Below are 72,089 nucleotides of genomic sequence, written 5' to 3' on the forward strand. Positions count from 1 at the left end.
ATGAAAACAGTGTAGTAAAGATGGGCTCCAAAATGCATACCTTAAGAGCTGCGGGCACTACTTCATCTTCGATGCTGTGAAGCACGTCTGTTTTACTGTAAGTTCTTTGCTTTCTGTATTTTGGGAGAATGTAGTTTGGCCCAAAACAGGAATGAATTATCTACTAAATATGGGTTCTAATGTGTGTACCTTAAGAACCGTGAGGAGTTGTTCTTCGCTACTATGAAATACATTTCCTCTACTGAACAAGAGTTCATAGTTATTGAGGTGCACACTTTATGGCCAATGTTTACTTGATAATTTTTTCTTGTTTCAGTCCATAGTTCTCATACCAAAACAAAGAAGGCAAACAGCTTGCCTTAGAAGAGATCTGTTTCACATTATCGAAGATGAAGACGCACTCATTGTTCTTAAAGTAGAACTAGACCTTCTTGCTTCGAGTGGTCGTTCTGGGTACAGTTTCAGACCCCCTGCCGGCTGGTGTGGCCGAGCGGTTCTAGGCGCTACAGTCCGGAACCACGCGACTGCTACGGTCGCAGGTTCGAATCCTGCTTCGGGCATGGATGTGTATGATGTCCTTAGGTTAGTTAGGTTTAAGTAGTTTTAAGTTCTAGGGGACCGATGACCTCAGAAGTTAAGTCCCACAGTGCTCAGAGCCATTTGAACCATTTGGACCGCCATCTTCCCAGATAAGAACTGAGAACCTTGCCACTGCGTTACATCGCCTGGTCACGGAGAGAAGTACGTGTGTACGAGTCCTACCACTGAACACTCCAAGAACAGGAACGCCGCGTCAGTGTTGATGAGGTGCGGGTACATGCCATTGACACGATTGACGAAAATCAGTTGAGGATATGTATGCCTCTTATCAGTGGGCACCGTTCTTACAGTTAATGGATGAGCTTCCCTTTCGGAGATGTTTACATGGGATGAAATGGATCCTCCCTTGCCACTGCTATTATCTTTCGCCAACGAACTGTCATGCTCATCCGTTTGTTCGCCTGCAGCAGAGGAACCTGTGCCTTTATCAAGGCAATGTACCACTTCATGGCTTCAGAATTGTGTCAGAATTATTACATAAACACTTTTCGGTCACGAGGATGCTTGTTTGTTCCATCAGGTCGCATGAATTCCATTAAAAAAAATAAAAAATAATAAAAACGCAGGACCCAAGGAGCACGATAGCACCATGTCTGCGCTCCAACCAGTTCACACGTGAGCGATCACTGTTGAAGTAAGTTTCCCGTGCTTTCGCTTGTAAGTAGGCTGTTTAGGTTTTTATGTTGGTAACGCCACGTAGCGCTCTGTATGAAAATCACTGACTGTGCTGTGGGCAGTCTGTGGCTGGTTGGCATTGTTGGAATATTCGCTATTGTAGTGTAGGGCAGTTGGATGTGAATAGCGCGTAGCGTTGTGTAGTTGGAGGTGAGCCGCCGGCGGCGGTCGATGTGGAGAGAGAGATGCCAGAGTTTTAAGCCGACGATCTGGACATGTGTCCGTGACAACGAGTTAAAATTTCATAGAGTGGCTGAGATACTAGTTACAGCGCTCCTAGCGGCAACCAACGCTAACTCGGCCGCCATGTTCTCCTTAGTCAAAACATTAGGAAAGCGGTACTGTTGTTTGTGTTGGAAGTGTGTCAGCTGTTGTGATATTACTGCAATATTTAACTTTTCTAGTTGACTTTTTTGTTACAAAATATAAAGTCAACATGCCTGCAGTGTGTTCAGCGTTCAACTGCACAGATCGCAGCGATAAAACAACAAATATTTCATATTATAAGTAAGTATATTAGTACCGAACTACGACACACGTTTTTTAATGTTTATTAAAGAGTCATTTGCATTGGAACTGTAATTATGCTTAAGACAAATGCAGGAAGTAATTTACTTATCGTTGATTACAGATTTCCTTTAAAATCTAAGGAAATTACAAAAAGATGGATTATAAATATGAAGCGAGAAAACTGGTTTCCTACTACAGCCAGTTACCTCTGTTCAGCTCATTTTGAAGAGAAATATATGTACCACACAAATGTCCAGAGGCGCCTTTTGTCAAAACCAGTACCTACTATCTTTAACTTTCCACCACATTTACAAAAGCAAGATAAAGTATTACTACCACAACCCAGAAAGCGATCTTTCGACAATTTGCAAGATAGTGCTATTACAGTGACATCATTAGCACAAAGTAAGTCAATAATTTAATTTTACTCCGTGTTCTTATTACTTTGAATTACATACTTTCTATTATAATCTTATGGTGTAACTCTGTTATAAACTTATGATGTAACTACATTCTTTCAGTGCCTGTCGGACCCACATCTGTTTCTGCTGACCACAATTACTGTCTACCAAGCCCTAAGAAGTTGAAAACACAGTATAACAGAGTACAAGCAGAGAATGTGCGACTAAAGAAGCGGATAAAGCAAATGAAGCAACTTAGTGTACGACACAAAAGAAGAATAGTGCAGTTACAGACTGTTGCCGGTTTGAGAAGAAGGCTATGTAGTTCAGTTTCTGATATGTTAAACAGTGAACATGTAGTTGGTTTGTTGAAGGAGCTATTGGAACTTCAGTGCAGTGCTAAAGTATGCCATTATTCTCAGCAAATAAGGAAATTTGCCCTGACCCTACACTTTTATTCTGCCAAGGCATACAGCTACTTACGAAAATTTGTGAAATTACCCCACCCAAGAACGCTTCGACTTTGTTATTGAATTACTATGCTTGTGTTAACTACTTGTAACACATATTTCAAATAAATTCTCGTTCACAGTGTACTGGTTTTTGAGGCTTTGAGTGTTTACTTTGAAAGAGCGACAAAAATATCGCATTTCTGCGCCCATTACTGTTTCTAGTAGTTAACCACAGCATGTTTAGAAGTTTCACCGTAATATTCTGGTGGTACCTGCACTAATTGCATTAATTTATGGGCAACAAGTAACGTTATAGTGGATGGACAGACTTATTTGAGTTGTCTTGTAGTGTTATACACATCGAAAAGTTTAGCCATATTTCGACAAAAACATCCCTTTTTGCTGTCAGTGTACACTGAAATCACTGCTGTCTATTCCTTGTTTTAGAAAAAATAAAGCTAGTATGGGCTATTTCAAGTAAGTCAAACGCAGTTACAAGGGGGCGGGACACAGCAGACGAATACCTTGACTAAAGAAAACATGGCGGCCAGAACTTCAATTTGCTTCAAACATGGCGGACCTATAGCCACTCTATGAAATTTTAACTCGTTGGTCCGTGAGAAAAAGGAAATTTAAATACATTGTTTGTTCTCTATCAAAATCTTTCATTTGCTGACTATTCCTATCAGTAGTTAGTGCCTTCAGTAGTTAGAATATTTTGTTTAGCTGGCAGTATTGTCGCTCGCTGTATTGCAGTAGTTCGAGTAACGAAGATTTTTGTGAGGTAAGTGATTCATGAAAGTTATAGGTTATTGTTAGTCAGGGCCATTCTTTTGTGGGGATTATTGAAAGTCAGATTGCGTTGCACTAAAAATATTGTGTGTCAGTTTAGTGATGATCAGAATAAGTAAAGAGAGAAATGTCTGAGTACGATCAGTTTTAATCAGCTGTCTTTGTATCAAATAACGCAGAAATTTACCAGCACAGTAATTCATAATTTTTCTAAGGGGGCATTTCACGCTGTCTCTTGGAGCCCTTGCCAAACGAGTTGATATCATCGGAGCGAAAAGCTGCGCCTTATTCAACTGTCCTTAAATTCTGATACATAAATCTGTAGGTACGGTTGGTCGAGTGCAACATCATGCATAACGGCACAGAAAACCAGACCATACAATATAAATTTCATCAGCAATAGTAACATTCCCCGCAAAAAACTTGTTTTCTATATTTCCAGTTTCAGTGAACAGAAGTTTCTCTTTAAATAAGCAGATCAAAATATTTACCGCCTTTATGAACTATCGTAATCCTTCGTGAGCTACAGCGCACCGTTCTGACTTCGTAAGTAGGTGGGCATTTTCAGCAGGAGCGGAAGTCCTGTTAATCAAGCTGCGTCTACAAGTGTCTCGTAAACAATTCTCTTAACAGGGCCCCGGAAGAAGCAGTTAATCGCAGCACATGCAGTGACCGAGCTGGACAGTATACACAGCGAAACAGAATTTTTCGTATCTGTAATAACGTAGTACGTACTCCGTCTCCACAAAACCTTCGAACCACATATGTGCACCACAGCCATTATCAGTGCCGCGCTTTCCACTTACGTGCGAGAACCGTACACCACGATACATTTTGTTGGCGTCTCTGCTGAGAAGCGAAATTACTCGGTAAGGATTTTTTTTAACATTTTGTTTGATGCGCAGTGGTGTGATTCGTCCTCTTAGTTACAACAGCAGCACGTAAGATCCTACCGTCCTGTTTTCCTTTTTTTTAGCACAGATCATGTAATTAAAAAAGAATACTGCTTAACAGTCATTGGAATTAAGAGAAAAGAGGCGACAAATCGGCGTAGGAAAGATAAAGACACCGGTAGTAAAAATAGAAGGGCCTACAGCGTATGAAATGAACCAGAACAGCCGGCCGCGGTGGCCGAGCGGTTCTAGGCGCTTCAGTCCGGAACCGCGCGACTGCTACTGTCGCAGGTTCGAATCCTGCCTCGGGCATGGATGTGTGTGATGTGCTGGATGTGTTAGGTTTAAGTAGTTCTAAGGGACTGATGACCTCCGATGTCAAGTCCCATAGTGCTCAGAACCATTTGAACAATTTTTTTTAACCAGAACAAAAGAATCTCCTCAAATGTTTCTCTACTATTTACATATCACACTATTAAAAATTCGTGTAAGAAATAGCGCAAGAAAATATTTTCATTTTCCGGTAGTATTGCTCTCCCAGCTCTAAAGCCCGTATTTCACTGTCAGTGTTCGTTAGCAAATCTTTTATAAAAGCTAGGACGTGCTCTAAATTTTATAAATGATATGCTAAAAGTACGCCATCAAAGGTTTTATAAAACGTAGAAAAAGATCTTTTATATTGTAACATAGCAACAACGATCCATCCACACTGGTTTTGCCAGCTTCAGAAATATTCGAGTCTGCAGGTCCTCCACAGTTTCATGCTATATAAAATGTGTGTGTGTGTGTAGTTATTTTTTCAGCCTAACTGTAGAACACCTAAAGCACTTTCAACCAAATTAGCTACAAAAATCACTTATCATCTGGTTGCAAACGCAATGGTGGTAAGACGAAACTAGCAGCGTTAAGGGTGGGGTCGACCTTTCTGCATTACCTACAACACATGAAGTTCTAGCAATATGATCAAAACCACTCCTATAGGGGAGTGGTCAGTGAGGGAAGGAAGATAGCAACATGAAAAAAAAAAAAAAAAAAAAAAAAAAAAAAAAAAACTCGAAACCGACAGTTACCTAATACACAGGGTGATATTTCTTGAACTCTATGAAAAAACCGTTAGTTAGTTACAAACTAAGGTGTACACACACTTTATTCAACATGTAAACGTCACTACAGATATGCGGATTAAGGTTATGATATGTTCGATATGCCTGCCATCAATGGTGCAGATATGGCGCAGACGAATAGCGAAATTCTGCATGGCCCGCTGAAATGTCGCAATGTCGATGCTGTTGATGACCTCCTGAAGGACTGTTTTCAGTTCAGCAGTGGTTTTGGGTTATTGGTGTACACCTTGTCTTTAATATAGCTCCACAAAGAGGTGTCGCAGGTGTTCAGATCCGGAGAAGGCTGCCAAACGAGGCCCAAGCCAGTGACATGTGGGTACCCCGGAGCCTGAATGCAGTGCACAAAGTGCTCCTCCGGGACATGAAACGCCCTCCTGCTTCGATGGGGTCGAGCTCTGTCTTGCATGAACCCCATTTTGTCGAAATCAGGGTCACTCTGGATAATGGGGATGAAATCGTCTTGCAAAACCTTCACGTACCGTTCGGTAGTCACCGTTCCATCAAGAAATATCGGTCTGATTAATCCGTGACGTGACATTCCGCACCATCCAGTCACCCGTTGAGGATGAAGAGACATCTAGAGCACGAAATTCGGATTCTCAGTCCCCCAAATGCGCGAATTTTGCTTGTTGACGATCTCATCCAAATGAAAGAGGGCTTCGTCGCTAAAGCAAGCCATACGTTCATCATTCCAATTCCCATCATACACTGCTGGCCACCGTAAATGCTACACCCTGAAGGAAGCATCCGAATCAAGTGAAATTTTCACCATGGGTTTGCAGCGATGAGATATGCAACCGATTAGAATTTCAGCGCAGACGCACATCACGCGCGCCCTTGGCGCCACCTCATAGCGCCATTTAAGGCTTGGCGATTTCGACGAGTGTACGTTCGGCACGTGTGTTTACCTTGTGGTTGTTTCACAAGACGATCAGTTATGCCTCGTAGACAACAACGAACATCGTTTGATCAAGTATCCGAGTTCGACAGAGGAAGGATAGTGGCTTACCGAGGTTGTGGATTATCATACAGAGAAATCGCTAGTCGTGTTGGACGAAACCAAACAACTGTAATGCGGATATGTGAACGTTGGATGCAGGAGGGTACGACGGACCGACGTGGTCGATCGCATTCACCTCGGTGCGCCACTGCACGTGCTGATAGCAAATTGTGCGCATGGCAGTGGCGGATCGCTCAGTGACATCCCGAACCATAGCACAGCACATTGCGCGTGTAACGCATCATCCAGTGTCTGCGCGTACCATTCGACGCCGTTTACAGCAGAGTGGTCTGTCCGCAAGACGTCCATTGCTTCGTCTACCATTGACGCAGAACCACAGACGTCTCCGTCGCCAATGGTGTGATGACAGACGGATGTGGACGGCAGAATGGAATGACGTTGTCTTTACTGACGAGGCACGCTTCTATCTGCAGCACTACGATGGTCGGATTCGAGTGTGGAGACACCGTGGAGAGAGCGTGGAGAGAGGATGCTGGACAGCTGCATTATGCACCGCCACACTGGTCTTGCACCGGGTATTATGGTATGGGGCGGTATTGGATATTACTCTCGCACGCCTCTAGTACGCATTGCCGGTACTTTAAATAGCCGGCGCTACATATCCGAGGTGCTGGAGCCAGTTGTCCTTCCTTACCTTCAGGGCTCGGCCACAGCCATATTTCAACAGGATAATGCGCGACCACACGTGGCACGCATTGTCCAAAGGTTCTTCGTCAATAACCAGATTGAAGTGCTTCCCTGGCCGGCTCGCTCTCCGGATCTTTCGCCGATAGAAAACATGTGGTCCATGGTTGCTCAACGAGTGACCCAGATTACATCCCCAGCTGCCACACCAGATGATCTTTGGCAACGTGTGGAAGCTGCTTGGGCTGCTGTACCCCAGGAACACATCCAACGCCTCTTTGACTCAATGCCGAGACGTGTGGCAGCGGTGATCTCCAACAATGGCGGCTACTCTGGCTACTGATTCTGGCAGGAACCACATGTCACAGACGTCTGTAAACGTAATCATTTGATACTTGGTCAACATGTTATCTACAAAAGAAATTTTGTTGTACTACCTCTTGTCTTTCTTGGTGTTGCATTTACGGTGGCCAGCAGTGTATTTCGAGGCCAACCCTGCAGTTTGAACGTTCTAACACAAACCGTTCAGTAGTTGTGACGATTTTATTTCATGAGGTACAATAATTATCACCTTGTTACATTGGGACACCAGTAATGAAGCAACAACAATTTGTCTGTTGGACCACTCTAAGCTTGCTAAGCTGGACCCAACATTACAATGACATTATATATAGACGCTATCTTTATGACAGTATTGTCTTTATTTAGTTTCCTCTTGGTCAGCCTGCACAGAGGTAGCGCAGTCACGATACACACTGTGCTTTGTTCGTGCTCCTGCTTCCAGTCGATAGGACGTACCTATCATTGTCCTTTCTCAGCAGTGTCAGCAGCTGTAAAGGGCCACGGCTGATACTCGTGCTCGTCGAGGAAATGTCACACGTGCCCTCACTAGGAATCGGTGCAATTGCTCTCACACCTCTTTACACACGTTGGAACACCACACAATGGAGAGGACGTGAGCCGAGCGACAGAGTTCCCCGTACTTGCCGTTGTCTCTCTTGTCGTCTGCAGTCGCGACAAATAAGTTGACAAGGGACACATTCGCTGCCGTAGAGTAGCATGTCCTCGGGACCATGGATTCATTACTACAGACAGGATATATGCCTCGAGCCTGCTGGGCAAAAGTTCCCAATCGTTTCCGGTCCACCGCCCCTTTTCAAAGAAGATATTATACTACTTGCCATTAAAATTGCTACACCTAGAAGTAATGCAGATGGTAAACGGGTATTCATTGGACAGATATATTATACTAGAACTGACATGTCATTACATTTTCACGCAATCTGGGTGCATAGATCCTGAGAAATCTTTTAGGCGCGCAGTCCGGAACCGTGCGAGTGCTATGCTCGCAGGTTCGAATCCTGCCTCGGGCATGGATGTGTGTGATGTCCTTAGGTTAGTTAGGTTTAAGTAGTTCTAAGTTCTAGGGGACTGATGACCACAGATGTTAAGTCCCATAATGCTCAGAGCCATTTGAACCATCCTGAGAAATCAGTGCCCAGAACCACCACCTCTGGCCGTAATAACCGCCTTGATACGCCTGGGCATAGAGTCAAACAGACCTTGGATGGCAGCTTCAACACGATACCACAGTTCATCAAGAGCAATGACTGGCGTATTGTGACGAGCCAGTTGCTCGGCCACCATTGACCAGACGTTTTCAATTGGTGAGAGATCTGGAGAATGTGCTGGCCAGGGCAGCAGTCGAATACTTTCTGTATCCAGAAAGGCCCGTACAGGAGCTGCAACATGCGGTCGTGCATTAGCCTGCTGAAATGTAGGGTTTCGCCGGGGTCGAATGAAGGTTAGAGCCACGGGTCCTAACTCACCTTTATCAAAGTCGGAAACGTGATGGTACGCATTTCTCCTCCTTACACGAGGCATCACAACAACGTTTCGCCAGGCAACGCCGGTCAACTGCTGTTTGTGTATGAGATATCGGTTGGAAACATTCCTCATATCAGCACGTTGTAGGTGTCGCCACCGGCGCCAACCTTGTGTGAATGCTCTGAAAAGCTAATCATTTGCATATCACAGCATCGTCTTCCTGTCGGTTAAATTTCGCGTCTGTAGCACGTGGTGTAGTTATTTTAATGGCCGGTAGTGTATTTTCAGATCGCCTGTGTACAATAAACTTTTGTTAACTTCTTCATAAAAGTACTAAAAAATAATTCGAAAGAACTTGCGATTACGCAGCTGAACCTACACCTCGAAGTTCCCAAGCCAACAATCTCTTACTACTCCTCCTATTAAAACGATTTTCTTTGTCATTCGTCTACGGATCTCTGCTATTGATTATTTTGGAGTCTAAATATTTTTTTATATTTAGGGAAGAATTAAGGTGTTAAAAATGCTCACTGAATGTTCCGTTGGTTCTTGGTAGAACAACATTATAATAAATGAAAAGCACCAATTTGCTTTTACTCTACAATATTACTTTCATTGTGTTAATCTGTTTTCGGCTTACAAGGCCATCTTCAGACGCTTATTGAGTACAGTCACCAAAGAAGTTCCAATGTTTGCAAACAACATGGGAAGAGAACTTACACGTCTAGATTGAAGCAGGGACATACAGTAAGTAACATCTTTGACAGTATGGTGGTAATGCATTGAAAAAGTAAGAAATTGATCAGTAAATAAATAAAAATGCAGTAGTCAGGAAAAACTTTAACACAAAACAGTGGCAGCATGCCTACCTAAGTTTCTATTAATAAACAAAAATAATAAAATAAAATAAAATTAGTGCTTGTCAAGGGTACTTCAGGAGGTATAAAGCGTGGAGAGTCATTCACAAACCAATTAAAAGAAGAAACAGTTATCAGTGTGACTACAGAATACATAAGCAACTTAAACAATATCAATAAGATAAACAGAAATAAATAAATAAATACAGGAAAATGGAGGAGTTTGAGGGAACATACAGAAAGATTGCATTTACTGTATGTCTCTGCTTCAATCTAGACGTATAGCTTCTCTTCCATTGTTGTTTACACACATTGTAACTTCTTTGGTGACAATATTCAGTAAATGCCTAAAGATGGCGTTTAACACAATAAGAGTAGTACTGCAGAACAAAAGGAAACTGGTGCTTTTCATTTATTGTTAAAAATGCGGTGACAAGAAAGCACACCCGTGTTGGGATAAGTGTTGTGGATGCACATTCGTCTAAAAATCACAATACAACGAAAATCGCGAGAAATCTGAATCACAGTTGCGTTTTCTACAGCAGAAAACGCGTCTGCCCAAACCACCAAACCACTGAATATTCGGAGAGGAGAGGTAGGCGAAACATGATAGAGCTGGGAGATGTAGCACGGATTCGCTCACAGCGAACTTGTTATATCGCAGACGATGAAGCAACGCCGAAAGTCGATACCGCCAGAATCGTGCGACTCATGGATCTCGTTTGCATGTTGAAAGTCTGGTTCAGTAGCTGTTACGCCAGGTGAAGATGAGAAGAGAGACAGAGAGGCACAATACCACTACGAGTACTGCTACTACTACTACTACTACTACGAGCTTGTTCAAAGTCCGCTGCCTGACAATGTGAAGCACCCAAGACTTGGTCGGGTGCCAATACATGTACACACCAATGGCAGGTATGTAAATGATTATAGAGTTGGAGTCCTCTGTAACAGGTAAAACGGATATCACAAAAAAATGGTTCAATGGCTCTGAGCAATATGCGACTTAATTTCTGAGGTCATCAGTCGCCTAGAACTTAGAACTACTTAAACCTAACTAACCTAAGGACATCACACACATCCATGCCCGAGGCAGGATTCGAACCTGCGACCGTAGCGGTCGCTCGGCTCCAGGCTGTAGCGCCTATAACCGCACGGCCACTCCGGCCTGTCCGATATCACAATTCGTTAGCTTTTAGTGTTATTATAAGGCTTCATAAGGTATGTAAGGGACGGACGTGAACAGCGTCAGACGTTGATTGATCTCTATGAAAGACACGGAGAGCGTACTTTTGTGAGACAGTGTTGTGAGCACCTGAAAGAGAATGAAAAGGGCCTCATTGTCCCCATTTGGCGCGCTGCAGAATGGACCAGAATCTTGGAAACGTGGCGCAAAAGGAAAAATAAAAGTTTTCTAGATGGGAATTTTGGGCTATCAGGTTGGCTACAGAGAAGTTGGCACTACTGCAAGCCAGTTCTGCGAACGATCAGCTGTTCATTTCATCCGTTTCACTTTAGGTCAAACGCTGCAATTCACTGTTAGCGGCGCGTGCAGCTGCCCAGGCTATTAAATAGTATTGTCGTTAAACATAAATATTTGTGTACTATGTAGACTAGGGAATTACCGTCCCGTGTGCAGCATACTGTTAACACCACAACACCAACCGCAACCTTTGGAGTGGTGCTGTCATCTGGAAGCGTGGATTGATATTGAATGGCGTAGCATTGTGTTCAATGATGAGTCGCGATTCAGCACAACCCAAGATTCTGCGAATGTTTCGGAGGGCTATAGCGGTGTTATTCATGGCCTCATGGTATGGGGACGCATGGGGTATGTCTTCAGATCACCGCTGTCGGTGACTGAGAAAACTCTGACGGCACAACGGTGAACCACAGACATACAACGTCCACGTGTGTTATCTGTAATACGAGGGTGAGTCAAATGGAAACCTTAAATATATTTTTAAATATTATTTATTGTGCAGAAGTGGTACAAAGTTGTGTCACTTTTCAACATGATCTCCCCCATGCTCAATGCAAGTTCTCCAGCGATTACAAGGTTCATAAATTCCTTTAGAAAAAAATTCTTCTGGTAGTCCGCGCAACCACTCATGCATCGCGTGGCGTACCTCTTCATCAGAACGGAACTTCTTTCCTCCCACTGCGTCTTTGAGTGGTCCAAACATATGGAAATCACTTGAGGCAAGGTCTGGTGAGTATGGTGGATGGGGAAGACACTCAAAATGAAGGTCTGTGATTGTTGCAACTGTTGTACGGGCAGTGTGGGGCCTTGCATTGCCATGTTGCAAAAGGACACCTGCTGACAGCAATCCAAGTCGCTTTGATTTGACTGCAGACCGCAGATGATTTTTTAGAAGATCTGTGTATGATGCACTGGTGACAGTGGTCCCTCTAGGCATGTAATGCTCCAAAATTACACCATTTTCCTTCCAAAACAGAGTCAGCATAACCTTCCCTGCCGATGGTTCTGTTCCAAACTCCTTTGGTTCTGATGATGAGGAATGGCGCCATTCCTTGCTCGCTCTCTTCGTTTCCGGTTGGTGGACGTAAACCCAGCTTTCGTCCCCAGTAACGATTGTTGCAAGGAAGCCATCACCTTCTCGCTCAAAGCGCCGAAGAAGTTCTTCACAAGCATCAACACGTGGTTCTCTCATTTCAGGAGTCAGCTGCGGTGGCATCCATCTTGCAGACACTTTGTGAAACTTGAGCACATCATGCACAATGTGGTGTGCTGATCCATGACTAATCTCCAAACATGCTGCAATGTCATTCAGTGTCACTCGGCGGTTTTTCTTCACTATGGCTTCAACTGCTGCAATGTTCTGTGGAGTCACAACTCGTTGTGCCTGACCTGAACGAGGAGCATCTTCCACTGAAGTCACACCATTTGCAAACTTCCTACTCCATTCGTAGACTTGCTGCTGTGACAGACATGCGTCACCCTACTGAACCTTCGGTTGTCGATGAATTTCAATAGGTTTCACACCTCCACTACGCAAAAACCGAATAACAGAACGCTGTTCTTCCCTGGTGCAAGTCGCAAATGAAGCGGCCATCTTTATACTGATACTGCGACGGTATGTGTGCATCTGCACTATGCTGCCACCTACAGGCCATTCTGCAGGCTGTTTGTAGCACGCTTACCAACTTGCAGGACAACGGCGGGAAATTTCAATTTGTTATTACAAATTTAAGGTTGTCATTTGACTCACCCTCGTACGACAGGGTCGTGATGCAAAATTTCAACAGGATATTTTGATCGTCAAGATATGGAACATGTCTGTATGAACTTTTTGCGTGGTGTTGAGATCCTTCGTTGGCCGGCAAGATCCCAAGATCTGTCCCCGACAGAACGTGGGTCGGACTATCTTGGACGCCAGCTGCGTCCCTCTGCCAGTATCCAGAACATCAAGGAGAAGTTACGGCATTAAATGTATTCGCAATGGCAAATATGGACAACTATCAACTGTAGGATGGAATGACGTCAGTGAAAATGTGTACCCGACCGGGGCTCGAACCCGACTTTCCCGCCTATCGCGAGCGGTCGCCTTACCATTTGGCTACCCGAGCAAGACTCATGGCCCGACCCAATCTTCCATATGTCGTCAGCCATACGTCTACAACCTGTACTAGCACATCCATTATGTATACTCCCGTACAGAAGAGAAATTGAAAGTCGCTTGCCCGCTGTCGGCGGATGCAGCGACTTTCAAGTAAAATGCCTCTCCTTTATGGGAATATACATAATGGATACAAGAGTACAGGCTGTAACGCATGGTTGACGACGTATGGAAGTTGGGGCCTCCCTGTGAATCGTGCTCGAATAGCTAAATCGTAAGACGACACTATATCCATATAAGTATATAGTCCTGGCAATACCGACCATGACCTTCATCTTCTGTGCGGATGCACACATATTACCCGAACTCTTACGGGCTTTGGTAAGAATGTCTTCCAAGATCAATGAATGTGTTGTTAGGGGCACTACGAATTTAGAGTGTGGACATATATGGTGAGAATGTGGGTCTTGCGGGAGGCGCGCGGGAGATAGTCTCTGCAGTCGCACTATCCTCTGTGCCCTCGGTGGCTCAGATGGATAGAGCGTCTGCCACGTAAGCATTACATCCTGGGTTCGAGTCCCGGTCGGGCCACGCATTTTCACCTGTCCCCGTTGATATATATCAACACCCGTCAGCAGCTGAAGGTATTAATATATAATGCTAATTATGGAGGTTGGGGTCTCCCTGTGAATCGTGCTCGAATAGGTAAATGTTAAGACGGCCGCTCGTGGAAAGGGGAAAGTCCGGTTCGAGCCCCGATGCAGAAAAATTTTCATAGTCGTGGTTTCATTATACAGATGATGGATGTCGACATTCTGAACTATGAATATATTTAATGTATTTCATAACGACTGCCGTCTTCTCAGTGCCTGTCCCTTTCCACGTGCATGCATGTCCGAAGGAACTTTGCATCGTAATCAGAATAACACAGGTACTGCAGTATCGTACCCAATTACAACAGTTGTGGGCGAGTTTCCATCAGGAGAGAATACAAGGGCTTTCCAATCGAATAACTGTATGTATCGTCACTACTGACCATTAAAATTGCTACACCAAGAAGAAATGCAGATGATAAACGGGTATTCATTGGACAAATATACACTCCTGGAAATGGAAAAAAGAACACATTGACACCGGTGTGTCAGACCCACCATTCTTGCTCCGGACACTGCGAGAGGGCTGTACAAGCAATGATCACACGCACGGCACAGCGGACACACCAGGAACCGCGGTGTTGGCCGTCGAATGGCGCTAGCTGCGCAGCATTTGTGCACCGCCGCCGTCAGTGTCAGCCAGTTTGCCGTGGCATACGGAGCTCCATCGCAGTCTTTAACACTGGTAGCATGCCGCGACAGCGTGGACGTGAACCGTATGTGCAGTTGACGGACTTTGAGCGAGGGCGTATAGTGGGCATGCGGGAGGCCGGGTGGACGTACCGCCGAATTGCTCAACACGTGGGGCGTGAGGTCTCCACAGTACATCGATGTTGTCGCCAGTGGTCGGCGGAAGGTGCACGTGCCCGTCGACCTGGGACCGGAACCGCAGCGACGCACGGATGCACGCCAAGACCGTAGGATCCTACGCAGTGCCGTAGGGAACCGCACCGCCACTTCCCAGCAAATTAGGGACACTGTTGCTCCTGGGGTATCGGCGAGGACCATTCGCAACCGTCTCCATGAAGCTGGGCTACGGTCCCGCACACCGTTAGGCCGTCTTCCGCTCACGCCCCAACATCGTGCAGCCCGCCTCCAGTGGTGTCGCGACAGGCGTGAATGGAGGGACGAATGGAGACGTGTCGTCTTCAGCGATGAGAGTCACTTCTGCCTTGGTGCCAATGATGGTCGTATGCGTGTTTGGCGCCGTGCAGGTGAGCGCCACAATCAGGACTGCATACGACCGAGGCACACAGGGCCAACACCCGGCATCATGGTGTGGGGAGCGATCTCCTATACTGAATAGTGCACGGTACATCCAAACCGTCATCGAACCCATCGTTCTACCATTCCTAGACCGGCAAGGGAACTTGCTGTTCCAACAGGACAATGCACGTCCGCATGTATCCCGTGCCACCCAACGTGCTCTAGAAGGTGTAAGTCAACTACCCTGGTCAGCAAGATCTCCGGATCTGTCCCCCATTGAGCATGTTTGGGACTGGATGAAGCGTCGTCTCACGCGGTCTGCACGTCCAGCACGAACGCTGGTCCAACTGAGGCGCCAGGTGGAAATGGCATGGCAAGCCGTTCCACAGGACTACATCCAGCATCTCTACGATCGTCTCCATGGGAGAATAGCAGCCTGCATTGCTGCGAAAGGTGGATATACACTGTACTAGTGCCGACATTGTGCATGCTCTGTTGCCTGTGTCTATGTGCCTGTGGTTCTGTCAGTGTGATCATGTGATGTATCTGACCCCAGGAATGTGTCAATAAAGTTTCCCCTTCCTGGGACAATGAATTCACGGTGTTCTTATTTCAATTTCCAGGAGTGTATTATACTAGAACTGACATGTAATTACATTTCACGCAATTTGGGTGCACAGATCCTGAGAAATCAGTACCCAGAACAACCACCTCTCGCGATAATAACGGCCTTGATACTCCTGGCTTGGATGGCGTGTGCAGGTACAGCTACCCATGCAGCTTCAACACGATACCACAGTTCATCAAGAGTAGTGACTGGCGTATTGTGACGAGCCAGTTGCTCGGCCACCATTGACCAGACGTTTACAGTTGGTGAGAGATCTGGAGAATGTGCTGGCCAGGGCAGCAGTCGAACATTTTCTGCATCCAGAAAGGCCCGTACAGGACCTGCAACATGCGGTCGTGCATTATCCTGCTGAAATGTAGGCTTTCACAGGGTTCGAATGAAGGGTAGAGCCACGGGTCGTAACACATCTGAAATGTAACGTCCACTGTTCAAAGTGCAGTCATTGCGAACAAGAGGTGATCGAGACGTGTAGGTCACCTCACTAGGTCACCTCATATGCACTTTCACAGGGTGAACTAGTGAGCGAAAATTTTATGAAAAACTTTGTCGAATTAGTTCAGTGAATAGTAGTTGATCGAGAGACCAACCAGACGCAACAGGACGAAAAAAAATGTGAGTACAGAAACGCACGTAACCTCTAGCAACGAAACAGTTCTTCTTAAGTAGGCATTAATTCTCTTCATGGCTAGTTTTCAGATGACATGCCATCAAGAAACCAACGAAAAATAGCACAAAAACCGGTGCATAATAATGCAGTTCATTTAGCGATGTAATTATTTGAGTGTCTATACAATACAAAGGAAATCGCATGTACTGTAATTCTTAGGCGTACAAGAGTTACATTATTATAAATTTGATGTTGTACTACAGAGAAATAAAAATTTGATCCACCGAAGATGACACATATTTGTCGAAACATGTCTGCGTAAATACAAAAATAAACTAATTGTGTATGCGTAAGGCTGATTTTCAAAAGAACCCAGTTTTAAATACGAGTCCGATGCCGAATGTCCAGAACCTTACAAAATAATATTCGTCATGAATACAATGGTACTGAGAGTACTTTCGTAGTCTTGTAAGTTACCTCGCGGGATAGTGCTGTAAATGTTCTAGAATCGCTACTCGTACGATATTCTTCGACATGATCTTAACCCTGCGATGATAAATCCGCTGCGTCAACGAGTACGGTAGTAGCTACGAAAGATACTGAAGAAACTGAAATGTGAACAACATGTATGTTCTTTTACACGAGTGAATGTGCGAGAGATAATCAGATGAAAATGAGACAGATGGAAAGAAAGTAAACTTTATCATTTTAAAAAGAATCGTCGTAACTGTTACTATGTTTATCCTACGGTGAGACAAAACTCCAAGTGTGTTCAGGGAAACATGATTGCTGTTGCATGCGGACCCATGATTGTACACAAGTACGAACCTCTTCGTTCAGCACAAATCGATGCCCACGAATGTCTTTCTTCAGGGCTCCGAAAATACGGAAATCGAGTAGGGAGAGATGAGGGCTGTATGGAGGATGTGTAAGGGCTCACCAGCGAAATTTCTGCAGCATAGTCGAAACAACGTTGGCAACATGCGGACTCAACCACAGCAAACGCATACATTTTTCCATGAAGGCATTGAGTGTGTTGCTGGCAATAAGATAAATGAATTAAGAATTATGACACTTAGTTTAGAAATAAAGACCAGATAACGTAGGAGAGCTTCTCTAAAGTTTGGAAGATAGGAGACGAGGTACTGGAGGAAGTAAAGCTGTGAGGACGGGGCGTGAGTCGTGCTTGGGTAGCTCAGTTGGTAGAGCACTTGCCCGCGAAAGGCAAAGGTCCTGAGTCCGAGTCTCGGTCCGGCACACAGTTTTAATCTGCCAGGAAGTTTCATATCAGCGCCCACTCCGCTGCAGAGTGAAAATCTCATTCCAGATTACTTATGTCTTTTCCATCTGTTTAGTTTTCATTTGACTGCCCCCTTTTACTTTGGTGATCATCATCTGGACTGCAATGATCTATACGCAGTCATACACAGAATGCAAACAAATCGCGAATGCGTTACGGAGATGATAGATAAACTCTAGTAGACGTCTCTGCAAGAGAGACGCTCAGTAGCTCGGTACGGGATTTCGTTGAAGTTTCGAGAACATACTTTCGCCGAGGAGTAAAGCAGCATATTGCTCCCTCCTACGTATATCTCGCGAAGAGACCATGAGGATAAAATCACGAGATTAGTGCCCACACAGAGGCATACCGACAATCTTTGTTTCCACGAACAATACGAGACTGGAATAGAAGGGAGAACCGATAGAGGTACTCAAGGTACCCTCCGCCACACACCGTCAGGTGGCTTCCGGAGTATGGATGTAGATGTGGATGAAGAAACGACGTAAGTTTGTCTACAAAGTTGATTAATCCTACACATCCATCACGAATTTGAATTTTTTTTTTTTACTCTCGACTGCGACAGTATACGGAAGAGCCGAGACTGAATGCAGTTCACGTGGGCGGTACCTCTGCTGCACTGTGGAACGCCGAGGGCGTGCCTGGTGTCCAATTCGGTCAGTCGGAAGAAGCGGCAGAAGACCACAGAAACCCTACACTGGCCGAGGGCGGCACTCACATTACACGCGTCTAGCGTTTCGTGGCTTACCGATATACGAGCGTGTGCTACGCCTTCATTAAAATGCCGGCCGAGGAAAGCTGTGAAACTTGCCTTGACCCCCCCGCTGTACAATTGCTTCCAGTATGCTGTGATGTCTTCTACACTACTCCCCATTAAAATTGGTACACCAAGAAAAAATGCGGATGATAAACGGGTATTCATTGGACTGACATGTGATTCCATTGTCACGCAATTTGCGTGTATAAATCCTGAGAAATCAATACCCAATACAAGCACCTCTGGCCATAATAACATCCTTGATACGCCTGGGCATTGAGTCACACAGAGATTGGCTGGCGTGTACAGCTACAGATGCCCATGCAGCTTCAGCTGCCCATGCAGCTTCAACACGATACGACAGTTCATCAAGAGTAGTGACTGGCGTATTGTGACGAGCCAGTTGCTCGGCCACCATTGACCAGACGTTTTCAATTGGTGAGAGATCTGGAGAATGTGCTGGCTAGGGTAGCAGTCGAACATTTTCTGTATCCAGAAAGGCCAGTACAGGACGTGCAACATGCGATCGCACATTATCATCCTGAAATGTTGGGTTTCGCAGGGACCGAATGAAGGGTAGAGCCACGGGTCGTAACACATCGGAAATGTAACGTCCACTGTTCAAAGTGCCGGCAATGCGAACAAGAATTGACCGAGACGTCTAACCATGGCACCCCATACCATCACGCCGGGTGATACACCAGTATGGCGCTGACGAATACACGCTTCCAATGTGCGTTCACCGTGATGTCGCCAAACACTGATGCGACCATCATGATGCTGTAAACAGAACCTGGATTCTTCCGAAAAAAATGACGTTTTTCCATTCGTGCACCCAGGTTCGTTGTTGAGTACACCATCGCAGGCGCTCCTGTTTGTGATGCAGCGTCAAGGGTAACCGCAGCCATGGTCTCCGAGCTGATACTCCATGCTGCTGCAAACGTCGTCGAACTGTTCGTGCAGATCGTTGTTGTCTTGCAAACGTCCTCATCTGTTGACTCAGGGATCGAGACGTGGCTGCACGACCCGTTACAGCCATGCGGATAAGATGCCTGTCATCTCGACTGCTAGTGATACGATGCCATTGGGATCCAGCACGGCGTTCCGTATTACCCTCCTGAACCCATCGACTGCATATTCTCCTAACAGTCATTGGATCTCGACAACGCGAGGAGCAATGTCGTGATAGGATAAAGCGTATCGCGATAGGCTACAATCCGGCCCTTATTAAAGTCGGAAACGTGATGGTACGTATTTCTCCTCCTTACACGCGGCATCACTACAACGTTTCACCAGGCAACGCCGGTCAACTGCTGTTTGCGTATGAGAAATCGGTTGGGAACTTTCCTCACGTCAGCACGTTGTAGGTGTCGCCACCGGCGCCAACCTTGTATGAATGCTCTGAAACGCACCTTCTTCCTGTCGGTTAAATTTCGCGTCTGTAACACGTCATCTTCGGGGTGTAGCAATTTTAATGGCCAGTAGTGTATAATTTACTACCTGATTTCTGGACGGGTGTAAGTGTGCCACCTACTGGACTACTCATGTTAGTATAGATCTTCAGTTTTTCGGCACGCGTTCCACACTATTTTTTTCACATCTGAGTGAGGAGGGAGGGCCGTTTCAGGGCACGCTGGCGTCCTTTTTCAGTCGTAACATATCAGTATCTGACCTATTGCCGATGGGAAAATGTACGTTAATGGCTTGCTTGTGCCGTGTGCTCTTCGAGGTACTAACCAACCTGAAAATATTCTACTCGTAATATGTGTTATCATTAGTTTGCAAATGAAGTGAATACTTGGTTCAAATGTCTCTGAGCACTATGGGACTTAACTGCTGAGGTCATCAGTCCCCTAGAACTTAGAACTACTTAAACCTAACTAACCTAAGGACATAACACACATCCATGCCCGAGGCAGGATTCGAACCTCCGACCGCAGCGGTCGCGCGGTTCCAGACTGTAGCGCCTAGAACCGCTCGGCCACCTCGGCCGGCTAAAGTAAATACTCATGAAACTTTAACACAATGTCCTCAGTCATCAGTAGAAATATGTAGCATCCTGTGTACATCATTTTGGTTTGGTTTGTAGCAGCCTGTTACGATCATAGCAGATCGTATCTGAATTCGTTCGATGACGTCACACCTACCAAATAAGTACTCCAGATACTGGTCGCACTAGTGCCTCTCGTGCAGTTACGTTTAAACAGGTAGTGTACCCTTCTACACCTACATTTACATGGATACTCTGCAAATCACATTTAAGTGCTTTGCAGAGGGTTCATCGAACCGCCTTCACAATTCTCTATTATTCAGTCTTGTATAGCGCGCGGAAGGGACGAACAACTATTATCTTTCCGTAAAGGCTCTGATTTCCCTTATTTTATCATGGAGATCGTTTCTCCCTATGTAAGTCGGCGTCACCAAAATACTTTCGCATTCGGAAGAGAAAGTTGGTGATTGGAATTTCGTGAGAAGATTCCTCCACAACGAAAAACGCCTTTGTTTTAATTATGTCCATCGCAAATCCTGCATCATTTTAGTGACACTCTCTGCCCTATTGCGCGATAATACAAAAAGTGCTGCTCTTGTTTGAACTTTTTCGTTGTACTCCGTGAGTCCTATCTGGTAAGGATCCCACACCGCGCAGCAGTATTCTAAAAGAGGATGGACAAGCGTAGTGTGGGCAGTGTCTTAGTAGGTCTGTTACATTTCCCAAGTGTTCTGTCAGTAAAACGCAATCTGTGGTTAGCCTTCCCCACAACATTTTCTTTGTGTTCCTTCCAATTTTAGTTGTTTGTAATTGTAATTCCCAGGTATTTAGTTGAATTTGCGAACTTCAGACTTGACTGATTTGTCGTGTACCCGAAGTTTAACGGACTCCTTTTAACACTCATGTGGATGACCTCACACTTTTCATTATTTAGTGTCAGTTGCCACACCATTCATATATCTCTTCTAAATTGTTTTGCAATTCGTTTTGATCTTCTGATAACTTTACTAGACGATAAACGGCAGCATCATCAACAAACAATGTAAGACGGCTGCTCAGATTGCCTCATGAATCGTTTATATAGATAAGGAACAGCAAAGGGCCTATAACACTACATTCGAGTACATCAGAAATCACTTCTGTTTTCCTCGATGACTTTCCGTCAGTTACTACGAACTGTGACCTCTCTGACAGGAAATCACGAATCCAGTCACATAACTGAGACGATATTCCATTGGTACCCAAATTTCACTACAAGCGACTTGTGGGGTACAGTGTTAAAAGCATTACGGAAATCTAGAAATACGGAATCAATTTGTAATCCCTTGTCGGCAGCACTCAACATTTCGTACGAGTAAAGAGCTAGTTGTGTTTCTCAAGAACGATGTTTTACAAATCAGTGTTGACAGTGTGTCAATAGACCGTTTTCTTTGAGGTATTTCATAATGTTCGAACACAATATATATTGCAAAATCCTGCTGCATATCGGCGTTTAACGATATGGGCCTTTAAATCAGTGGATTACTCCTACTACCTTTCTTGAATATTGGTGTGACCTGTGCAACTTTCCAGACTTTTGCACCGATCTTTCGTCGAGCGAATCGTTGTTTATTATTGTTAAGGATGGAGCTAATGCATCAGCATACTCTGAAAGGAAACTAATTGGTATATAGCATGGACCAGAAGACTTGCTTCTATTAAGTGATTTAAGATGCTTCACTACTCCCAGGTTATCTACTTCTACGTTACTCATGTCGGCAGCTCTCTTGATTCGAATTCTGGAATATTTACCTCTTCTTCTACTGTGAAGGCATTTCGGAAGGCTGTGTCTGGTAAGTCTAGTTTGGCAGCAATGTCTTCCATAGTGTTTCCAGTGCTATCGCGCAGAGAAGACACTGGTTGTGTCTTGCCGCTAGCATACTTAGCATACAACAAGAATCCGAATTTTCTGCCTGGTTTTGAGAGACAGTACCGTTGTGGAAACTATTATAAGCATCTCGCTTTGAAGTCCGCGCTAAATTTCGAGCTTCTGTAAAAGATCGCACATCCCTACAAATGTAAGGGTTCGCCGGTCGCTTTGACCGATCGGTTCTAGGCGCTTCAGTCCGGAACCGCGCTGCTGCTACGGTAGTAGGTTAGAATCCTGCCTCGGGCGTGGATGTGCGTGATGTCCTTAGGTTAGTTAGGTTTAAGTAGTTCTAAGTCTAGGTCACTGTTGACCTCAGATGTTAAGTCCCATAGTGCTTAGAGGCATTTGAACCACTTTTGAAATGTAAGGGTTCAATCTGCCTTCCCTAAAAATAAGGCAAAGTCATATGGCATTGTTGGCTAGAAGATGCCGAAGGGAAAGTTCATCTGCCCAATTGGAAAGGTTTCCGTTTCGTTCCCGCACAATGACACCTATGCTTCACGAGGAGTGAGAGTTGTGTGCTTAAGTGTATCTGGTAAGTGTAGGGGACTGTACTGTGTGTGTAGCGTAATGTTCATTTTTATGTTGCATGATGATGAGAGAAGAGAAGGGGTGAAACGCGGCGCCCTCGGTCCTCTCGAATAGCACCTAGTTTGATGTCACAGTCCGACGGACGGGTCGCATTCAACAGTGAAGCATATCCTAACCACATGAGTTAATGCGGAGAAGTTTGGAAGTTAATCCAGGTCATTGGCGTAAAGCCTCGTGATCAGGAACTTCATGCGTCCACCCCGCCTCTGCTTCGTCGTAAAGGACAAGGGAAAGTAGCCAGCAGCCCGTGGTTACTCAGGCGGTCACTCATCGGAGTACTGGCCACGCCCAACATTACTTAACTTCGATTATCCGACGGGAACCAGTGTACGGCCATTAACTCTATAATACTGATTTTACGTGATTATCACATATTTTCGTATTTCTTACTTTTACCACTAACTACTGTAGCGGTCCATTTACATACAATTTTTTAATCCCCAGTAAAATATTAATTTCAGGTCAGTATGGGGAATATAGGACGTTGCCGAGTGACGGCAGAGGGCGACAAGTGATAAATATCCCTCAATAAAAATTTTCAAAAGAGTTGTTTGATGTAATCTGAAGATCCGTTTGCGTTTAGGAAAGATAAAGGCAGCAGAGAAGTAACTGTGACGTTGCGCTTGACAACGGAACCATGGCTGAAGAAAAATCAAGACGCCTTTATAGGATTCGTCGAACTAGAAAAAGCGTGGACAGTGTAAAATGGTTTGAGATGTTGGAATTTCTGAGAAAAACATGAGCAAGCTACAGGGCGAAACAGGTGATATACAGGATGGTCCATTGATAGTGACCGGGCCAAATACCTCACGAAATAAGCGTCAAACGAAAAAACTACAAACAACGAAACTTGTCTAGCTTGAAGGGGGAAACCAAATGGCGCTATGATTGGCCCGCTAGATGGCGCTGCCATACGTCAAACGGATATCAACTGCGTTTTTTTAAATAGGAACCCCCATTTCTTATTACATATTAGTGTAGTACGGAAAAGAAATATCAATGTTTTACTTGGACCACTTTTATCGCCTTGTGATAGATGGCGCGGTAATAGCCACAAACGTGGTATCACGTAACATTCCGACAGTTCGGACGGTATTTGCTTCGTGATAATTACCCCTATTAAAATGGACCGTTTACCAATTGCGGAAAACGTAGATATCGTGTTGATGTATGGCTATTGTGATCAAAATGCCCAACGGGCCTGTGCTATGTATCCTGCTCGGTATCCTGGACGACATCATCCAAGTGTCCTGACCGTTCGCCGGATAGTTACGTTATTTAAGTAAACAGCAAGTGTTCAGCCACATGTGAAACGTCAACCACGACCTGCAACAAATGATGATGCCCAAGTAGGAGTTTTAGCTGCTGTCGCGGCTAATCTGCACATCAGTAGCAGACAAAATGCGCGAGAATCGGGAATCTCAAAAACGTCGGGGTTGAGAATACTACATCAACATCAATTGCACCCGTACCATATTTCCATGCACCACACGTAACCATTTACAGTCAATGAGGGCTTCAGTTGGACCAGGGGTCCCAGTCCATTCCAAGTGAACACACCCCACACCATGATGGAGTCACCACCAGCTTCCACAGTGCCTTGTTGGCAACTTGGGTTCACGACTTCGTCGAGTCTGCGCCGCACTTTAACCCTACCATAAGCTCTTACCAACAAAAATGCGGACTAATCTGACCACGCCACGGTTTTCCAGTCATCTTAGGCTCCAGCCGTCATGGCCACGAACCCAGGAGAGACGCTGCAGCCATCGTCATGCTGTTATCAAGTGCGCTAGCGTCTGTCATCTGCTGCCATAGCCCTTTAACGCCACATTTCGCAGCAGTGTCCTAACTGATACTTTCGTCGCACATCGCAAATTGATTTCCGTCGCTATTTCGCTCTGTGTTGCTTGTCTGTTAGCACTGACACCTATATGCAAACTCCTCTGTTCTCGGCCCTTAAGTGAAGCCCGTCAGCCACTGCGTTGTACTTGGTGAGAGGTAATTCCTGAAACTTGATATTCTCGGCACACTCTTGACGCTGTGGATTTCGGAATATTAAATTTCTTATCGACCTCCGAAATACAATGTGCCATGTTTCTAGCTCCAAGCATCACTCCGCATTCAAAGTAATCACATCGGAAACCTTTTCCCATGAATCACTTGAGTAGCAATGACAGATCCCCCGATGCACTGCCCTCGTATGCCTTGTGTACATGATCCTACCGCCGTCTGTATGTCTGCATATCGCTATCCCATGACTTGTGTCACGTCAGCGCCCCACGCGACTAGCGTACGAGAGGTGAGGCGCATTGTTCGACTGCCAATGTAGGATCGCCAAGTCACGTCACATTACTTGAGTCAGGAGATGAACCTACTTGCACAGGATAAGTATGCACACGGACAGTGCGTCGAAGTCAGAAGTGTCACGGAGTGCTACCACGGTGACTGCGGTCTTCTGCTGACTCGACGAATCGCCGGCGGCGTTACGCCCAACGACAACACTGGTCACAGTGAAACGTCCCCTTAGAAAAATTATACACGACTGTGCTTAAACTGGCACACAATATTTTTTAGCGCAACGCAATCTGATTTTCAGTAATCCCTACAAAAGAATGGCCCTGCCCAACATTAACCTATGCCTTTCATGAACCACTTACCTCACAAAAATCTTCATTATACGTATTTTGAGGGAAATCTTATATGGGAGTTTGAATTCCTGAAGTTTGTCAATAATTCTGTTTTCTTAATAAGGGAAAATAAAGCGAGGGGTATTAGTGCGCGGTAATGTTAAGTTTTTAATTGACCTTTTAACAAGTGCTTCTTTAACGGATTGAAATAGTAAGTTTATAAGGGTATTTTAGTGAAGAATGTTAACTGTCGCCGTATTAATATAATAACTGGTTTTAAGGAGTTTGATGGAGTGGCTATGTGAAGTAACTGATAACTGCTGTGCTTAAGGTTTCTATAAATGCCTGGCACATTAAGTTTTTTTATAACTTTCTCTTAAGAGACTGATTATTTGAGTACTGAGTACGTTGGGTTTCTAACTGTATTTGCAAAGCTTTATCTAGTGGCTCGTCCACAATTTGTAATTGTCAAATTCCTTAAAAGGTGTAATTATAAACTATGACTACCGACCATGATTCCATCCAGCGTCCCATTTTATGGTATCTAAGGTATGGTGGGTAAGTGTGGTACGAACAGGGAACCACGTACCAACATGAACCACGAAAACGATCATGTTCGACAGTGCTGGACATACGGCGAGAGGTGGGGATACATGATGTATCTAGGAACATTATCGATCTTCTTGGCGGACTAGGTGTTACAGTGTGCAGAGGCATACCGTCGCATGGGTGTAATGACCTTCAAATCTTTGACCACGGTACACTCACCGGAAAAGGTTAATGTGACCCTGTACTCGTTCTCCTTGTCCGTCTTTTCAGGTGTGCATTCGGTCTTGATTTCATTCTTCAGGATGACAATGCACAACCACATCGATCAGCTCAGGTGGAGGGACTCTTGGAACGAGAGTTGTAATATATTTATTATTACTATCTACTGTAGTGTTATCTTGAAGCTGTGAGAAAGGAGGACAGGCGTTCCAAGGCGCGGAAGCAGAGACGATGCTGAGGGCAGACGAAACTAGTAGAGATATTGTTACGTGAAGTAAACCGTAAAGGGAGAGCCTTGCGAAAATGCAGACGTCCCCAGACGCGGACCCAGGTCGCTAGTTACTCTTCAAGGAATGAAGATGTAACTTCATATGTCGTCTAGACGCTGTAAGAGGTTGCCACCGTAGAACTTTGTAACCAAAAGGCACGTTCTAGCGTATAAAGCCAGCTTGATAGCAGCCCTGAGAACAGCAATTTCAGTAAACTCACAAGGGTTAGAAAGAGAGCGAAAACGCCAAAAACTGTTGACTTAGCTGCCCCTACTCCCGGGAGCCCGAGGGGCGGGACTAAATGACGTATAACAATACTGTTGCAAGCTTTATTTGGCAGAGCAGTTACGTTGAGCTTTCAGCTGAACAATGTTGATACCAAATACGGACTTAGTTAGTGCAACTGCATTAACATCCCCGCCTTAGGAGCTGTAGAGGGGACATAACTAAACCATCATTGGCAGCAGGCACCTGCAAGAGACCTACGGGATTGGCTGGATGGCTTTAAGTGGGAAAAACAGTGTCCCCACGCGACTCTTTAAAACCCCTAGATTCCGCATTTTGGCAGAGTCCTCAGTCAGACGGTCTGGGCGCCGAATCCACGTCCGTCGACTCCAGCCTCGATCCAGCTTCGCGTAAGTCTGCTCTTTCACTTGGAGTGCCTCAGTGAACAGTGTCACATTCAATATGATTTGTTTTGCAACTAAGTTGTTGCCTTAAGATGCTGCTGGTGTTTGCTACTGTGGTTAGCATCCACTCCTGGTACCTCTGCACTGGCTTCTAACAGTCTTATTCATGCTTTTTCTAACCCTAGAACAAACCTCTAGGGTATTAGTTAGTCCTGTCTGGAATAAACAGCTATTTCAAAACCCCGTTTGTCCAAGAGTCTGCACAACGAGTTCCATACCGAGTCTAACCACTTGCATTTCTAGTAACTGTTTGTAGCAGTGTTGGCTCAGATAGAATAAAACAATCAAATGCTGTGAATTGTCCTTCTGCCTTCTGCTCTGTACCGCTCGGGAGCGCAGACTGGCCAGCAACCCCTTATTCCCTCTCCCACGTATGTCAGGACACGACAGAGTATATTCAGCGATTTGACTGGCTTACCCATTCCCGTGACTTAAATCCCGTAGAGCAGACAAGGGATGTGTTGAGGGGAAGGCTCAAATGGCTCTAAGCACTGTGGGACTTAAAGTCTGTGGTCATCAGTCCCCTACACTTAGAACTACGTAAACCTAACTAACCTAAAGACATCACACACATCCATGTCCGAGGCAGGATTCGAACCTGTGACCGTAGCAGCCACGTGGTTCTGGACTGAAGCGCCTAGAGCCGCTCCGCCACAGCGGCCGGCTGAGGGGATGTATCGCACCAACGACTGTCGAGTCGTTATTAACAGCCCTGTTGGAGGAATGGCATACCTTGCCACAATAACTCATCACCAATCTTGTGATCATCACGGGAGCTCGTAGCAGAGCATGCATTGATGTCCATGATGATCGCACACCCTATGGAGAACCATGTTCTGCTACTTGTAATGTCCAGCGGACAATCATAAATCGCGATGACTTCGGTGTAAATACTGGCTTTGAATAAAAGTATCATTTAAGATAGTCTCACTGCATATTTCTCTCAGCTGCCTTCATTACTATACTGTAGCATTTTTTTCTACGAACGGTCCAAGTTTCATCGACTTATGTTGTTTTGTAGTGACACAAAACTTCCGTCATGCAGTTTTGTACTTCAGTGTACCATTCATTCTCTTAACTACTCTTCCTACTCACTTCTCGAGCGTTCGTTGTACCTGAATTCCGTTGCTTTCATAATTGCACTGAATAAGTGGAAACTCATAAGTGTAGTTACGAGAGTGAACCTTGCCAGAAACAATCCCCAGATGGCAAAGTGTTTTACATTGTGTATCGTGCAGCAGTGGCGGTTGTTCGGCATAGCAGAACACGCCGACAGCATTCAGGCGCAGTTCCTCAGCCGGTTGCGTCAATGCATTGTAATTCTACGGGAGCGTGTTTCACTCCCATCCAACGCTCGGGGTGCAGATTTTAAAGGCGTCGATACTGCATGGAATATGATCGCTCTATGTTGGCTTCGAACATCGTGTGAGATGTGGAATACAAATAAAAAATGAAGAAATAGGCTATGAAGTATGAATGCGAGTTGTGGTGAAGAGCTATATTACTAAACAGTCAAGAGGCAGCGAGATGGACTGTCCAACTGTGTCCTACAAAAGGTAATCAGCGAATGGAGGGAAAGAAAAGAAGAAGAAGGAATTAGAAAAATCACAATTGTGAGAAAAGAGGATAATCTGAGTTTTGATTGTCTGGCTTTTGCAGATAATTTTGCCATCTTTGATGAATCTATAGTAGATGCAACAACGCAGATAAATCTGCTACAAGAGATAATTTCAAAAGCAAACTTGCATATAGTTTTTGAAAAAAGTAGAGTAAATGCCAGATGTGAAGGAGGCGCCGAAATTTATGGAAACTGATTATGGCAGAATAAAAAAGGCTAAAAAATTTAAATATCTAGGTGAAATAATACGATAAAATGCGTTAGACGAAGAAGCTAACCTAACAAGGGCAAGGAAAATAGAGCTGGCTTTCCATCCAAAAAAAAAAAAAAATTACCGTGTAACAAGAAACCTATGCCCATAAATGCGAAACTTCGGCACTACAATACTGTCATTAAACCAGAATACTTTTATGCATCACCAATACAGCCAAAAAATCTGGTGAAACAGAAAAGAAGGAAAGGAAAATAATTAGGTAAGTCTTGGGGCCAAAATATGAGAATGGGAAATGGAAATTGCGAAGTAATAAAGAAGTTTATGAAAAAATAGAGCGAATATCAGAAATGAAGAGGAAGAGGTTGCATACTATGGACAGCTAAAAAGGCTAGATGATAACGATAACAAAAAGGATTTTTAACTTCTTTGACAGAATCCCCAAAACGTCAATGACATGAATAAACGAGGTTGAAGCAGACTTGAGGGAAAGGGAAAAAATGGAGGAAGTAATAGGAGATAGAGAAAGATTCAGAGCAAAAGTAAAAGTTTTCAAGGGCTTCTAGGAGAAAACAAAGGAAAAGACAGGTGCAATATGGACGAAAGGAAGAAGAGAAAAACATAGGGAAAGAATGAAAAATTACTGGAAAGAAAGAAATGAGGAAAGGAAGAATAGATAAGTTATTTTATGTGGTTCCTAGTAAGTCAAACCTATTTTTAAACGGCTAAAAAGGTCACCCAGTTTATAGTTGCTTATTAGATAGCCTCCCAGGGCTACAAAAATTTTATTATTACTGTTTCACATAATTACTGTGCGAATGTTGTTATAGTCTACTCATTAAGAGGCAGAATCTACGTTAAATGTGTAACACAATAAGACAAGTATTAAAATCAGAAACTGTGTATATGTTTTGAGGCAGTGTACCTCACGGCGCAAAAATTACCCAGACTATATACATCCAGTGTTTCAGTATGATAGTACTTAGCAACAAACTGTACATACAGTTTGGAACATTTTCGAAACTTGTTCTTGCTGACAGCCGTCGCAAAATAATGAAAAGGAAAAAGTTTCCGCCCCACTACATTACAACTGTTCATGCAGCGAAACTTCAACTTCAAACATGACGCTTTAATTTATTACTTCTTTATTACAACTCCATTAGCAACGTATTTTTCAGGCAGTAGCCATATACATCAGTAACCGAACCTGAAAAATTATATCGTTGTACCACACATCGTTCAGGACATGTGACGACGTAAGGATTGAGATGCTTGGAGACTGTTAAATGTTTGGCCCAGTTTTATTAGAGGGAGTTCGATCCTTTACAGAATCGGGGATGGATAGGGAGAGAGGTGTTACTGGTGTATGCAAAAAGTAGAGTGCTTTCAGAAATGAAATTGGCAAGTAATCTAAGCTCTTAACTTAAAGAAAAAGAAGAAATTATTTCCAGTCATGATACTGCACTGGTACAAAGAGAACGATTCTGCTTGCAACGATAAGGAAGTACACTTCACGAGAGAAATTTCCGACTTTTTTTGCAATAGGTCTTTGAGATAAATGAATGTCGACAGATGAAAATTTGTGCTGGACAGGGATTCAAATCCGGATTTTCCGCTTTATGCGACCGGCCGCCTTAAAGCGCTTCGGTTATCGGAGTACGTCTCCCGTCCGATCCAAAACTCCTCATGGCATGCATGTCCGAAGGAACAGACAACATACCTACATACACTACTGGCCATTAAAATTGCTACACCAAGAAGAAATGCAGATGATAAACGAGTATTCATTGGACAAATATACACTCCTGGAAATGGAAAAAAGAACACATTGACACCGGTGTGTCAGACCCACCATACTTGCTCCGGACACTGCGAGAGGGCTGTACAAGCAATGATCACACGCACGGCACAGCGGACACACCAGGAACCGCGGTGTTGGCCGTCGAATGGCGCTAGCTGCGCAGCATTTGTGTACCGCCGCCGTCAGTGTCAGCCAGTTTGCCGTGGCATACGGAGCTCCATCGCAGTCTTTAACACTGGTAGCATGCCGCGACAGCGTGGACGTGAACCGTATGTGCAGTTGACGGACTTTGAGCGAGGGCGTATAGTGGGCATGCGGGAGGCCGGGTGGACGTACCGCCGAATTGCTCAACACGTGGGGCGTGACGTCTCCACAGTACATCGATGTTGTCGCCAGTGGTCGGCGGAAGGTGCACGTGCCCGTCGACCTGGGACCGGAACCGCAGCGACGCACGGATGCACGCCAAGACCGTAGGATCCTACGCAGTGCCGTAGGGAACCGCACCGCCACTTCCCAGCAAATTAGGGACACTGTTGCTCCTGGGGTATCGGCGAGGACCATTCGCAACCGTCTCCATGAAGCTGGGCTACGGTCCCGCACACCGTTAGGCCGTCTTCCGCTCACGCCCCAACATCGTGCAGCCCGCCTCCAGTGGTGTCGCGACAGGCGCGAATGGAGGGACGAATGGAGACGTGTCGTCTTCAGCGATGAGAGTCGCTTCTGCCTTGGTGCCAATGATGGTCGTATGCGTGTTTGGCGCCGTGCAGGTGAGCGCCACAATCAGGACTGCATACGACCGAGGCACACAGGGCCAACACCCGGCATCATGGTGTGGGGAGCGATCTCCTACACTGGCCGTACACCACTGGTGATCGTCGAGGGGACACTGAATAGTGCACGGTACATCCAAACCGTCATCGAACCCATCGTTCTACCATTCCTAGACCGGCAAGGGAACTTGCTGTCCCCCATTGAGCATGTTTGGGACTGGATGAAGCGTCGTCTCACGCGGTCTGCACGTCCAGCACGAACGCTGGTCCAACTGAGGCGCCAGGTGGAAATGGCATGGCAAGCCGTTCCACAGGACTACATCCAGCATCTCTACGATCGTCTCCATGGGAGAATAGCAGCCTGCATTGCTGCGAAAGGTGGATATACACTGTACTAGTGCCGACATTGTGCATGCTCTGTTGCCTGTGTCTATGTGCCTGTGGTTCTGTCAGTGTGATCATGTGATGTATCTGACCCCAGGAATGTGTCAATAAAGTTTCCCCTTCCTGGGACAATGAATTCACGGTGTTCTTATTTCAATTTCCAGGAGTGTATTATACTAGAACTGACGTGTGACTACATTTTCACGCAATTTGGGTGCATAGATCCTGAGAAATCAGTACCCAGAACAAGCACCTCTGGCCGTAATAACGGCCTTGATACGCCTGGGCATTGAGTCAAACGGAACTTGGATGGCGTGTACAGGTACAGCTGCCCATGCAACTTCAACACGATACCACCGTTCATCAAGAGTAGTGACTGGCGTATTGTGACGAGCCAGTTGCTCGCCCACCATTGACCAGACGTTTTGAGTTGGTGAGAGATCTGGAGAATGTGCTGGCCAGGGCAGCAGTCGAACATTTTCTGTATCCAGAAAGGCCCGTACAGGACCTGCAGTAAGCAGTCTGCTGAAATGTAGGGATCCGCAGGGATCGAATGAAAGATTGAGCCACGGGTCGTAACACATCTGAAATGTAACGTCCATTGTTCAAAGTGCCGTCAATGCGCACAGGAGGTGACCGAGACGTGTAACCAATGGCACCCCATACCATCACGCCGGGTGATACGCCAGTATGGCGATGACGAATACACGCTACCAATGTGGGTTCACCGCGATGTCGCCAACCAGGGATGCGACCATCATGATGCTGTAAACAGAACCTGGATTCATCCGAAAAAAGTGACGTTTCGCCATTCGTGCATTCAGGTTCGTCGTTGAGTACACCACCGCAGGCGCCCCGTCTGTGATGCAGCGTCAAGGGTAACAGCAGCCATGGTCTCCGAGCTGATAGCCCATGTTGCTGCAAACGTAGTCCAACTGTTCGTGCAGATCGTTGTTGTCTTGCAAACGTCCCCATCTATTGACTCAGGGATCGAGACGTGGCTGCACGATCCGTTACAGCCATGCGGATAATATGCCTGTCATCTCGACTCCTAGTGATACGAGGCGGTTGGGATCCAGCACGGTGTTCCGTATTATCCTCCTGAACCCACCGATTGCATATTTTGCTAACAGTCATTGGATCTCGAGCAACGCGAGCACCAATGTCGCGATACGATAAACTGCAATCGCGATAGGCTACAATCCGACCTTTATCAAAGTCGGAAACGCGATATTACGCATTTCTCCTCCTTACACGAGGCATCACAATAACGTTTCACCAGGCAACGGCGGTCAACTGCTGTTTGTGTATGAGAAATCGGTTGGAAACTTTCCTCACGTCAGTACGTTGCAGGTGTCGCCAAAGGCGCGCCAGCCTTGTGTGAATGCTTTGAAAAGCTAATCAATTGCATATCACAGCACCTTCTTCCTGTCGGTTAAATTTCGTGTCTGTAGCACGTCATCTTCGTGGTGCAACAATTTTAATGGCCAGTAGTGTAACTAAAGAAGTATTTGTTTTGGCGAAACATAGCGTAAATCTTTCTTCTACCACGAATTATGACCTCCGACTGTGCCACGTTTAAATATAATCAAAGCAGAATTAGTGTTTCACATTGCAGAGAAGTACCTGCTGTCTAGAAACTTCGTGGCAGATTACACTGAGATGACCAAAGTCATGGGAAAACGATATCCTCATACGCAGGTGACAGAAGTATCGCTTACACTAAGTATAAAAGGGCAGTACATTGGCGGGGCTGTCATTTGTACTCAGGTGCTTCGTGTGAAAAGTATTCAGACGTGATTATTGCCGCGCAATGGGAATTAACAAACTCTGAACGTTGAATAGTAGTTGAAGCTACATGCGTGGAACATTCCATTTCGGAAGTCGTTAGGGAATTCAGTATTCCGATATCCAAAGTGTCGAGAGTGTGCCGACAAAACCAAATTTCCGGACGACGCAGTGGCCAACAGCCTTCACCTAACGACAGAGACAGCAACGTCTGCCTAGAGTTGTCAGTGCTAACAGAAAAGCAACACTGAGTGAAATAACCGCAGAAATCAATGTGGTACTTACGGCAAACGTATCCGTAGGTAAGTGCGGAAACATCTGGCGTTAATGAGCTGATAGCAGCAGACGACCGACGCGAGTGCCTTTGCTAATAGCGTGACATCACCTGCTGTGCCTCTCCTGGGCTCGTGACCATATCGGTTGGACGCTAGGCGACTGGACAACCTTACCTGGTCAGATGAGTCATGATTTCGGTTGGTAAGAGCTGATAGAAGGTTTCGATTGTGGCGCAGACCCCACGAAGTCATGGACCCAAATTGTCAACAAGGCACTGCGCAAGCTGATGGTGGCTCCATAATGGTGTGAGCCGTGTTTACAGTGAATGAACCGGATCCTTTGGGCAACTGAACCGATCATTGACTGGAAATGGTTCGGCTACTTTGAGATTATTTTCAGGCATTCATGGACTTCATATTCGCAAACATGTCACCGCGCCACAACTGCTCGCAATTGGTTTTAAGACCATTCTGCACAGTTCGAGCGAATGATTTGGCCACCCAAATCTGCCGACATGAATCCCATCAAACATTTATGTGATGTAATCAAGATTCAGTTGGCGCAGAAAATCTTGCAACGGTAACACTTTCGCAATTATGGACAGCTGTGCTGGCAGCATAGCTCAGCATTTCTGCAGGGGACCTCCAACGACTTTTTGAGCCCATGCTACATTGAGTTGCAAAAACTACGCCACGCAGAAAGAGGTCCGACACGATGTTAGGAGGTATCCAGTAACTTTTGTCTCCCCAGTATAAAACTGTGTGTCAAATCTGGGCTAGAATCCGTGACCTTGCCTTTCGAAGGTCCAGGTTCGAATTCCGGTCCGACACACAGTTTAACATGGCGGTATGTTTCATAATGAAGCTAGCGGTGATGGACGACAGTTGAGACCTTGTGTGACGCCGGATAATGTCGTGTACCAGCAGTGAACAAAGAAAAATGATTACTAATTTGAGAGAATGTGTGTGTATTCGTCCCCACCACTGCTGTAAATATTACTGCACGTCGTTTACTGCTGAATTACGCAGGAGATCCGTGTGTTTTACCCACCTGCGGAGCAAAAAAAAAAACTTCAGCATACAGCTAGACCACTGCCGCTGAGTTGATCGATTTTTATGAAACCTTGAAACACGTATGTTGTGTGGCGGCGATGTCGAGGCATTGCAGAGTCTCTGACCAGAGAGCCATTTATCGTGGCTAGTCTGCGCTTGACCGCGCGAGAGTTGCGAGCGGTACTCTGTCAGTAGTAGTCGTGCAGTACAGTTGCGAGCAGTAGTCAGTGGGCAGTCTGTCAGTAGCAGTAGGGCAGAGCAGTATGTCGGTAGTAGTAGTCGAGTACAGTTGTGTGTGAGGAGTCGGCGGGCGTCGACATGGCACTCTGGTCAAGATTCAGGATGAGGTATATTATTTTTAAATGCGCTCAGCTAATAATGTAAGTCAACTGTAACTCATTTGTGCAACAATCGCCCCAATAATAATTTTGGTTTTCAAAGCAATATTTTTAACAAAAGAACTATTTAATTGAACAAACGATTTCCTTCCATTTCCTTTAAAGAAAAGTTTCAGTTAAATTTCAAAAAAGAAAATATTATTTGCAATGCATTTCCTCCAAGCTGTGGCCAATAATAAGAGCAGAAATTCGACATGCAGTTTCAATGAGGTAAGAAATTAATTATGATTTTTTTTGCACAGGGCCAAAGACCGATATTTTGTGAGTCTGAAATAATAAATGAATGGTAGCCAAGCGTAACCTCCCTAGCAATTAAATTTAATGACAATAAAAATGAGAATCGCAATCTGACTCGAAGTGTAAGCTGTCACGAAAATAATGAAAAACAATTCAATGCTAATGAGACTTCAGTGACAATGTAAACTCAATTAAACCAAAATATCGGTCTTTGGCCCTGTGCAAAAAAATCATAATTAATTTCTTACCTCATTGAAACTGCAGGTCAAATTTCTGCTCTTATTGTTGGCCACGTCTTGGAGGAAATGAATCGTTCGTTCAATTAAATAGTTCTTTTGTTAAAAATATTGCTTTGAAAACCAAAATTATTATTGGGGCGATTGTTGCACAAATTAGTTACAGTTGACTTACATTATTAGCTGAGCGCATTTAAAAATAATATACCTCATCCTGAATCTTGACCAGAGTGCCATGTCGACGCCCGCCGACTCCTCACACACAGACTGCTCTGCCCTACTGCTACTGACAGACTGCCCACTGACTACTGCTCGCAACTGTACTGCACGACTACTACTGACAGAGTACCGCTCGCAACTCTCGCGCGGTCAAGCGCAGACTAGCCACGATAAATGGCTCTCTGGTCAGAGACTCTGCAATGCCTCGCCATCGCCGCCACACAACATACGTGTTTCAACCTATCAGAGCGAAAGGATCGGTTCGAGGCTGAAAACCAGTCGCCGACTAATGCTTCACTACAAATGGTTTCTTAGTAATGCCAGCATTGTCGTTTCCTTTGCGTCGAGGTAATATAATTAACTATTGCTGTATGTTACGATTCAGGTTCAAGTTTTGTACACCCACACCCGACGTGGACATGCCCCTAAGTAGGATGTAAGCTAATTGGAAGAGTCTCGAAAATGGCAAAAATTCTAAGAAATTAGAAAGTAAGTTTAATACGGAATATTTTTCAGCTCTTGTCTGTGGACTATGGCACCTCGACAAGCTTGTAACGTTTCCGGCTGCACAAAACATACCAAACAAGCAGAGGCGCCCGTTACTACATCACAATATCCTCCGCCAATAGCAAACCTGACGCTGTTTGTGAGCCTGCGGTTAGAACTAGCAGACGGAATCTGAGTAAAGTAAATCAGAGAGGAAATACCCTTCATTAAGAAGAAAAAAAGAATATCAGTGAGAGTGATTCCTGAACGTAGACGGAAGCGGCTGGCAGAAACAGCATTCGTCTCACTTACTCGCTCGTATATCCGTAGTCTTCACACCTGTGTTCAGAATCATATCCTAACTGAAATACTGATAACAGTGAATTTACACTACGATTTTATATCGTGTACATTGTGACAATGTCAAAATTTTCTTGGTTTGCTGGTATTGTACCTCTTAAACCGACTGTCTGACTGACGTACTTCTCAAATTTAAGGAGAGATGATTTCCAAATTAAGCATTTCTCTGGTCGAAGTTACTTGGAAATGAAGCCACAGTGTTGGACGAAGCACTGATATGAAGAAAATATTAGTTTATATTAAATACTCAAACGTCGGTGTTGAGAATGCTACATCAACATCGATTGCACCCGTACCATATTTCTATATACCACGAATTGCATGGCGACGACTTCGAACGTCGTGTACAGTTCTGCCACTGGGCACAAGAGAAATTACGGGACGATGACAGATGTTTTGCACGCGTTCTATTTAGCGACGATGCGTCATTCACCAACAGCGGTAATGTCAACCGGCATAATATGCACTATTGGGCAACGGAAAATCCACAATGGCTGCGACAAGTGAAATTCAGCGACCTTGGCGGGTTAATGTATGGTGCGGCATTATGGGAGGAAGGATAATTGGCCCCCATTTTATCGATGGCAGTCAAAATGGTGCTGGATGTCTGGGACATAGCTCGCGTGCGATTGAAGCGGTGTTGAATAGCATATTACATGACAGGTGGATTGGTCGTCGAAGTACTATACCGTGGCCCGGACGTTCACCGGATCTGACGTCCCCGGATTTCTTTCTGTGGGGGAAGTTGAAGGATATTTGCTATCGTGATCCACCGACAACGCCTGACAACATGCCTCAGCGCATTGTCAATGCATGTGCGAACATTACGGAAGGCGAACTACTCGCTGTTGAGAGGAATGTCGTTACACGTATTGCCAAATGCATTTAGATTGACGGACATCATTTTGAGCATTTATTGCATTAATGTGGTATTTACAGGTAATCAAGCTGCAACAGCATGCGTTCTCAGAAATGGTAAGTTCACAAAGGTACATGTATCGCACTGGAACAACCGAAATAAAATGTTCAAACGTACCTACGTTCTGTATTTTAATTTAAAAAACCTACCTGTTACCAAGTGTTCGTCTAAAATTGTGAGCGATATGTTTGTGACTATTATGGCAGCACCATCTAGCGGGCCAACCATAGTGCCATCTGGTTTCCCTCTTCAAGCCAGACGAGCTTCGTTCTTTGTAGTTTTTTCATTTGACGCTTATTTCGTGAGGTATTTGGCCCAGTCACGATCAGTGAATCACTATATATATATATATATATATATATATATATATATATATATATATATATATATAGAGAGAGAGAGAGAGAGAGAGAGAGAGAGAGAGATATAGAGAGAGAAAAGGGGTGTGTGTGGGGGGGGGGGGGGGATGTTTGGCGGGGTGGCGAGAGAGAATAACAAGCTGCGGTCTCACATCGGAGACCAAATCCTATATCTGTGCTTGCCTAACCATCAGCAATAACGGCACCTGCACTTTAATGTAAATTCCAAAGCACAGTCAAACTGCGGTGCAACTAGTCATTGTTCACACAGGTAAATCATTGTCAGAGGTGAAAGGTCTTAATATTTATCTCTTGCCAACTGAGCTGCCGAGCGCGTAGATGTCAGTTAAGAAATCTACGTGACAACACGGATACGGTTAGCTTAGAAGTCTACAGGAGACCACTACCAAAAAGCTGTGTGAGCACGTTTTAGTAAATGGCAAAACTGCAGTACACTTTGTGCAGTTAAAGTCTGGGACCAGCGGCGGAAGGCGCGAAGCTAGTGTCGATTGAGCGGCTCGGCACTTACGTGTGGTTGCGTAGCAGCGGCAGCCCGGAAACGCAGCCGGCGACCTGCGAGGCGGTCGGAGTCCAGGGGCAGAGTGGAGGAGGCGGAGGCGGCCCGGAGGTGGTGACACGTGCTGCCGGCGGGCGGCAGACGCACCCCGCACCGGGGGCGTTACGCAACCCGGAGGGGGCGAGGGGGCGGCCGTAACGCGAGAAGCGAACCCTGCCCCCTGCGCCGCCAGCAGACCCCACGCACGGCGTACACTGCACACACGCCCGCTGCCGATCGCTAACCCGGCACTCCAGTCTGCTGTGTCTCACGTCAATTAAAAGTCTGCCTTATTATATAACATCTCAGTCTATATACAGGGTTGCTTTTGAATACATTATGGGAGTGACGGTGATAAATACGTTACAAATATTTACTATTAAAAACAGTCTTGATCCCAATTTATTTAGTACGGTGACCGGTTTCGACCACTACTGTGGTCATCTTCATACCAATGAGTAAGAACGTCCTTCTGCTAAAGAATCACTACTAGTAGTAAATACAGGGTGTTTCAAAAATGACCGGTATATTTGAAACGGCAATAAAAACTAAACGAGCAGCGATAGAAATACACCGTTTGTTGCAATATGCTTGGGACAACAGTACATTTTCAGGCGGACAAACTTTCGAAATTACAGTAGTTACAATTTTCAACAACAGATGGCGCTGCAAGTGATGTGAAAGTTATAGAAGACAACGCAGTCTGTGGGTGCGCCATTCTGTACGTCGTCTTTCTGCTGTAAGCGTGTGCTGTTCACAACGTGCAAGTGTGCTGTAGACAACATGGTTTATTCCTTAGAACAGAGGATTTTTCTGGTGTTGGAATTCCACCGCCTAGAACACAGTGTTGTTGCTACAAGACGAAGTTTTCAACGGAGGTTTAATGTAACCAAAGGACCGAAAAGCGATACAATAAAGGATCTGTTTGAAAAATTTCAACTAACTGGGAACGTGACGGATGAACGTGCTGGAAAGGTAGGGCGACCGCGTACGGCAACCACAGAGGGCAACGCGCAGCTAGTGCAGCAGGTGATCCAACAGCGGCCTCGGGTTTCCGTTCGCCGTGTTCCAGCTGCGGTCCAAATGACGCCAACGTCCACGTATCGTCTCATGCGCCAGAGTTTACACCTCTTTCCATACAAAATTCAAACACGGCAACCCCTCAGCGCCGCTACCATTGCTGCACGACAGACATTCGCTAACGATATAGTGCACAGGATTCATGAGGGCGATATGCATGTGGGCAGCATTTGGTTTACTGACGAAGCTTATTTTTACCTGGACGGCTTCGTCAATAAACAGAACTGGCGCATATGGGGAACCGAAAAGCCCCATGTTGCAGTCCCATCCTCCCTGCATCCTCAAAAAGTACTGGTCTGGGCCGCCATTTCTTCCAAAGGAATCATTGGCCCATTTTTCAGTTCCGAAACGATTACTGCATCACGCTATCTGGACATTCTTCGTGAATTTGTGGCGGTACAAACTGCCTTAGACGACACTGCGAACACCTCGTGGTTTATGCAAGATGGTGCCCGGCCACATCGCACGGCCGACGTCTTTAATTTCCTGAATGAATATTTCGATGATCGTGTGATTGCTTTGGGCTATCCGAAACATACAGGAGGCGGCGTGGATTGGCCTCACTATTCGCCAGACATGAACCCCTGTGACTTCTTTCTGTGGGGACACTTGAAAGACCAGGTGTACCGCCAGAATCCAGAAACAATTGAACAGCTGAAGCAGTACATCTCATCTGCATGTGAAGCCATTCCGCCAGACATGTTGTCAAAGGTTTCGGGTAATTTCATTCAGAGACTACGCCATATTATTGCTACGCATGGTGGATATGTGGAAAATATCGTACTATAGAGTTTCCCAGACCGCAGCGCCATCTGTTGTTGAAAATTGCAACTACTGTAATTTCGAAAGTTTGTCTGCCTGAAAATGTACTGTTGTCCCAAGCATATTGCAACAAACGGTGTATTTCTATCGCTGCTCGTTTAGTTTTTATTGCCGTTTCAAATATACCGGTCATTTTTGAAACACCCTGTATGAGTATACCAGGTGATCAAAAAGTCAGTATAAATTTGAAAATTTAATAAACCATGGAATAATGTAGATAGAGAGGTAAAAACTGACACACATGCTTGGAATGACATGGGGTTTTATTAGAACAACAAAAAAAAAACGTAACTCACAAAATGTCTGACACATGGCGCTGGACAGCAAAACGTCACTGACTGCGCACGACAATCGTGTATAAAAGGGGCTGTAATGAGAGAGAGAATCAGATGCGCCGGCAGTCACAGCATGTTGACGTTACCTGAGAAGGCGCATTTAGTGAAGTTGTATTATGAGAATGGGGAATGTGCTAGTTCAGCATTACGATCCTATCGCCATAGGAAGGGGATTCGAACGTGTAAAGGTCCGTTGACAAATGCAGCTGTGGCGAGAATGATTTCGGAGTTCGAAGCCACGGGTTGTTTAGACGATAGATCCCGTAGTGGCCGACCGAGCACAAGGCGTAATGCTGCTGAGACAGTTCAGGAAGAAATGGAGACTGCTGCGGGTTCGCCTATGCACGGGGAAGTCAGCGCTCGTGCAGTCGCACGTCGCACTGGCATTCCATACACTACTGTTTGGTTGGCACTTCGGCGTACCCTCCGATGCTATCCGTACAAAATCCATCGGCATCATGAAATGTTACCTGGCGATTTATTGAACCGGAGGGCATTTGTGGTGTGGGCATTTCAAAAGATGGCGGAAGATGACGATTAGTTGAGTAACGTGTTGTGGACCGACGAAGCTCATTTCACGCTCCGAGGCTCTGTCAACGCCCACAACTGCAGAATTTGGGCTACCGAAAATCCTAGAACTGCCGAGAAAACCCCATTGCATGACGAAAAAGTCACGGCATGGGTTGGATTTACCACATCTACCATTATCGGGCCTTTTTCCTCCGAGGAAATGCGTGACTCTGGTTTTGTAAATGCTACCATGACGGGTGATGGGTACGCCGACATGTCACAGAATCGTATCATCCCCAGGCTGGCTGATAAACACCTGCTGGAACGCACGATGTTTATGCAGGATGGCGCTCCACCCCACATTGCTAGACGCCTGAAAGATCTCTTGTGCACGTTGTTTGGTGATGATTGTGTGCTCAGCCACCACTTTCGTCATGCTTGGCCTCCCAGGTCCCCAGACCTCAGTCCGTGCGATTATTTGCTTTGGGGTTACCTGCAGTCGCAAGTGTATCGGGATCGACCGACATCTCTAGGGATGCTGAACGACAACATCCGACGCCAATGGCTCACCATAACTCCGGACATGCTTTACAGTGCTGTTCACAACATTATTCCTCGACTACAGCTATTGTTGAGGAATGATGGTGGACATATTGAGCATTTCCTGTAAAGAACATCATCTTTGCTTTGTCTTACTTTGTTATGCTAATTATTGCTATTCTGATCAGATGAAGCGCCATCTGTCAGACTTTTTTTTTGAACTTTTGTATTTTTTTGGTTGTAATAAAACCCCATGTCATTCCAAGCATCTGTATCAATTTTTACCTCTCTATCTACATTATTCTGTCATTTATTGTTTTCAAATTTATACTGACTTTTTGATCACCCGGTATATACAGGGTGTCCCATTTATCTTGGCCACCGTAAATAACTCTTTGTCCAGATGCTAATTACAAAATGTTTCAAGCAAATGTTTTTAATCCGTCAGGGGGACATCAATCAGCATGATTGCCTTCGTTGTAGCTATGTTTTTTGCACAGATATGAACAGTGGTATGACTTTTTTAAATGGCACCCTGTATTTTTTATTCGGTGATTCATTTCCTCTCCTAAAGACCTATTCAAAATGTAACTAGGCTGTTTAGGTTTTTATGTTGGTAACGCCACGTAGCGCTCTGTATGAAAATCACTGTCCTGTGTACACTCTGTGGATGGTTGGCATTATTGGAATATTCACTATTGCAGTGTTGGGCAGTTGGATGTGAACAGCGCGTAGCGTTGCGCAGTTGGAGGTGAGCCGCCAGCAGTTGTGGATGTGGGGAGAGAGATGTCAGAGTTTTGAGAGCGGACGATCACGGCGTGTGTCCCTTAGAAAAACGAAATTTGTAAGACTGGATGTCATGAACTGATACATATTTTATGACTTTTGAACACTATTAAGGTAAATAGATTATTTGTTCTCTATCAAAATCTTTAATTTGCTAACTATGTCTATCAGTAGTTAGTGCCTTCAATAGTTACAATCTTTTATTTAGCTGACAGTATTGGCGCTCGCTGTATTGCAGTAGTTCGAGTAACGAAAATTTTTGAGAGATAAATGATTCATGAAAGCTATAGGTTATTGTTAGTCAGGGCCATTCTTTTGTAGGGATTATTGAAAGTCAGATTGCGTTGTGCTAAAAATATTGTGTGTCAGTTTATTGATGATCTGAATAAGTAAAGAGAGAAATGTCTGTGCACGTTCAGTTTTGCTCAGCTGTTCGAAAATCAAATAACGCAAGAGGTTTATCAGCACAATCATTCATAAATTTTTCTAAGGGGAGGTTTCACTACATTTTACACGAATAAATTATTACACAGGCTCACTGTAAGTAGGGGAAGGCTGCTGTTGATCGGCCGGCTCCTTCACTGGGCCAGCTCGATTTCTCTGTTGATACTGACAATAGGCGGGTACTACTGTTCATTAAGTGTAGACCATCATGCCAAAAATTCTCTAACTCAGTCGTGAGCTGTTCCACGTAGAAACAGAACAATAGTAGAAAAAGGTAGAATTTTCACGAAGTTCTTTTAACAGACAAGTACTGACTACTGAAACATCATACAGATGTGGTAATAGTGGAAAGTACGACCAGTTCACACCATTTTGTCATAAATTTACGTGCTGTGGACGGAGACTAGGTATTGTTTAGTAATGCAGTGTGAGTTGCCTTGAGTAAGGCACCTCGAATATTGTCTAATCTAAGTCAGTCACTACGAACAAAATTTTAAGTAATGGTTGTCATTTTCTAATAATTTGTAAATGTTTTGATAATCAGTCATATGTGTCTTTTTACCTCCGAAGGCGACTTTCTACTTTTAGTCACCTTGGTTTCAAATAGATGTTATTCGGCTTCACACTCTAAAAAATACTCCTAGAATAAAAAACAAAAATTTATTGACACTTAATTAGATGTGTATAACATTTAACAGCATGTCAGTTTAGTGATGATCAGAATACGTAAAGAGAGAAATGTCTGAGTACGTTCAGATTTACTCAGCTGTCTCTGTATCAAATAACGTAGAAGTTTACCAGCACAGTCATTCATAATTTTTCTAAGGGACGTTACAAAAAATGTATCACAGTGTGCCATTCACTGAAACACAACGTTATTAATTACACAACACAACATTGACTTTGAGCCCGGGATCACAAACTCCTCCACTTGCTTGACTTGTCAGAAAATAAACGAAAACCAAGTGAAAACGTAGCACAGAATTGACATTGACATTCGTGTACCATTGCCCAGTAGTAGAACATTCAATGGTGCTCAAAGTGGTGACCCTGGACACCGATACACTGGTGCACTTGTTGAATGAAAAATTTAGTTACTGCTTCCAGTGTTGCTTGCTGAAGAGAATTACAAGCAAGCACGATACATTCCTGCATTCCTCTGGAGTTGGAATACCGCGATAGACAACGTCTTTAATGCATCCCCAAAGAAAATTGTCCAGAGAACTTAAATCAGGAGACCTAGAAGGCCAAGTAACTCTTCCTCTTCGACCAATCCATCTGGCAGGATACATTCGGTTCAGAACATGACGTGCACGCAAAACATTATGTGCTGGACATCCTACGTGTTGATACCACATAAGCATTCTGGTTCTTAGCGGCACTTCATCCAGAAGGCGAGGAGGAATTCGTCTGAGGATGTTGGCATACACTGTGCCGTTTAGATTATCATTGATGAAATAAGAGTCAGTAATTGTAGTACCAAGCATCCCACACCAGACGTTAACTCTCCTTGTCGCTGGAACAATAATGCATGGCTCAAAATGGCTCTGAGCACTATGGGACTTAAATTATGAGGTCATCAGTCCCCTAGAACTTAGAACTAACCTAAGGGCATCACTCACATCCATGTCCGAGGCAGGATTCGAACCTGCGACAGTAGCGGTCACGCGGTTCCAGTTTGAAGCGCCTAGAACCGCTCGGCCACTCCAGCCGGCAATAATGCATGTTCCTTGTATTTATCTATCCTTTGTTTGAGAGGGAACATTCATCGCTAAGTAGAACATTGGAGAAGTTCGGGCTGGCGAGGATTTGCTCTTGTGCCCACTGACAGAACTGTACACGATTCTGGAAATCATTCTCAAGCAATTCTTGATGTAGGTGTACATGGTGAGGACTGGAGCGGTGACGTGTGAGAATACGATGTACACTGGTTTTAGGAACGCCAGTCAAGTGTTCGAGCTGTCGTGTGTTCACATGTGGATTCATAGCGACGGAAGCGACAACAGTAACTTCGGCATATTTGTCTGTGCGAGTGCTACGACGATTGCGTTGTCGTGGGTTGAAACTTCCCGTTTCCTGAAGCTTCGCAACAAGACGAGAAAACATCCGTCGGGTAGGTGGGTTCTTGTCAGGACATCGCTCTCTGTACAGACCCGCTACCTGCTTAGCAATTCGCCTACCTTCAGCAACAACAATAAAAGAAACGTGATGTCGATGTAGTTTGTAGAAAGGACAGCCTTTACTGTATGCCCACTCTACACAACAGTATTTAAAAGGACTAAACTACTGTACTAAACGTACCCGTACATAAGAAAACAGTATTGAAATTACTGTTCTTCTAATTTACATTTCCCATAGATGAGTAGCATTTCTACCTTCTCTTCGTTGGTGTACATTCTACTCACACAGCTCTTCAACTGACTATGGTTGACGGAATGACGGGTGTGCATTCTGCTCATGTTTACATTTGTCCTCTGTCAACGCCTGCACTAAGCGCTGGGAGCGTCAAAGTCAATGTTGTGTTATGTAATTAATAACGTTGTGTTTCAGTGAATGGTACACTGTGATACATTTTTGAATAGGTCTTTAGGAGAGGAAATTAATTACTGAATAAAAATACAAGGTGCCATTTAAAGAAGTCCTACCGCTGTTCATATATTTGTAAAAAACAAAGCTACAACGAAGGGAATAATGCTGACTGATGTCCCCCTGACGGCTAAAGAACATTTTCTTCAAACATTTTGTAATTTGCATCTGGACAAACAGTTATTTAGAGTGGTCAAGATAAATGGCATACCCTGTATATTCTGTCTCAATCTGTATGTGACATCACGCAGACTGACAAGGGTACCGCGCTTACTCGTAAACAACGATTTCGTCCAAACTTACGGTAAACCGGAGCTCGGTCACGAATGAGACAGAAGTGAGAGCTCCCGATGGACAACTGTTTACAAAAATAGCATTTTTGGCGTGGGTCGGCCGAAGCTTGAGACGTGGTTTTCAAGCAGCAGTTGGCGGAACCGGAATAGTGCAGAACGGTAGTCTAAGAGTCATGGGATCGAATCCCTGCAAGCGAAGGGACTGGTCCTCTGAGAACGAGAAACATTTGTTTATGATTGACAAGAAATATCTAAACGAACTGTTATTACGTGTGCGAAAGAATACGTAAAAATAATTTATGTTTGTTAGTAAACAATTTGAAAACAACGAAGACAATAGAAATAAACTTTCATAATTATTTCACTCTGGTTCTAATCTTCCTATGGGAAAGACATGGATGGAGACATATGTATCTTGTAACGTATTACTCGTTAAGATATGCTGTTATTTATAACGAAACCAATTATTTCAGTAGAGGTAGCATCCCTACTGGTATGAGACATCAATTTTGCATTTTTTCAGAGATTAGTAACGCGTGGTGGAGCGCGAGCTGTAATTATTATTGTTGGGTGCCATTTGCAAGACGGGAGACTCTTTTTCAAATTATCTCAATATTACGTGTGGTAAAGCGAAAAGTAAGTGGGTTGCTATTAATTTCTTGAATAAACAGACTAAAGTCAAGTTAATTTCATTCATTTTGGAAAGAGTCCTGCGGATATCAAGAGAGATTCTTGTGGTTGCCGTTTCACGGCTATCTTTTGTTCAAGTAACGAGATTTTAAAAGTTAAGAAAATGCTCAACCTTGAATTAATAATAAGTGTACCATGTAAAAGGTGCTTCTCCTCGCGAACCTACGAAAATATAAAGTATTATTCGTGTGAAGACACATTCCATTACAACCCTGAGATACTTCTAACAGTAAAAGATTAAGATGCTTCACGCCGATGTGTTCCTAGTTTCTTTTATGTCAATACAGACATTCCAAAGTGAGTTATTTATCGGGAACGTGAATACAGAAAGCCTTAGCGATACCAAAAATAGTAATATGCTCCCATGGTAAGAAGTTCAGTGAATATGTTATTTGTAGCCTCATGTGTTCTTACGATGCAGCCGGCCTTTGTGACCGATCGGTTTTAGGCACTTCAGTCTGGAGCCGCGCGACGCTAATGTCGCAGGTTCGAATCCTGCCTCGGGCATGAATGTGTGTGATGTCCTTACGTTAGTTAGGTTTAAGTAGTTCTAAGTTCTAGGGTACTGATGACCTCAAATGTTAAGTCCCATAGTGCTCAGAGCCATTTGAACCAGCCATTTCATATGGTGTATTATTAACAGCACAAGTGTACGCACACACACACACACACACACACACACACACACACACACACACACACACACGAAAAAATCACTACACAAACCATCTTTTTTATTCTCAATTTTTATGTTACTTACGCTGCAAATAACCCGAGATGATGCTCAATATATTGTATTTGATGTGATGAAAACCTGTGAGCAGGAGAAGAGATTTCTTCTGCACAGTTATACGACGTGATTTTTCAAGATCAAGGAGGACTGTCGTCGTCGTGTATTAAAGTAATTTTTCCCGAAATGAACATCGCTACGGTGACACTTCGATGTCTTTTTTTTATCATCAGCTAGAGAATTTAATCAAAAAGCTTCAAAGCTGCTCTTACCTTGTCGAGAGAGGAACACAAATCACATTTCGAAAATACTGCATCAAAATACATTCTACTGTACATCACAAGCTATCCCCACCAATATTAGGATAAATTATGTATTACATATAGTTTACTATTTCCCCTATCTCTACTATGACAGTCACCCCAGTATGTGTAAGTCATCAACTGAAATAGAATGAAATCATCTAATTTTATGCACGAAGTTCTCGTGCAGCCTTACAGCATCTTCCTCGAAATTTGCAATCTCAAATTTTTCTCTACCTTTCCTTTTCACGCTTTAAATCAAAATAAGAGTACACTGAACAGTTTTTTGCGATGTAAATAATGTAAAAATTGAAAATAAAAAGTTTTCCATATGAGAATTCGAACCCATAACCTTCGGATAACATTTATGTACTATTTCAGCTCCGTCAACTACTGCCTGCAAACAATCCTAACATAAATGGCCCCCAAATGGCTGCAAAACGTTATTTTTGTCTGCACACTTGGCCATCTGCAGCTTCCTCCTCCGTCACATTCGTTTCTAGCCAAGCCAGCCATATACCACAAATTTTGACGGTGATCACAAGTAGTTGGGGTCGCCTTGTAATTGTATTTTAGGTAAAGGTTGAATTGTCCCGGGTGGATTTGTTACTCACGTGACATCCAACGACTAGTTCACATTCGAAGTCAGTGAGGTCTTCTGAGCCACCTTTTCTGTTGCCACTACTACTAACATTACAATACCCCCCACTTCGTTTTATACTAGCGGATCGGCCTCTCCTGACATCTAGTGGTGAATTCCGTATTACATAGTCTTGTACGAATACTTTTTACCAGATACTCTATAAGTATTCACCACACTTGCAGTACTTAATTATCACTGAAAGGAGCTAATTATAAACAAAATATGTATCACTTATGTTTCTCTCCTCCTTCCTGTTCGTTGTCTAAGATCGGATTTGTTGTCTTATCATAGAAACACATTTCAACGCCTTTTTCATCATTTATTAATAATATTTCAGGTATTCACCATAAAACTTCTACAGACAAGTGAGACAAACGACAAACAATTTCAGACGAGTGACATAAGAAACATTCCCTTACAAAAATTATGAATGACGGTGCTAGTAAACCTCTGCGTTATATGATTTTCAAACAACTGAGCAAAACTGAACGTACTCAGACATTTCTCTCTTTACACAACACTAAACTGACACACAATATTTTTTTTAGCGCTACGCAATCTGACTCTTAATAATCCCTACAAAAGAATGGCCCTGATTAACAATAACCTATACTTTTCATGGCTCACTTACCTCACGAAAATCTGTTACTCAAACCGCTGCAATAGAGCGAGCGCCAATACTGCCAGCTAAATAAAAGGTTCTAACTACTGAAGGCACTAACTATTGATAGGCATAGTTAGCAAATGAAAGATTTTGATGGAGAACAAATAATGTATTTACGTTAATAGTGTTCAAAAGTCATTCATGACATCCAGTCTTACAAATTTCCTTTTTCTGACGGACACACGTCCAGATCGTCCGCTCTCAAAACTCTGCCATCTCTCTCCCCATATCCACCACTGCTGGCGGCTCACCTCCAACTGAACAACGCTACGGTCTGTTCACATCCAACTGCCCAACACTACAGTAGTGAATATTCCAACAATGCCAACCATCCACAGACTGCACACAGCACAGTCAGTGATTTTCATACAGAGCGGTACGTGGCGTTACCAACATAAAAACCTAAACAGCCTGGCGTTACCAACATAACAACCCAAACAGCCTACTTACACATGGTGTATTTCAGTAGTAAGTTAATCACAGACTGACTGGTGTCTTCTTTGCAGGTCAGAAGCTAAGCAGCACTCCCCCCCTTCCCCCGTTATTTATAATCTCGCGTCTCCAGCGAGAACTTTCTCGACTCAGAAGTATTTTAATTCAATAACTTTATAATCAACATATCAATTTTCACAAAAGTATGAATTTTTAACCTAAGAAATGGGGCTACTGGGACATATCAGTTATCCAAGTCTTATTCAACTTTACAAAAGAATATTCTAGAAAGGGAAAGTTTTTGTTCCCATGTGACTATTTCGCTTTCGATTCCTTACAAGGGAACCTCCCCATCGCACCCCCCTCAGATTTAGTTATAAGTTGGCACAGTGGATAGGCCTTGAAAAACTGAACACAGATCAATTGAGAAAACAGGAAGACGTTGTGTGGAACTGTGAAAAAATAAGCAAAATATACAAAATGAGTAGTTCACGGCAAGATAGACAACATTAAGGACATTGAGACCGCAGCAGCGCCGTGGTCTCGTGGTATCGTGAGCAGCTGCGGAACGGAAGGTCCTTTGTTCAAATCTTCCATCGAGTGAAAACTTTAATTTTTTATTTTCAGTTTATGTGATAAACTCTTATGTTTTCATCACTTTTTTGGGAGTGATTATTACATCCACAAGAAAACCTAAATCGGGCAAGGTAGAAGAATCTTTTTACGCATTCTCCAAGTGTACAAGTTAGGTGGGTCGACAACATATTCCTGTCATATGACGCACATGCCGTCACCAGTGTCGTATAGAATATATCAGATGTGTTTTCCTGTGGAGGAATCGGTTGACCTATGACCTTGCGATCAAATGTTTTCGGTTCCGATTGGAGAGGCACGTCCTTTCGTCTACTAATCGCACGGCTATGCGATGCGGTCGCAAAACACAGACACTAAACTTATTACAGTGAACAGAGACGTCAATGAACGAACGGACAGATAATAACTATGCAAAATTAAAGAAAGTAAAATTTTTATTCGAGGGAAGACTTGAACCAACGACCTTTCCTTCTGCAGCTGCTCACTCTACCACGGGACCACGGCGCTCTTGTGCTTACGTTCTCCTTTATGTTGCCTATGTGACCAAGACTGATGACCAGTTTGTATATTTTGGTTATTTTTTCACAGTTCCACACAACTTCTTCCTGTTTTCTCAATTGATCTGTGTTCAGTTTATCAAGGCCTATCCACTGTGCCAAGTTATAACTAAATCTGAGGGGGGTGCGATGGGGAGGTTCCCTTGTTAGAAAAGGTCATGAAGAGTCGACGATTGCTGTCGGACGAGGATGTTCAGCAGACAGTTACGGACTTCTTCACGCAGCAGGACACCGTGTTTTACCAAATGGATATGTTTAATCTGGTGCACCGGTGGGCAATTTTGCCTAACAGGCATACCGATTCAGGACTGTACGCCTTCCAACAGAAACTTTTTGATCGCCCCTTAATAACATACACTGAGGTAAAAAAAAGTCATGGGATAGCTCCTAATATCGTGTCGGATAGCTTTTTTCCGACGTATCACAACTCGAAATGGCATGGGCTCAGAGTTGTCGTATCGAGACCTCAAATAATTCTCCAAACGTTCTCAATTGGTGAGAGATTCGACAATCTTGGTGACTAAGGAAGATTTGAAAAACAGTGAGACAAGCGGTACGAACACTCGCTGTGTGCGGGCGGGCATTATCTTGCCGAAATGGAAACTCACGATGGCTTGTCCAGAGAGTGCACAAAACGGTGCATGTAGTATCGTCGACGTACCGCTATTCTGCAACGGTGCCGCGGATAACAACCCTAGGGGTCCTGCTACGAAATAAAACGGCATTCTGGATCGTCACTTTTGGTTGTAGGGTCGTTTGGTTTGCGCCAGGCAGAGATATCTACAGACACGTGTTCGCTGGTCGTCGGGCCTCAAGACAGTTGTACTCCAGTCAATCAGATTCCAAGCTCAGTGTGCCCAAGACCAATGCAAACGGGCATGTTGGTGTACAGAAGTCAATAGTAATTGGCGAGAGGGGCGCCGTGAGATTTTATTAAAGTTAGTCTCTGATGTCTGAACACACGCTCAATCATTGTCTCTGTCTTCTTGTTATTGCTTCCCCTATACACTGAAGCACCAAAGAAACTGGTATAGGCATGCGTATTCAAATACAGAGATGTGTAAACATGCAGAATGGAGCGCTGCGGTCGGCAAAGCCTATATAAGAAAACAAGTGTCAGGCGCAGTTGTTATATCGGTTACTGCTGCTACAATGGCAGACTATGAAGATTTTCGTGAGTTTGATCGTGGTGTTATAGTCGGCCCACGGTCGATGGGAGACAGCATCAGCGAGGTGGCGATGAAGGGGGAGTCTCCCGTACGACTATTCACAAGTGTATCGTGAATATCAGGAATCTGGTAAAACGTCGAATCTCCGACATCGCTGCGGCCGGAAAAAGAATTCGACCAACAACGACTGAAGAGAATCGATCAACGTGACAGAGGTGCAACCCTTTCGCAGATCGTTACAGATGTAAATGCTGGGCCATCAACAAGTGTCAGCCTGCGAACCATTCAACGAAACATCGTCGATATGGGCTTTCAGAGCCGAAGACCCACTCTTGTACCCTTGAAGACCGCACGACACAAAACTTAACGCCTCACCTTGGCCCATCAGCACCGACATTGGACTGTTGATGACTGGAAACATGTTCCCTGGTCGGATGAGTCTCGTTTCAGATTGTATCGAGCGGATGGACGTGTACGGATACGGGGACAACCTCGAGAATCAGTGGACCCTGCATGTCAGTAGGGGACTGTTCAAGCTGGTGGAGGCTCTGTCACGGTGTAGGGCGCGTGCAGTTGGAGTGATATGGGACCCGTGACGACTCTGACAGGTGACACGTACGTAAACATCCTGTCTGATCACTTCCATCCACTCAAATACATTGTGCATCACGACGGACTTGGGCAATTCGAGCAGGACAGTGCAACACCCCACACGTCAAGAATTGCTACAGAGTGGCTTCAGGAACACTCTTCTGAGCTTAAACTCTTCCGTTGGCCACCAAGTTCCCCGGACATGAACATTATTGAGCATATCAGGGATGCCTTGCAACGTGCTGTTCGGAAGAGATCTGCATCTCCTCGTTCTCTGACGGATTTATGGACAGCGCTGCAGCATTCATGGTGTCAATTTCCTAGAGCACTACCTGAGACGTTAGTCGATTTCATGTCACGTCATTTTGCGGCACTTCTGGGTGCTCGCGGTGGCCCTACACGGTATTAGGCAAGTGTACTAGTTTCTTTGCCTCTTCAGTTTGTTGCTTTCCTCGCCGATTCTGCAGAGAACCTCCTCATTGCTTACTTTATCAGTCCACATATTTTTCAACATTAATCTGTAGCACCACAATCCGAAACGCTTCGATTATCTTCATTTCCTGTTTTCCCATAGTATATGTTTGACCTTCACATAATGCTGCACTCAAAACGTACATTCTTAGATGTTTCTTCGTGAAGTTAAAGGACAAAGGCTGATACTAAAACATTTCTTTTGGCGAGGGAAGCCGTCTTTACTTTTGCTAGTCTGCTTTTTAGGTTCTCGTTGCTCATCAGCAATGGCTTATTTTGCTTCGAAGATTGCAGAATGTTTTGCACTTAGTCAAATACGTGGTCCCCAATTTTAAGTTGAATTCGCAGTTAATCGCATTTTCGCTGCAACTCATTACTTTCGTCTTCCTTCTGTTTACTCTCAATCGATATTCTGCTCTCATTACACTATTTATTCTGTTCAACAGCTTGCTTAATTATTCCTCACTTTCACCAAGGTCATCAGTATCACTTACAAATATCATTATCGATATGACTTCAGATAGAATTTTAATACCACTCCTGAACTTCTTTTTTCTTTCCGTTATTGCATTTTTACATCGAACAATAAGGATGAAACACTGCATTCCAATCATAATTCTTTTTTGACAGACTGCATCGTTCTTGGACTTCCGTTCTCATTGTACCCTCTTGTTTCTTCTACATATTTTACCTACTCGTAGGGATTTATTTTCTGAGAATTGCGAATATCTGGAACTATTTTAAACTATTGAAAGTTTTTTGTAAGTCGGCAAATGCTATGAAAGTGGCTTGATTTTTGTTAAGCTTCCATTATCAAACGCAACTACTCTCTGGTGCATTTACATTTCTTTATATCATCTAACAGAGCCTCAATTTTATTTTCCTTCTTCCGTGTATTATTCTTTTCAGCAGCTTGGATGCATAAGCTGTTAAATTGCTTGTGCGGTATTTTTCGCCTTTAACTCCCATACTATCCTCCGGACTGTCTGAATGAGTTGAAGTTTGATAATACTTCTCGTGTTTCATAGGTTCTACAAACCTACTGGAACAGTCTTTTGGTTGTTAATTTCTCAAATTATTTTCGAAATTCCGAAGGGATGCCATCTGCGCCCTCGGTCTTATTTGATCTCAAGTCTTCCTGAGATGTGTTGAATTCTGACTCTAATAATGGATCCCCTGTGTCTCCAAAATCGACACCGTTTATTTTTCTATCACGTCACGTTCTCCCCCTCGCAGACACATTCACTGTTCTCCTTCCTACCTAGCTGCTCTCTGTTCTACGTTTAACAGTGGAATTCCTCTTGCGCTCTTCGTATTCGTGCCTTTCCTTTTAATTTCAGCGCCGGTTGTTTAAGCTTCTTTAAACGCAAAAATCTGTCCTCGCGACGAACAATTCTCCTTTTATTTCTCCACACTTTTCTTGCAGCCATTTCGAGTTGGCTTCCCTGTGCTTCCAATTTATTTCATTCCTAAATGAGTTATATCGTCTCAGTCCTCTACTTTCCTCGAACATTTTTGTGGTGCCTTATTTTGTCGCTCAGTTTAATTATTTTTTCAGCTACCTAAGTTTGTTCGTTGGACTCGCATTCGGGAGGACGACGGTTCAATCCCGTCTCCAGCCATCCGTGATTTCCCTAAATCGTTTCAGGCAAATGCCTGGATGGTTCCTTTGAAAGGGCACGGCCGATTTCCTTCGCAATCCTTCCCTAACCCGAGCTTGCGCTCCGTCTCTAATGACCTCGTTGTCGACGGGACGTTAAACACTAACCACCACCACCTAAGTTTGTTTACAGTTTCGTTCCTTATACGTATATTTTGAGTCAGGCGTCAGCCTCCATTAGTCATGTACTTAATTTCTGCACCCGGTTGTAGTACCGCTCTGACAGGACGAATGTTAGCGCCAACAAATACTAAGAATAAGGTGGAGGTGAACCCACATCCCCAATTAACGCTTATGGTACTAACGAATGAAAAGCGCAATCAATCCAAAGCGCCCAATTAAGCGTTTTATGGTCAGAGTTGTAGCAATCCCCCGCATCAAATTTACTATGGAGGTTGAAAGTGATGGGATGCTTCCATTTTTAGACGTTATGATTTATAAAAAACCAGATGGTACTTTGAGACACAGTGTTCACCGAAAGCCGACGCACACAGATCGGTATCTGCATCCTAAGAGTTGTCATCCACCACACCAACGCAGTGGCGTCCTTAGGAATTTGCTGCAGAGAGCATATGCCATTACCGACGCGGACAGCTTAAACCAAGAACTTGAGCATTTGATGGCTGTTTTTAAGGAAAATGGATACTCCGAGAAGCAGATTCGTCGGGCTATGGAGTTTGGATCATCTCCGGAGGTGCATGAAGAGGAACATAGATCGGTGGCCTTTCTTCCTTACGCTGGAGGCATATCGTTTAAGATTGAACGAATTTTAAGGAATTTTAACATTAAGAGTGTGTTTCTTCCAATGAATCTCAATCTGGCGTCTGCTTTATGGCTGGCTCTGAGCACTATGGGACTTAACATCTGAGGTCATCAGTCCCCTAGAACTTAGATCTACTTAAACCTAACTAACCTAAGGACATCACACACATCCATGCCTGAGGCAGGATTCGAACCTGCGACCGTAGCAGTCGCGAGGTTCCAGACTGAAGCGCCTAGAACCGCTCGGCCAGACTGGCCGACCGTCTGCTTTACCGACGATAAATTTTATGTGGTCATTCCATTTTAAATCACTCCTAATGCCTACTAACAGATAATTTATGGAATTAACTTCTTCCAGTTGCTGACCTGCTATATTGTAGCTAAATGATAAAGGATATTTCTTTCTATGTATCTGCAGCACATCACACTTGTCTAAATTGAGATTCAATTGTCATTCCCTGCACCATGTGTCAATGCGTTGCAGATCCTCCTGCATTTCAGTAAAATTTTCCGTTGTTGCAACCTCTCGATATACTACAGCATCATCCGCAAAAAGCCTCAGTGAACTTCCGACGTTATCCACAAGGTCATTTACATATATTGTCAATAGCAACGGTCCTACGACACTCCGCTGCGGCACACCTGAAATCACTCTTACTTCGGAAGACTTCTCTCCATTGAGAATGACATGCTGCGTTGTATATTGTCAACTTCATAATTTAGGCGGTATAAAATGGAAGTGTGTATTCATCACCGTCAGTCTCTCACTTAGCTCTAAGACTGTGAATACAGGTATAGAGATTGTGGATATCCCAACATGTAAACATTTCCACCTTTGTTCGGAAAAATCAGTCTTTTTGTTATTCATTCATAGCGAATCGTCTTTCCTGTTATATCTTGACCCTTCTCAAGTTCTTGTGGTTTGCTACGTGCACCAGTGGACTCACGAACCGAGTAACATTTGCTGTCGGCAGTGGGTATGCTCTGCCTGCTAATGGATGACTTTTCCTAGCCGTAATGTTTTCTACGGTCGGTCAGGATGCAAATCAATAGATTTCGGCTAACCCTCAGAAATATAAATGAACGATCCTATGTTAAATGAAGCTCTTATTTTATTTTTATTTTTATTATATTTCTTTTTTTGCTATTTCTTGTCTTTTGGAGACTCATAATCCTCACGATACGGTATTCTTCGAAAGTTGACTTGATAAGTCTGGAAATTAATATGTGTAAGAATATAAACGTTTTCAATCCACTATTGATTGGGGAGGGGAGGGGGGGAGGGGAGGGTTGTAGCCCACATGACCTCTCCCCTCTATCTATCTGCGTCCGTCTTCAAATGAACCGTACAACTTTGGCAGTGAAGCAACGTATTATGCTTAACGCGTCAATATAAAATTAACTAACACTTTTTTACATTTCTGCCGCACATTTTCCCGAAGTTGAAACAATTTGTATGTTATAGAACTACAAATTCCGTTACTAAACCAAATAATAACGGAAATATTATATTTACGTTCTCTCTACTCAGTTAAATACAGGTGACAGTCGCTCAGTCCGGAACCGCGGGACTGCTACGGTCGCAGGTTCGAATCCTGCCTCGGGCATGGATGTGTGTGATGTCCTTAGGTTAGTTAGGTTTAAGTAGTTATAAGTTCTAGGGCACTGATGACCACAGATGTTAAGTCCCATAGTGCTCAGAGCCATTTGAACCATTTGAACAGGTGACAGTCAATGAAAACGAGACGGATGGAAAGAAGTGTATTTCTATGCACTAACTTTAATTTAATGTTATTCGTACTGATGTCTACCGACCCACTGCGTTGTAAAACACTGAAATATTGCGACCCCAAGGTTCTTCTACCCTCCACATAACGACTCCAGTGGTAACATTACACTTCTTCTTCTTCATGTGCCGTCTCCTCTAAGAAGGTTGGCTGTCATCATGGCAATTTCTGATCTTGATTTGGCTGATCTAAGGAGTTCTGACGTTGAACAGTTGTACCAATTTTTTAAATTGTCAATCCAGGATGTCCGTCTTCTACCCCTCGTTCTCTTCCCACAAATTTTCCCTTCTAGTATTATTTGCAATATTTTGTAATTTACTCCCCTAATAACATAGCCTAAATATTGTAGCTTCCTTACTTTAATAGTTTTAATTAATTCTTTTTCCTTTCCCATTCTTCTTAGGACATCTTGATTAGTAATCCTCGACACCCAACTAATTCTAAGTATTCTTCTATATGCCCACATTTCAAAAGCTTCTAAACTGTTCATGTCCTTCTTTTTCAATGTCCACGCTTCCATTCCGTATAATAATTTTGAGAATACATAGCATCTTAGCAACCTCATTTTTGTGTTTAAACAAATGTCTCTCGAACAGAATGCATTTTTCATCTTATTAAAGATACTTCTGGCCTGTCCTATTCTCGATTTAATTTCTTCTGAGCTTTCAATCTCCTCATTTACAATTGTTCCGAGATATTTAAATTTACGTACTTGATCGACTCTTTCCCTATTGATTGTAAGATTTTCTTGTTGGTGTGTTTTAGATATCACCATGAACTTAGTCTTGCTTACGTTAAGAGTCAAGCCAAATTCTTCACTTTTTTCTGCGACTTTGTCAAGAAGTAATTGTAGATCTTTGAGGTTTCCAGCTAGTAGTGCAGTGTCATCAGCAAACCTAACATTGTTAATGTTTAGCCCATTCACTTTAATGCCAGCTATTTCATCTGATAGAGCTGCCTGGAATATGTCTTCTGAATACATATTAAACAATAAGGGTGAGAGAACGCAACCTTGTCTCACACCCCTCTTTATTTCTATATAATTCGATAACTCATTTTCTACCTTCACGGTTGCGGTTTGATTGTAGTAGAGGTTATATATAATGCGGATGTCTTTCTTATCAAGTGTTTTCTTTTCTAACAATTCTATGAAATGATCATGACGAACTTTGTCAAATGCTTTATTATAATCCAGGAAGCACACATATAGTGGCTGGTTAACCTCCATACATCGTTGCGCTAATATGTTAAAAGCAAACAATGCTTCTCTTGTACCGAGGGAACTTGTAAAACCGAATTGTGTTTCACTTATACCTTCTTCTACTTTTTTGTATATTCGTTGGTGTATAACTTTTAGAAATATCTTTAAGGTGTGACTCATTAAGCTTATTGTACGGTGATCATTACAAGTTTTGGCATTAGCCTTTTTGGGTAATGTAACAAAGGTAGATGTCAACCAATCCCTAGGAATAATTCCCGAATTATAAATATCATTAAACAATTGTACAAATATATCTATATGGTCTATTCCTATGAGTTTCAGGATGTCATTTGGTATCTTATCCGGTCCAGGGGCTTTTCCTGTCTTTGATTTGTTGATAACATGTAATATTTCTTCTTTCGATATGCTTGGTCCTCGTTCTCCGATCATGTTATCATAAAATTTTTGATCTTTTCTTGTATCTTCAAATAGTTCTTTGACATATTCTGTCCATCTGTCCAGTTTACCTTTAACATCAGGAATTATTTTGTCATTTTTATCTAACAATAAACTTGTACTTTTCTTTTTATTAAGTCCAGCTAAATCTTTAACTTTTTTGTGTAAGTTGAAACTATCATGTCTTGTTTCATAACTCTCAATTTCAGAGCATTGTTCCTTGTACCATTCTTCTTTTGCTCGCCATGTTTCTTTTCGTATTTCTGCATGTAATCTTTTATACTCACTTTCATCTCTATTTATAAGTATTCTTCTTTGTTCCATCAATTGTAATATCTTCTCTGTCATCCACTTCTTTTTCATGTTGTCGTGTTTGGTCGCCATTGTGTTTTTACATGCATTATTTAATGTGTCTTTTATAAGTTCCCATTTGCCATCAATGTCTTCTGTTTGATTATTCTTTATCCTAACTAATTCCTTATTAATCTCTTCAGAAGTCTTTTGTTTAGTCAAGGGGTCTCTTAGAATAGTTGTATTTATATAGTCCTTCTTTTGTTTCTTTTGTATGGCTTTCAGTTTCACATGGAACTTTGCTACTAAAAGGTTATGATCAGAAAATATATCAGCTCCTGGATATGTTTTCACACCATGAATAAAATTTTTGTACCTCTTGTTTATAAGTATGAAATCGATTTGATTTCTGCAAACTTCTTCATTACAGTCTCTTGGTGATTTCCAAGTATAAAGTCTTCGTTTAGGGAGTTTAAAAAATGTGTTTGTAATAGACAGATTGTTTTCCTGGCAAAATTGTGACAGCAAATCTTCTCTTTCATTTCTTGTTCCTAAACCAAAAGGTCCAATAAGATCACCTTCACTTCCTTCACCTATTTTGGCATTAAAATCTCCCATGATGATAATAATGTCTCTGCTTTTTGAGGTTCCTATTGCTTGTGTTAATTCTTCATAAAAATTTCCTATTTCTTCTTGGTCTTTGTCGGCTGTTGGAGCATAGATTTGGATTAAATTAGTATTTGTTTGTTTCGTTTGTAAATGTAGACTGATTACTCTATCTGAGATTGGTAAAATGCTTTTGACAGATTTACTAGCATACTCATCTAAAATTATTCCTACCCCATTCCTGTGCTGGCTATCAGAATTTCCCGAGTAATATACTTTCATGTTGTCAATGGTCATTTCTCCTGAGTCAGGCCATCTTGTTTCACTTACACCCAAAATGTTAATTTTTAGGCGTTTCATTTCTTGTATAACATTATTTACTTTGCCTGGTTGGTATAATGATCTTACATTCCAAGTTGCTATTGTTGCATTATTTTTGTATTTACTTGTGGCATTGTTCAAGGCTCTCCCCCCCCGGAGATCCGAGTGGGGGAGTTGAAACTCCGGATAATTTGACATTGAACCCTGCCATGATGACGAAATTCGTGTGATAGTGATATACTCATATACAGATGCTGGTAGTACTGAGTGCACGGGATATAAAAGGGCAGTGCTTTGGCGGGGCTCTCATTTGTACTGAGGTGATTCGCGTGCGGAGGATTCCGACGTGATTCTGACGGCACGGCTGGAATTAAGATATTTTCAACGCGGAATGTTACCTGGAGCTAGACACATGGGCTTCATTTCGGAAATCGTTAGGGAATTCAATATTCCGAGATCAGCTGTGTCAAGAATGTGCCGAGACTAGCAGATTTCAGGCATTACCTCTCACTATGGCGACGGCCTTCACTTAACGACCGAGAGCAGTAGCGGTTATATAGAAGTGTCAGTGCTAACAGACAAGCAACATTTTATGATCTAACGGCAGAAACCAATGTGAGTCGTACGACGAATGTCTCTGTAGGACAGTGTTGCCAGGTGAGTCCCTAATGGTCCGTGGCGGCAGGCGTCCTATACAAGTGCCGTAGCTAACAGCACGACATCATTGCAGCGCCTCTCCTGGACTAGTGGCCATATCGGTTGGGTCCTAGACGACCAGGAAACCGTGGTCTGGTCAGACGAGTCCCGGTTTCAGCTGGTAAGAGCTGATGGTAGGGGTAGAGTTTGGCGCAGATCCCACGAAGCACTGGAACGGGGTTCTCGACAAGGCACTGCGAAAGCTGGTGTTGGCTCCATAATGGTGTGGGAGGTGTTTAAATGGAATGGACTGGGTTTCTGCTCCAGCTGAACCGATCGTCGATTGGAAATGGTAATGTTCGGTACTTGGAGACCATTTGCAGCGATTCATTGATTTCATGTTCCCAAACAATGATGTCACGTCATCTGGCCACAACTGCTCGCGTTTGGTTTGAAGAACATTATGGACAGTTTGAGTGAATGATTTGGCCACCCAGATCGTCTGACATGAAACCCATCGAAATTTATGGGATGTAATCGGGCGGTCAGTTCTTGCACAGAACCCTGCACCGGCATCAGTTCCGCATTTACGGTCGGCTATAGATGAAGAGTGGCTCAATATGTCGGCAAGAAACTTCCAGTGACTTTGAGTTCGCGCCACGTCGACTTATTTCACTACGCTGGGCAAAAGCAGATCCGGCGCGATATTAAGAGGTATAACACTACTTCTGTCACCTCAGTAATTAGACTATTATAGTACTGTGTATATATTTTTAACTTGCCATGACGTTAAAGGACAAATCAATTTCGGTTTTCCTCTTTTTTCTTGTTACAGACTTATCCATAATTAGAAACTATCACTACAGTGCGCAACACAAAAACAATAAACGGTAGCACTTACAATAAATACAATTGCAAGTAATAACTGAACAATAAATGAGCTCAAATAAGGCCAACAATTTACAGTATTTGGTCTTGGCTAAAGTAGGGATGAGTGATAGTCGACAGTGCTGCAGATATATGGACAGTTTAAATCTATAGTTGACATTGTTGACTATCGATTGTGCGTATCCCTTTTTCGTCGTATGATGGAAAATCAAAGTATCTTTAAACTTCACTACGTAGCAAATAAGAAGTGCGTAATTTGAGTTAGATCATAGAAGGGCGGGGAGCTCCAGACCCTCTTACCCCCTCTCCCCCCTTTGGTTACGGCCATGAACTAGGGATCGCAGAAGCTTCTTTCGGCAATTTAGTTTAAGAGACCGGATCACTCCTTGGTCAAGAGGCCGAACACAAGATGCTGTGTTGGCAGGAAAAAATTTACTTCCACATTTGATAAATTTTCCTGTAATGACGTGCTGCATTATCTACGGAAAGTAGCAGTTAACATCTCTCAATCCTCGTTTTTTAATTTAATTATTCAGCCAAGAACGAAAAGTCATACGTCATCCATGCATTTTTAATTGTATGCCAAGCACAGAAATGTCATTGTTTTTGAACCGCAGTGGACGATTTACTGTATTTATCACTAGTGATTCTTCTTCTTCTTCACGGGACAGATTAGCATAAAAAACAATCGTTAATCTTGCCCCTTTTGCATTGATCACCCTTCACAGTTAGTGTTTTGTCTTGAATAGCTTTAAGAAGTAGACCGGTTTCATCCATTTTTAAATGTCACTATCACAATAGCCATTTTTAGTTATGCTAAGCGTCACATTGTGGTTAACATCTGTACTCTAGAATGATTGGTTGGTTGGTTGTTTGGGGAAGGAGACCAGACAGCGTGGTCATCGGTCTCACCGAATTAGGGAAGGATGGGGAAGGAAGTCGGCCGTGCCCTTTCAGAGGAACCATCCCGGCATTTGCCTGGAGTGATTTAGGGAAATCACGGAAAACCTAAATCAGGATGGCCGGACGTGGGATTGAACCGTCGTCCTCCAGAATGCGAGTCCAGTGTCCTCCAGAATGAGATTTTCACTCTGCAACGGAGTGTGCGCTGATATGAAACTTCCTGGAAGATTAAAACTGTGTGCCCGACCGACACTCGAACTCGAGACCTTTGCCTTTCGCGTGCAAGTGCTCTACCATCTGAGCTACCGAAGCACGACTCACGCCCGGTACTCACAGCTTTACTTCTGCCCTTACCTCGTCTCCTACCTTCCAAACTTTACAGAAGCTCTCCTGCGAACCTTGCAGAACTAGCACTCCTGAAAGAAAGGATATTGCGGAAACAGGGCTAGCCACAGCCTGGGGGATGTTTCCAGAATGAGATTTTCACTCTGCATCGGAGTGTGCGCTGATATGAAACTTCCTGGAAGATTAAAACTGTGTGCTCGACCGAGACTCAAACTCGGGACCTTTGGCTTTCGCGGGCAAGTGCTCTACCATCTGAGCTACCGAAACACGACTCACGCCCGGTACTCACAGCTTTACTTCTGCCAGTACCTCGTCTCCTACCTTCCAAACTTTACAGAAGCTCTCCTGCGAACCTTGCAGAACTAGCACTCCTGAAAGAAAGGATATTGCGGCTTATGGACTATCAGACCAATTGTGTGATTGGATTGAAGAGATCCTAGATAACAGAACGGAGCATGTCATTCTCAATGGAGAGAAGTCTTCCGAAGTAAGAGTGATTTCAGGTGTGCCGCAAGGGAGTGTCATAGGACCGTTGCTATTCACAATGTACATAAATGACCTTGTGGATGACATCGGAAGTTCACTGAGGCTTTTTGCAGATGATGCTGTGGTGTATCGAGAGGTTGTAACAATGGAAAATTGTACTGAAATGCAGGAGGATCTGCAGCGAATTGACACATGGTGCAGGGAATGGCAATTGAATCTCAATGTAGACAAGTGTAATGTGCTGCGAATACATAGAAAGATAGATCCCTTATCACTTAGCTACAAAATAGCAGGTCAACAACTGGAAGCAGTTAATTCCATAAATTATCTGGGAGTACGCATTAGGAGTGATTTGAAATGGAATGATCATATAAAGTTGATCGTCGGTAAAGCAGACGCCAGACTGAGATTCATCGGAAGAATCCTAAGGAAATGCATTCCGAAAACAAAGGAAGTAGGTTACACTACCCTCGATTGCCCACAGCTTGAATACTGCTCACCAATGTGGGGTCCGTACCAGATAGAGTTGACAGAAGAGATAGAGAGGATCCAGCGGAGAGCAGCGCGCCTCGTTACAGGATCATTGAGTAATTGTGAAAGCGTGACGGAGATGATCGATAAACTCCAGTGGAAGACTCTGCAGGAGAGACGCTCAGTAGCTCGGTACGGGCTTTTGTTAAAGTTTCGAGAACATACCTTCACCGAAGAGTCAACCAGTATATTGCTCCCTCCTACGTATATCTCGCGAAGAGACCATGAGGATAAAATCAGAGAGATTAGAGCTCACACAGAAGCATACCGACAATCCTTCTTTCCACGAACAATACGAGACTGGAATAGAAGGGAGAACCGATAGAGGTACTCAGGGTACCCTCCGCCACACACCGCCAGGTGGCTTGCGGAGTATGGATGTAGATGTAGATGTAGATGACTTTGCTCAAATGACTCTGAGCACTATGGGATTTAACTACTGAGGTCATCAGTCCTCTAGAACTTAAAAACTACTTAAACCTAAGGACATCACACACACATCCATGCCCGAGGCAGGATTCGAACCTGGGACCGTAGCGGTCTCGCGGTTCCAGATTGAAGCGCCTAGGACCGCTTGGCCACAATGGCCGGCGTATTTGACTTTTTCCAGAATTAAACTCACTCACTAACTGACTCTGAGGTTTCCCTTTTTCACTTTTTCTAGTAACAGAAATTCTCTGTTCTAGTGAAAGAACAAGTTTTACTTGAAGTAGCGATGACTGTTCACTACAGAGAAATACAAATGGCAACGAAATTTTAGAGATTATTTTGCTAATTGTCGACGAGAAGCATTTCAATAATACAGTATTGTAATTCCTTCTTCTGACTGTTTGGGGTAGTCTTTAAGGAAGGACGTTGTTAGTTAAAGGGTGGTTGATGGTCGGGAAGAAGGGTGGTCAACTTAAGGGGCATAAAGATGCATTGGTCATATGGAAATTTATTTCTGTTCCTTAAAAATATAGTCGTTTAGAGAGGGGGTCGGGTTTAAAGGGAAGTCTTCTCACGATGTTTCACTGCATTATTACAATCTGTTGATTGATTAACGCTAGCTGATTACTAACCTATTCCGTGAAGACCGCACATCAATAGCACTTCCCATTTACGCAATATCTGTTGTGCAGTTTTCAGGTTATTTACCCTGTATAGGTTTCTCCTCACCATGTTACAGAATTAAATTAGATTAGTACTTGTTGCATAAAGGATGAATACGACACTTCGTAATGATGTGGAACGTGTCAGATTAATAAAAGGTTTCTATACGAGATATTACATAACGCAAAATATTCCATGACACTCAATATTTTTATTTTATTTTATTTTTTGTGGGGGTTGGGGAAATTACCCACTTACTAGTGAAAGGTGGCTACACTGAACCACAGCGCCAGAGATTGCGCCAAAGAGTATTATTCAGCCGCCTCCACTGGCAGTGCTTGAGGAGAACTCGTAGTAGTCAGTGCTTGTTGAGAACTCGTAGCAGTGAGTGCTTGCTGAGATGTCGTAGTGAAGAGTGCTTGTCGAGATGTGGCAGTAGTCAGTTCTTGTTGAGATGTGGTAGTAGCGAGTCGGTGTGGAGATATTGTAATGATTAGAGTGCTTTTCATCAATATATATGAAGGTAAAAGAAAAAAAAAATTTCCTTTTCTTTTTATTATCTTAATGTCCTGAATAATGCGTCATTACAGGTTCAGTCAACAAAGCATCTGGCTTGTGTTCTTGTATTAGAGTGTAATTCTGGTTTTCTTGTGCAATCATAGTATTTCTAATTTTTTTTATCACGTCAGTATAAATGGTATTTGAAATTTATTGTCTTATTGAAGAAGAACCGTGCCAGATGTGTACGTTGATTCATACTTCCACACACAGAACAGCTACACTTGTGCTTTGTTGGCTTCGTAGGTTTTATAGTTGCTGGGGACTTAATTAATTAATTGTATTAACGGAAATTTTCATTTTATTCTTTGTTGTTGTTCTATGTAGTCAGATTGCGTACAAATACTGGTCAGGGCCAACCGTTTACGAGACTACGAAATCGGACATACAGCGACTAAAAATAAAAATTATTTTCAAATATAATAATTAAGCCCCCATGCACTATATACAAAAATTCATGTAATGAGTGGAAGGAGTTGCCATTAAGAAATTCTTTTAATTTCCTTTTAAATGCTATACGGCTATTTGTCAGACTTTTGATGCTATTAGGTAAGTGACGAAAGACTTTTGTGGCAGCATAATTTACCCCCTTCTGAGCCAAAGTTAGATTTAACCTTGAGAAGTGAAGATCATCCTTTCTCCTAGTGTTGTAGCCATGTACACTGCTATTACTTTTGAATTCGTTCGGATTGTTAATAACAAATTACATAAGTGAATATATATATATTGTGAGGCTACAGTCAAGATTTCTAGCTCTTTAAATAAGTGTCTGCAGGATGATCTTGGATGAGCTCCAGCAATTATTCTGATTACACGTTTTTGTGCAATGAACACTCTATTATTCAATGATGAGTTACCCCAGAATATGATGCCATACGAAAGCAGAGAATGAAAATTGGCGTGGTAAGTTAATTTACTCTGATGTATATCGCCAAAATTTGCAATGACCCTAATAGCATAAGTAGCTGAACTCAAACGTTTCAGCAGATCCTCAGTGTGTTTTTTCCAGTTCAAATGTGTGACATCTTATGGGACTTAACTCCTAAGGTCATCAGTCCCAAAACTTACACACTACTTAACCTAAATTATCCTAAGGACGAACACACAAACCCATGCCCGAGGGAGGACTCGAACCTCCGCCGGGACCAGCCGCACAGTCCATGACTGCAGCGCCCAAGACCGCTTGGCTAATACCGCGCGGCTTTTCCAGTTCAACCCCTCATCAATGCATACACCTATAAATTTTGAATATTCTACCTTAGATACCGATTTCTGATCTAAGTCTATATTTATTAATGGTCTCGTTCCATTTAATGTGTGGAACTGTATATACTGTGTTTTGTCAAAGTTTAATGAGTGCCCATTTGTAGAGAACCACTTAATGATTTTCTGAAAAACATCGTTCACAATTTTACCAGTTAATTTTTGTCTGTTGGGTGTGATAGCTATACTTGTATCATCGGCAAAAAGTACCAGCTTTGCATCTTCGTGAATATAGAATGGCAAGTCATTAATATATATTAAGAACAGCAGAGGACCCAAGACCGATCCTTGCTGCACCCCATTCTTGATTGTTCGCCAGTTTGAGAAATCACCAGTTTTTTGCATATTATGTGAACTGCTTATTTCAACTTTCTGCACTCTTCCAGTTAGGTATGATTTAAACCATTTGAGCACTGTCCCATTCATACCACAGTACTTGAGCTTATCTAGAAGTATTCCATGAGTTGAACAGTGAAAAGCCTTTGGTAGATCACAAAAAATCCGAACGGGCGGCTTCCGGTTACTTAGTGCATTTAATATTTCATTGTTGTTGTTGTGGTCTTCAGTCCTGAGACTGGTTTGATGCAGCTCTCCATGCTACTCCATCCTGTGCAAGCTTCTTCATCTCCCAGTACCTACTGCAGCCTACATCCTTCTGAATCTGTTTAGTGTATCCATCTCTTGGTCTCCCTCTACGATTTTTACCCTCCACGCTGCCCTCCAATACTAAATTGGTGATATGTCGATGTCTCAGAACATGTCCTACCAACCGATCCCTTCTTCTAGTCAAGTTGTGCCACAAGCTCCTCTTCTCCCCAATTCTATTCAATACCTCCTCATTAGTAATGTGATCTACCCATCTAATCTTCAGCATTCTTCTGTAGCGCAACATTTCGAAAGCTTCTATTCTCTTCTTGTCCAAACTATTTATCGTCCATGTTTCACTTCCATACATGGCTACACCCCATAAATACTTTCACAAACGACTTCCTGACACTTAAATCTATACTCGATGTTAACAAATTTCTCTTCTTCAGAAACGCTTTCCTTTCCATTGCCAGTCTACATTTTATATCCTCTCTACTTCGACCATCATTAGTTACTTTGCTCCCCAAATAGCAAAACTCCTTTACTACTTTAAGTGTTTCATTTCCTAATCTAATTCCCTCAGCATCAACCGACTTAATTCGACTACATTCCATTATCCTCGTTTTCCTTTTGTTGAGGTTCATCTTATATCCTCCTTTCAAGACACTGTCCATTCCGTTCAACTGCTCTTCCAAGTCCTTTGCTGTCTCTGACAGAATTACAATGTCATCGGCGAGCCTCAAAGTTTTTATTTATTCTCCATGGATTTTAATACCTACTCCGAACTTTTCTTTTGTTTCCTTTATTGCTTGCTCAATATACAGATTGAATAACATTGGGGATAGGCTACAACCCTGTCTCACTCCCTTCCCAACCACTGCTTCCCTTTCATACCCCTCGACTCTTGTAAATGTCATCTGCTTTCTATACAAATTGTAAATAACCTTTCGCTCCCTGTATTTTACCCCTGCCACATTCAGAATTTGAAATACAGTATTCCAATCAACATTGTCGAAAGCTTTCATTAGCGAAATTATATATATCATTTTCCGTTGAAAAAACCTTCTGGAAACCAAACTGACGTTTTGTTAAAACTTTGTTTTTACAAAGGTGTGAAGCTACTGTACAATACGTTCCTTTTTCAAGAATTTTGGATAAGGCAGTCAGAAGAGAGACTGGGCAGTAGTTGTTGACATCAGACGTATCCCCTTTTTTGTGCAGTGGTTTAACAATGGCATACTTCAGTCTATCTGGGAAAATACCCTGCTTCAGAGAGCCATTACATATGTGGCTAAGATTCCCACTTATTTCTTGGGAACAAGCTTTTATTATCCTGCTGGAAATGCCATCGATTTCCTGTGAGCTTTTATTCTTGAGAGAGTTTATGATCTTCCTAATTTGAGAAGGAAACGTGGGCGGAATTTCAATTGTATCAAGTGGTGTGGGTAAGGCCTCTTCCATTAACTGCCTTGCTTCTTCTAATGAACATTAAGATCCTATTTTCTCTACAACATTTAAAAAATGATTATTCAAAATGTTTTCGACTTCCGGCTTGTTGTTTATCAAGTTTCCAATCGCTTTGATGGTGATGCCATCATCCTGTACTCTTGGTTGCCCTGTCTCCCTTGTAATAATATTCCAAATTGTTTTGATTTTGTTACCAGAGGTATTAATCTCAGGCACGATGCACATACTTCTGGACTTTTTAATAACCTTTCTTAATGTAGCACAGTAGTTTTTATAATATTTCGCTGTTTCTGGGTCATTACTCTTTCTCGTTGTTAGATACAGTTCCCTTTTGTGGTTACAAGATATTTTTATTCCTTTAGTAAGCCAAGGTTTTTTGCATGGTTTCTTATAATTAGATTTAACTACTTTCTTGGGGAAACAGTTTTCAAATTCTCTTAAAAGTGAATCATGAAATAAGTTATATTTTAAATTAGCATCGGGTTCCTTGCACACTTCAACCCAGTCTAATTGCTGAAGATTTTCTCTGAAATTTCAAATTGTTGAGTCATTAATTGAACGCACAACTTTGGAGGGTAGTTTTGAACTACTGAATGGAACTATGTCATATACTGTAACTAGCTGAGCATCATGATCAGAAAGCCCATTCTCAACAGGACAAGAATTTATGTTTTTAAACCTATCTTGGTCTATAAAAGTGTTATCTATCAATGTGCTGCTGTCCTTTACTACCTCAGTAGGAAAATTAATGACAAATGACAAATTGAAAGAACCGAGCAAGACTTCCAGATCATTTTTCCTATTACACTCTTTCAGTGAATCAACACTGAAGTCCCCACAAATAATAATTTGCTTTCCCCTATCTGACAGACAGCACAACAAGGCATCCAAGTTTTCCAGGAATAAATGAAAGCTTCTTGAAGGGGACCTATATACTGTTACAATTATAAAAGAGCCCTCCTTCAGTTGAAGTTGACAGGCACATGCTTCTATATGTTTCTCTAGACAAAACTTTTTTGTATCTGAGCTTTCTACACAGTGATAACTTTTGACATATATCGCAACTCCTCCTCCCACCTTATTCTCTCTATTCATCAGCTAGTTTATAACCACTGATATTTACCTTATCCATATCAGACACAATGTGATGCTCAGACAGGCATAGTCTATCTATTACATTATCAGATTCACTGTCATCTAAACAAACCAGGAGCTCATCTACTTTATTCTTCAATCCCGGAATATTTTGGTGAAAAATGGTAACTATTTTTTACTTTACTTTTGTCAGAATCTACTTTTTTCCTTAATCCACCAATATTTTGGTTAAATACGGTAACATTATTATTCACTTTCCTGTTGTGAAATTTTTGTGAGTTTTGGACCTCTTTAGCACCTGCCTGCCTGAACTTCTCATTGGACACTGATATTAGTCTAAAAAAGAGGTACATCCATGAGTACTAGTGTCCCCCCTTAGGGATTTCGCTAACAACCCAACCAGTTTACCCTTCCCTTTCCTACTGAGATGTAGGCCATGCCTTGTGAAATTCCCCTTATCAATAGCCTCGACAGGAACCAATCCAATGTCTAACAGAGTGGCCGCCCAACGTAACTGATCCAACTCCATATTTATCCTCCTGACAGAGCGGCTCAACTGGGACTGATCATGCTGCACGAAAGCAGGCACCAGCCCAACAATGGTATGGGTCGTTGCCGAGGCTATTTTCACCAGGTCACACTCAGTACTGTAGCCCTGATCCCTATCAATACCGTTTCCCACTCCACCCACTGTAATCACATGATCCTGCTTTGTGAATCCCTTGCACAAGGAACCTATAGCCTCTACCACCTGGCTAAGACTTGCACTTGGCTTGAAAAAGTTTGTGACCTGGTACCCGTCACCTAATTTTTCCTGAAAAATCTGGCCCACACCTCTTCCATGGCTGCTACCTAGCAACAGAACTTTCCTCTTACTTTCTACTTTTTTTTTAAACAATTGGTTTCCTAGTGAGATTTTGTTGCATCTTAACTACATCTACTTCTACTGGAGCCTCTTCCTTACTTAACTGTGGTAGCAAGGCAAATCTATTGGTTGTGCCAATTGGGAAACTGTCAGACACTGTCCTCTTTCTGTTTCCCCTGTTCCCAGCTACCACTTCCCACCGCTGTTTGCCCTGCTCCCGCCTTAACCTCTTCAGTTCCTCCCTCGCTCTGTCCAAATCAGCCTGAAGGGCTCTAATTTTCTGCTCCTGTTCAGCTATAATTCTATCTCTTCAGAAAACCCTGCAAAAGATTGGAAGAGTCTCGTTTGCTTCCCCAATTCCCACGCCGCTACAATTTCCCCAATGAAACCACCTCTCACAACTGCTGCACAAAAGCCCTGAACTAACTTTCCTACTGCAGCGCACACAGTATCCATGGTAGTTTGGAAATTAGTTAGGCTAAGAGATTTACTAAGTGATAACGATAATATATTAAATACAGATGCAAAAGGACACTAAATATGTTTTGGAAACTAATATGTAAGTAAACTATTACCAAATGCACTTAAACGTGTGTTATAACGCTAAATATGCACGATCAAAAATTAGGCCTAAACAGCCGAATGTAACCAAAACAAACGTTTTGCGATAAGTGGAAGAATACGTAAATAAAAGAAAAACCTTTAGTGGCAAGCTTGAAGAGCACATTAATGAACGTACTTAATTAGTTAATCTATACCAAATGCACTTGTGATAGTGGTATAACGCTACGTATGCACACTCGGAAAGTAAGGCAAAGCCGCGAAATATAAACAAATCGAACTTTTCGCGATTACTGGAACAATATCCAAATAAAAGAAAAACCTTTAATGGTGAGCTTGAAAAGCACCCTAATGAACGCATTTAATCAGTTAAACTGCAGCAAATGCATTTCCAATTGAGGTATAACGCTAAATATGCACACTCGAACAATTAGGCCTAAGCAGCAGTAAGTAAACTGTCATCTCTT

Source organism: Schistocerca piceifrons, chromosome 3, assembly GCF_021461385.2.
Source record: "Schistocerca piceifrons isolate TAMUIC-IGC-003096 chromosome 3, iqSchPice1.1, whole genome shotgun sequence".
Classification (NCBI taxonomy): domain Eukaryota; kingdom Metazoa; phylum Arthropoda; class Insecta; order Orthoptera; family Acrididae; genus Schistocerca; species Schistocerca piceifrons.